Here is a 60,948-nt window from a genome sequence, read left to right as displayed (position 1 = left end):
CAAGCAGCTGACAGCAGAGAAGTCACACGGTGACGTTCTTGGAACCAAGTGAGAATCACAGAATCCCAAATTGGTTTGGGTTAGAAGGGACCTTAAAGCTCATCCAATTCCAACCCCGACCCCTTCCACTGGAGCAGCTTGCTCCAAGCCCCTGTGTCCAACCTGGCCTTGAGCACTGCCAGGGATGGGGCAGCCACAGCTTCTCTGGGCACCCTGTGCCAGCGCCTCAGCACCCTCACAGGGAAGAGCTTCTGCCTAAGAGCTCAGCTCAGTCTCCCCTCGGGCAGGTTCAAGCCATTCCCCTTGGCCTGTCCCTACATCCCTTGTCCCAAGCCCCTCTCCAGCTTTCCTGTAGGCACTGGAGCTGCTCGGAGGGATTTGAATCCTCTCTGTGATTTGTGCAGTGAATGAGGGCACTGCCGCTGCCTGTGAGGAGGATGAGGGCTGCTGCAAGAGAAGCTGTGGGCTGTGCAGGGCCATTGCTTCCCTTGCAGGAAGGGAGGAGGAGAGCTTTGAGATGGAGGTGGGAGGAATTACTTGCATGAGCAGGAGAGAGCAGCAAGCTGGGACACGGAGGGAGAGCACTGCTGCCTGCTCTGGCCTCTCCGGGGAAAGCATCACGGGCCTTGTCTCTGGTGTATCAGCACACTGACTTCAGTAACAGAGGCCGATGTGACCTCCAGGAAGCTGAGCATCAGGATGAGCTCCATGCAGCTGGATCACTAACCAGGCCTCATTTTTAAGTACCCTGCAGGGCATTTCTTCCCTTAATGTGGACTGGAAATCCTCAGTCACCTCGTTCCTAGGGTGAAGTCTGTAACCATGAGAGATTTCAGCATGGGATGATTCACTCTTACTGAAACATCAGGTATCTTTAAAGAGAACTGGCACAGATTCTTGGTTGAAGCAGGGATTGTTCTGCAGAGGACCTGGGCAGTGATTAACATCCACCAAATCATCGCAGGGCAGGGCAAGACCCTCCTCTGTCACTAAGGAATCCACTATAGGTATGGATGGTCGGTTGTTAACAGCCAGCTGGCACCCCCTTGGGCAAAAGGATGAAGGAACAGCTTTTCCCATCACAAATCCCTGAGTTTTAAGGATATACCATTTAAACTAGTGGTGGGGACCTGCTCCAGAGCCCAGCCTTGGCTTACCAGAGCCAGCAGCCATCTCCTCCTGCGTAACTGGATAATGCTGACAATGATTTAGGCTTAGGAAGCGCTCCTGACCTTCAGCAGCATCCCAGCTCTTGCTCTAAGCACCACAAATAGGCTCATGTACAAGAAAGCATCATCAAATCAACCAAGGAGAAGCCATCCCTAAGGTGCAAACACCCAGGCCATTATGCTATTAAGACTATATAGATTTGCAATGGCAACTTGGCACATAACAGCTGGGACTGACAGCATCTTGGTCTCAGCTTGCACACATCGACAGGCAAAGCCCCAGTAGGACATTTGAGGCACACTGAGCTTTAGAACAGGTTCAGGACAGCAAGACAAAACAAAGCACCCCAGGAACAAGCTTGCACCAGCCCCACACTGCAGCACAACCAGGGCTCCTCAAATTACTGCACAGTTAAAGGGCGAAGGGAGAGCAGAAAGAGCAAAGTGACACAAAAGCTGGCATCTGAAGGAGCTCCTGACCCCCATTATTCATTCCTGGCACTATTCCTACCTGGGTTTTCCTGCTGAACCGTTATAAAACACCGGGGCTTGGGTTTTTTCCAGGAGTTGGGAAGTTGCTAAGCATCACTGCGAGTTGCCAAGTACCTTCAGCCAGAGCTTACGTATGCAACAGAGCACTCAGGATAAGAGGAAGAAGCCCTTGCTTCTCAGCACGCTACAAAACATGGGATAACTATGAAATGATCTGCATTGGGCAAGCCTCCTGTTTGTTTGCAGCAGCAGCAGTGACTCAGTTTCCCCCTCTCCCAACACAAGGAGTCAAACCCTTGCTGTTCATCAGGTACCTGCCTCCCCTCTTCCCCCTCTCTCATCATTCAGGTGGATTAGGGCTCCAGCAGAACTGAACAGGGAACAGGACTCTGCTTCACAAGCAATAAATCCCATGCATGGATAGGTCTCTGGGATGTGGAGAGGCTCATCATGCAGGAAAAGCCAGCTCCAGTCCCTGCGGATGCCTTCTAAGATCTACAGATCTTCAAGCTGCACTTCCCACAAAACTGATAAAGCCAGACTGCATCTTAGGCTAAGCTGGTTTAGTGACACAAGGGCTCTGTCTGGGCTGTAGCTGGGCAGCTGCTGGCCCTGCCCCTGCCTTACGCAGGGCTGGTGGCTGCTGTTTGCTTTGCAAGAGAACCCTGGAATGGTTTGGGTTGGAAGGGACCTTAAAGCTCATCCAGCTCCAACCCCTGCCACGGGCAGGGACCCCTTCCACTGGAGCAGCTTGCTCCAAGCCCCTGTGTCCAACCTGGCCCTGAGCACTGCCAGGGATGGGGCAGCCACAGCTTCTCTGGGCACCCTGTGCCAGCGCCTCAGCACCCTCACAGGGAGGAACTTTCTCCCAATATCCAATCTCAGTCTCCCCTCTGGCAGTTCAAAGCCTTTTCCCCCTGTTCTATCACCACACAAGAGCCCCAGTAAGAAATACATGATCCTCTTGCACAGCATAGAAACTTATGTAAGTACAGAGAACACACTACTTGCTATGCTGCCCACCTTTAACACACAGCTCATCCACAGAGAGGGAAACATGGAGACAGCTCTGCAGTGGTGGTAAGTCACAGCAGACAGCCCTTGTCTTCCAGACACACTAACCCAGACCTCATGCACCGAAGGAAATCAAGAGTCCTTTCTTCTGGGCCTGGATGAACAGGGACAGGATTAAACAGGAGAAATGAACACAGTTAAGTGCAATAACCATGCTGGGAACACTGCAGAAACCCCTGTTGAGCACCAAAAACGGCACAAGAGTTATTTACATTAAAGCCACAACCTCGCCCTTGGCTTCACCCGACCATGGCCAAGAGGAGTTTTCATGGAGCAAAACGTATCATCAAGCTACTAAAACAGGCAGGGAATTTACCAGAATAGTTTTGCAAATGCCTTGTTAAAAGGTACGTGAATCCTTCCCAGTGGCCCGGTTTAGTCAAATAAGCCACAGAGAACTTGTATCAAAAGATTTATTGAAATTCAACAATGACAAACAGACATAAAACTCAAAAGTTTGGCTCTTCTGGGAAAAAAAAAAAACCAACAACCAACCAAAAGAAAAAGAAACCAAAACTGTTGCAAATGTATTTATACAGATGAAATATTGACTAGGAAATACAAGTCACTTCTAAAGCTATTTTAAAGAGGGATATGAAAGTAAAACTGTACATTCACTAGGCATTTTCAGTCATTTTACTGACTTCCACTAGGTAAGAAAATACAACTTTGCATTAGTATCTCGTGCTTGAGTGTATGAAAAGAAACCTCCTACCCTACATGCTGAACTGCCTCCTGGCTTTAGGTTTGTAAAAAGTCTCCAAGTATATAGCACAAGTGGAAGTAGTTTCTCATCACTTCAAATTGACTAGGTGTTATATATTACAGACCAAAATAGTACACACCTTATTGAAAAGGGTTGAAACATTTTGTTTTATTACAATTGTCAGATTCATTTCACTAGTAACTCAGGGATTAGGAACACTTTTTATATATATTTATATATATATTTAAATGCCTGCCATTTTCAGTGTCTTGGCTATACCCTAGCCAAAAGGAAAAAGAACCCCCCCACACCCCCCAATAAACAGAAAGGAAACACAACACACAGGGCAGGGAGGAAAAGGAGGGATTGCAAATTCACCCCACAAACCAGATCCAAAGGAACAACACTCCCCCCCCAAAAAAACACAACCCTACCAAACCCCAACAAAAACCATTTGGTCACTATTTACAAACAGCAAAAGGAAAGGTACCTACAAAAGCAGGGAAAGCATTGGCTGAAAATGGCAGTCATTGACGGACAGGCAACAAAGAAATCACTTGATCCAGATGCCATTCTCACCCCCGTTGCTGTGGGGGGATGATGCTGGGCCTCAATCTGCAGCATCCCCCAGAAATATGCTTCCCATGTATTTAGTGACTGGCAGCGGTGGCAAAATCCCAACGAACCAACGCTATTCCAAACAGGTACATTTGGGGTTCTCATCCACTGATCTTCCACTTACTTTTTTCCTCTTTTCAGGATCTCAAACTATCCACTCTGATAATAAGAAACAAATTACCACTTGGTTTATACTTACTATTGCAGTTACCGGGACTAAGAGAGGGACAAAAAGAAAAGGGTTTCAAATGAAGAGGAGGAGGAGTGCCAGTAAAAATAGTATTTTATTCCCTTGCCCACCCAGTCTGCTGCTCCCTCTCGTTCCCACAGCAACATTACAATCAGAAAATAAAAAGGGGGAAAAAAAAGGGGGGGGGAATAAAGGTTGGGGGTGTGGGAAGGGGAAATACAGGGTAGAAACAGTCAAATCACAATAGGAAATTGTCAAAATAGGTTATTCAGTTTAGTCATCTTCATCCCCTTCGTCTTCAGGTTCTCGTTTTCTCTTCTGTCCCCGTTCTTCATCTAGAAAACAAAACACAACTGGAGTTAGATGAGGGCTCCCTCATGCTGGTGGGGAATTGAGCAGGTTCAACAGGCTCCTGCTGGGGCAGCTGCCTGGCTCTCAGAGAGCAGGAGCACAGAAAAGGGGAATTCAACTTTCTAAACCAGTATTTCATCTCAGGTAGAAACTGCTGCCATACCGGGCTCTTCTTCGTCTTCATCGTCATCTACCTCCCCGTCGTTGTAGCCTTCTTCATCCTCCTGCATTTGGAAAGAAAAATAGAGGATCAGAAAAGCTGGGTTTGGTGCAAGTCCTTTCCCAAGCTGGCAATATCCAACAGCATTTTGCAACAGAGAGAAAGTCCTTGAAGTATCTTAACCTGAAACGAAACAAAAGGCAGACCCTTCCCATGCACTTCCAGATGTTCCAGTGCAGAAAACCACAGGCGACCCTCACAGCCACCTCTAGCTTCAAATCTGCAGCAAGAAAATGGTTTTATAAGTATATACATGCTGCAGATTTTGTTCTGATGTCCTGAGTTTGATGACTGGTCTGTAGAAGGTACATGTTGTTCTCAGGGAGAGAGCTAGAACCAGGTATCTCAAGAGCCTGTGGAGCTGCTGTTGGTTTTGGGAAGAGGCTTTCAACCATTCCAGAGGGTCAGTCAAGTAGCTAAGGCTGTTTGGCTGAAGGACACGTAATACAACCACCTACAGTCAAATTTCAGCCCCATCCCAATGGCTGTGCTAACAGCAAAGTCTCAGCAAACTGTGACCGGCTCAGCACACCTTACAAACAAAAGCTGGACCACACAAAGAATTTAAGCATCCTGAAGGATCCCAAGGTACAGGCCCAAGAATGAACCTTGCTCTGAGAGCCCAGGGTCAGTAATTCATGTACTACTCTCTCACCTGTAACCCCAGCCTTCAAAGGCCCCACAAACCAGACCTGCAGATGTTCCTGATGGTATTTTTGACATCACCTCAGTAAACAGGATGATTTCATGTCAATGGTCACTAGATGGCAGCTGGCTCATAGACAGGCACGCCTCAAAGCCACCCCCACAGCCATGCTTCTCGAGTCAAAAAGCAAACAGTCTTCAAGTAGTGAAAGCCTCCAATACTTGGTCCATTTCTTACTCAACTATTCCCAGTTAGAGCATACTCATTCCACACCCATTATTAACTGCATAAATCCTTACCTCCTCTTCTCCGCTCACGTCCTCCTCTTCTCCTTCCTCTTCTTCTTCCTCGTCTTCTTCATCTTCTACTACCTGAGCGTCATCGTCATACTCCTCTTCTATAGTCAAACAAGATGAACCACTCAGACATTTAAAGTTTACTTTCCTCCCCCCCCACCCCAACACTGCCACCTGAGATCTGACCTCCTATCGACACAGGGAGCAAATTGAAAGCACTGCTCAAGGGCAGTACAGAATTAAAGCAGCTCTCCAGCTGCTAGACAGAGCTAAACGTGGTTCTGGGCCTCCTTAGCCTAGTGACAGGGTAGTGTGGCAGCTGTACCCACAGCCTGAGCTGCTTTAGGGCTCTCAGGGCCCTGACAGTAAGTGACGGCACCTCAGGACTGCTTCTGCTTCAGCTGCTCCTGTTCCCACCTCTAACACGCACTTCTGAGCCCGTGGGACTCTTACAGCTCTTCATCTCTAAGTGCCCATCTGCTCCCACCAGGGATGAGGCAGAACTTTACCAGCCAACTATACACTGGGAACCCTCCCCAGGGGACAGCCCTCGCCTTTACACCACCAGAGCAACACAAAGGGGTCACACACCATCCATCGTCTGGGTTTGCAATCTCCTTACAAGGGGAAAGAGATTAAGCCAAACCAACAAACCAGAAAGTGTTTTCCAAGCTGCAGGAATGGTGTTTTGGGGGTTTTTCATGCATCTGAAAGCAGGCCCAGACTTGTGCTGTGATGAGAGCCTGTCCCTGCTGAAGGCAGCCTCTGCCAGGCGCTGCTGCAGCTCTCACCAGAGCCCACACTCAGCACTCGAGGGGAAAGTGCAAGTCCAGCTATTCTGCTTTTGCTGTGCAGCTGGGTTTGAAGAGTCTAGCAAATTCCCCAAACCCAGCCAGAAACTCATCCGACCGGTACATGGTGCCTCCGAGGGCAGTCTGTGGGGAGCTGCAGTGGCACCCGCACCACACTGGGGCCCACCGTGTGTTTTCCAGCACTACAGAGTTGCTCCTTTGTTAGTGCCTTTCACAGAGCTGCCCCAGGCAGACTGCAATATGTACGCTCTCTCTCTTCTGCCTCATCTCAAGTAGCTCATTTTGCCCCCACAGAGCAGCTCCAGATTCCTACTAATGCCTTGGCTCTTTCACTGAATTCCTTGACTCAGCCCTTTTTCCCATGCCCAGTCTGGCTCTCCACCCTACCCCTCTCCATCAGGCTCTACACAACTGCTCACACTTCCCTGAGTGTATTGTTCCTGGAAAACTGCAGCGTGTGCACACCATCCTTTCCTACCCATTTCTGCTTTATGCCCTCATCCCCTGGAGTTTACTGGTCCCTGAACTCTTTCAGTGTCTTACCCCTCCTCCTGAGCCCTTTCTTCTATTGCCTAGAAATAAGACTCAGTAGCTCTTTCACGCCCTGCCCATCTCCCTTCCCCCTGTTCCTTCAGAGGACACTGAGATACATCCGTCAGTTGGAAGGAGCTGCTGAAAACACCCTTCTCCTGCCAGCAAGTCAGAAGTGGAAGCAAAACATACCACAGGCAGCGTATCAATCTTTCAACTTACATACACTGAGTAGCACAAATCCACATACCGTCTTCATCTTCCTCCTCGTCATCTAAGCCCTCCACGTAGCCCTCTGCATCAGAGTCCGGTGCTTCTTTGTCATCCCGATCTTTCACTAGAGATAAGACTGAGAAAGTAGCTCTTTCAGGCCCTGCCCATCTCCTTTCCCCTCGTTCCTTCAGAGGACACTGAGGTACTTCTCCTTTACATCAGTCAGGAAGGAGCTGCTGAGAACACCCTTTTCTTGCCAACAAGTCAGAGCTGGAAGCAAAATGTACTAGGCAGCATATTGATCTTTTAACTTACGTACACTAAGTAGCACAATTCACATACCATCTTCATCTTCCTCCTCGTCGTCTAAGCCCTCCACGTAGCCCTCTGCGTCAGAGTCTGGTGCCTCTTTGTCATCCCGGTCGTAGCCATCGAGGTATGTGAGTTGCGGGAGGAGCTTGAACACGTTTTCTCTGTAATCGTTCAAGTTGGTTACCTCGCAATTGAAAAGATCTAGACTCTTCAGGTTTTCTAGCTTCTTCTGCAAAGGAAGAGAAGTCTCAAGTTCAGGGCTACAAAAAGTAATGCAACAGCGGCCAGAGCTCACGTGCTCAAGAGCTTCCCATGACAAAAAGGTCATTTGGGGTTCTGCCTGCTAAGCTGGCATGGAACAGAAATATGCAAAGCCTGACCAGTGCTGTTTCACTACCTGAGAGTGGAAAATGCTCTCTCTCAAGTTTAGGATCTCACAAGTAGCAGACTGGTGTTTAGAAACATCACTGGGGTTGGACAGGGCTTGGAGCAACCTGCTCTAGTGGAAGGTGTCCCTGCCCATGGCAGGGGGTTGGAACTGGATGAGCGGTAGGGTCCCTTCCAACCCAAACCAGTCTGGGATTCTAAGAAATTGAATAGGAGTAGGACACAGCCTGCATTGCCCACAGCACTCCAAAGTACTAACAATAAAAGCACAAGCAGTTGAGAATTTGTATCAGATCTTATGAAATATCTCCCTCCTGGAGTTTAGCATGTAGAGCAACAGTGACATCAAGAAAACAATAAGCCTGAAACCGGGAGCAGCAACAATCCTTTCTCTCATTTGTTTGCTACATGACTTTTAACAGCTCTGTTCTCCCCTTCCGCTGCAGGAAAGGAGATCCAAGATGATAACTGCTCCTTGAGACATTTTAAACGGAAGCATTTGGGAAATAAGCATGAAGCAAACCTCTTCATTTCTAGACAGCAAAGGGCACACAAACCACAAACTCAAAACCAGCACCACCAGAACGGACACTTGGGTGCTTTTTGGAACTTGACATCAATTAGAATGAACTGCAACCTGGCAAACCTGATCTCAGCACTTGAAATAAGAAGTATAATGACCGTGAGCAGGAGAGGCAATGGAAACCAGCAGCAACCTCTGCACAGCTGCAGCAAGCAAGCCCACTATGGAGGCACATGGGCTGGCATTTTAGACCCAATGCTCTCGGGAGAACACACCAAGCTCAAGCAGAGCATGTGGAGACAGCCCCACAGCTCACATCAGCATGGAAAGCCGTGGTGATTCCCACATCACCCATGGGCAGAGCCCAGCCCCGGCAGCCACTAGAGGGAAGCAGCCGCTCACTGCCGGCACAGCCCCAGGGCAGGGCGAAGGGAGAGCCCCGGGGCAGGCTGAGCCCACAGCAACCTGGCCTGACAGATAAGCGCCAAAGACACCCCACCACAAGTTTCTGAGGGCTTTACAAGCCCATAATGCCTCTACTCATCACAAAATGGGGTTTATTCCAACCTGTATCCCATCAACTTACCAGAGGTTCTATTGTACCGAGATCTTTTATTTTGTTGCCGCTTAGATTTAGATGTGTGAGGTTCGGACACTTTTCTGCCAACACTTCCAGTCCTCCTGAGATTCTGTTGTCGCTTAACTCGAGCTGAAAGGCACAGAAACCTCTTGAGTTCTTAGTGCAAACACAGATCACAAAGCAGTGTGGTCAGCTACATCACTTTTCGCATGAGCAACATCTTTACAGATGTGGTACAGTGCAAAGAGGGAGGGACATGACACAGGAGATTGTATTTACCTTCTTAAGTTTGTTTAACTTTGGTAAGTTTGCAACTGAGGTTAAGCCTACGTTGATTGTACTTAAGAATTCCAGCTCTTCAAACTCATCTGTAAGGCCTTCAATTTTGCCTTCGTACGACCTGCAGTTGTCAAGAACAAGTTCTTTAACCTGCAAAGACAACACCACAAACAACACGTAAGACGTTCTGTCCTGCACAGAAGATAAAGATTTCCCTCACAAGCAAAGAATGATACAGAGGAGGCAAAACTGAAAGGAATTCTGGTTTAGCAGTGTTTCAGGAACACAGGTATTTGGTTTTGCTTCAGCTGCCTACCCTTTGTTGTTCTATCAACAACATGGAACAGTTCAAACCCACTCATCCCAGCTTACCCAACGTGGTGGTTAGAAACAGCACTGTCTCTGGTGACTGCAAGCAGTGAGCATTCTAAGGAACATGAAACCAATCTATTTATTTCTAAGCTCACCTACAACTCTGACACTCTGTACAACTGGTCCTATTACAACCTATCAGCAGTTGTTAAAATAGCTTCTTTCTTAGTGTAAAACACTACTGGAGCTTTTCAAGAGCGGAGAGATCACTGTGCGCTCACACACTCTCGAAACCTGAAGCTGGTACTGGTGATCCTAAACCAGGTTCTGCTGGAATCAGACCTCAAGCCCTCCTGTTAGGGCAGCTTAATGATGGTGCTTCAGGGGAAGATGTTCACAGAAGCAACTCCTTTCCTGGGGAACTACAAGGGGTATGTCAGCTGGTGCTGGCAGGGAGGTTCAGAGAGCATCCTTCTGCTGCAGCACTGAACCCCTTATCTCCCTCACCCTGCTGCGGTGGGGAGGCTCAAAGGGAGAGGCGAAGATAATGCTCCCATGGGGCTGAGCAGCAGAGGAGCTGCCTGACAGCCAAAGCTGACAGCCCCAGCAAGTAAACACAGGCTTCTGTTGTTTTTAAACAGAGCACTGCTCTTCTTGCAGGTGTGATCTTCAACGGACACAGAACAACACAGCACCAATGCAAAAGAGCCCCTAAATACACCCCACCCCGAATAAAACTGCTCTTTTTCACCCTAAGCTGGGTCAGACTTACGGGATTTGAATCCCTCAGCTGCTAACGTGAGTCTCTGGGGAAGCTCTGTCACTGAGGGCTGTGACTCCACAGGAAGGGCTCACCCATGTGGGGAACACCCATAGACTGGTTTGTGTTGTAATGGACCTTAAAGCTCCTCCAGCTCCAACACCTGCCACGGGCAGGGACCATTTCCACTGGAGCAGCTTGCTCCAAGCCCCTGTGTCCAACCTGGCCTTGAGCACTGCCAGGGATGGGGCAGCCACAGCTTCTCTGGGCACCCTGTGCCAGCGCCTCAGCACCCTCACAGGGAAGAGCTGTCTAATGTCTCATCTCTACCTCCCCTCTTCCAGCTTCTGCGGTTCTTCTGACTTCTCTCCCAGGAAAACCCACCCTTCCGTGTGTACTACAGACTCCATCCCATGCACAAGGTCTGTTTACAGGACTGGAAAGGGAGGGAACGCTGCTTTACGCTGGGGACGGGATAAAAGGAAGTCTGCAGCAGCGGTGTATGCAGAACCATGAAGCAGCTCTTCAGTTCACACCATGGACAGTTAATATGCAAATATTTAATATTCTTCATTTTTTATCAGTGTAATCCCACTGCACAGAGAAGAATCCTGTGTAGTTTCATAGCTCCAAACAACATCCCTAGGTTTCCAATTAAATCCCAGCACTGAAGTCAATAGGGAAGGGAGCCCAAAGCAACACGAGAGCACAAGTGATTCATTGAGAGTAGGAGGATCGGCGTTAGACAGGAAATACATTTTCCAAGACTCCACAATTTTCCTAGAAGAATTCTGATAGGGAATGACTACACAATAGTCTTCCAGAGGAATTTTAGGCCGGTTAGAAGGACTCAAAGACCAAGTCAACTGCTCCTGATCCCAATTACATCTATTCCAGTGAGGGAGAGAAAGAAAACCCAACCAAACTGCAATAAAGCCTCCTTGCTTTGAGCAGGAAAGTCATTCTCAAGGCAAACACACGTATTGCCTGCCTGTGACAGTATTTAAGTATCAGGATCCTCCAAGCAAGATCAGTGTGGGGACAAACAGTTTGCTCAGTCATCTGCTTCACACACGCAGAGCTCCCACCGACAAAAAAGTGAAATACAAGAAGCTCCACCCCAAACTGAGCCCATCCAGCAGCTGCTTTCCCCACTATCTGTGTCCCTCCTCACCCGCACAGCACGGCCCTGCCTGCCCCGTTATCATCCCTGCCCAGTGGGGCGGCTCATCCGAGCACCCACCTACAGACACAGAGCAAGGAGGGCAAAGGAGCTTGTGCTGCAGGAGAGGTTCTCTGCAGAAAGGGCCTGGTCTCCATATGGGAAGCTACTGCTTGTGCAAAGCACAAGGTCTTTTTTTTGCCTCATCCTCTCCACAAAGGAAGCTTGCAAGAGCACACGTAGGAAGATGAAGCAAGGAGGGAGGGAGTTCAGGGAGGGACAATGCTCACAGCTGCAGCAGTCAGCACAGTGTGGAGTCAGAACTGGCTCTGAGCTATGCAGCAGACCAAAGGCACGGAGTGAAGCAGCACCTAAACCTCACAGCGAGAGAGTGAGTGCATCTGCTCGTACCCCAGGAGGTAGGACATCCATCCCTTCATCCTCCCCAAGGATGGAGCAGAGGCAAAGGGGGAACCAGACAAAGCTCCCTCAGGGGTAGAGATTTGAGGGGGAGCTGGAAACAGCCATGCATGTATAAGAAAATACCTTTAATTTGTTTCTACTTTTTAGTTTGCTTTTTAAGGCTTTACAGAAAACTTTAATACAGAACTGCCATGCTCTCTCTTCACTGTGCCCAGCACCAAGATACTGGGCAATGGTACAGTCAGAATGACTCCACAGGGAAACTATAATGGAATAAATCTGGCCAGCTTTGCAAGTGGTAGAATTGAAGAGCTTGTTTAGGAAGGAGCAGAGCACAGGCTCCCATTGCTCCACACGCTCAGCCACAGCAACATACTTTCAGTGCTGATGCGGTTAGAGGGGTATTGACACACAGAGCTGCTTCTGAATGAATGGGACTACACAAACTAAAACTAAAATCAAAATCAAGATGGCTTTAACATCTAGATTTAAGAATCCCATAGAAAATACACGTGCAAAAGGAGGATGAACAGAGCGTGTCGGCCTTTTCCCCGCTCACTGCCGCGTCAAACCCAATTCTCCTGCACACAGTACAAGCGGTACAAACTACACCAGCTCACAGAGTTGTTGTAAGTATTAAAATGACCCACAGCCTCTCAGCCTGCAAGTCCTCTGCCCCCTGCTTTCCTCCCCTTTCGCTCTGAGCTGCCTTCTCCTCCTCAAAGGCCTGCTGGTTTGCAGCTATCTGGAGAGGCAGTGTTGTTGCCCACCTTATTAACAGGGCACCCTTCCAACAGGCTGGCTGCTGCACAGAGGTCTCTTCTCCAACCTTAGCCCCCTTGTGAGGATGTTGGGCCTCATCCAGGCACACTACAGCCCTGACAGCAAGCACATAACTGCGTCAGTATACAGAGAGGGAGAAGTGGAAAGGTGACCTTAGTAAAGCTACATTCCATCTAAACCAGCTCACTACCACAGAAGTATGACAGAAGGACTAGAATCCTATTCCTTGTTTGTTTTTCAGAAGTCTTTGTGATCTTAAGGAAAATTCCAGCTCCTGAATCACTCTCCAAACATCTACTGAGCTTCCCTGAAAACACCCAGTAAGACTACAGTTTTTACATCTCTTTTCTCATCTTCTGTCACCAAAACACAGAACAAACTTTTGCCTGATGCAAGCAGCCTGGGCGAGCACCCTTTGAGTCTTGTGTACCTGAAGGAGATGAGCAAGCCTCTGCTGCTCTGAACCAATTCAGTTGTATCACGCTGCAGTCTCTAATACTACAGACACGTCGATGAGTAGTCAGAATTAGGGAGGACAATCAGAACACATGTGGAGAGAGAAGCTAAGGGAATAAGTGTCCTCAGCTAATCTGTGCTTAGCTGCATCAAAGACAAGAAGATACAAATTTGTAACCCTTATCACTGCCTATACCAAAACACATAATCAAATCAAAGCACTAACTGGAGCAAGTACTAATATAAGTGCTAGTACAGACAAACCATATAACCCATACTTATCTTCCCCAAAACCTGCTGTTTAAGTGAGGAACACTGGAGGAGCAACACACCACTGCAAACAAAACCTCAATACTCACCTAAACAGCCATGAAGGCACCTGCAGGTGAACATCCAGCAGGAAACCTACCATGCAGGTGGCCAGGTTGGCTCCCATAGCACATACCCTTGTCTTCAACAGCACTTGTGATAAGGCACCACCAGATGCTGGGGTAGGGACTGTTCAGCTTCAACTGCTGAGTGTTCCTCTCCCAGCCTGCCCTCTGTACTCCTGGGGTGGCCCGTGGCTCTGCTGCCCCTGTTCCCCCTTTGGTTTGGTGGGTGCCATCTGCCAGAGCAGGTGCTTCCTGGTTGCCTCCTCCTCTTGCTCGAGTGTTGCTCTGTGGTTTGCTGGTATCAGTCCTGTTTTCAGCAGCCGCACGTAAGCAACGAGGTTGCTGCTTCTCCAATACACTCTTTAGACCATGTGCCCTAGACCTGTTCTCCTGTGGTCATCGCCGGGTCTATTTCTGATGGTTCCAGACACTTTCAGCACATGACATCACTTCTCTTTTAGCACACACTGCACTGTTACTGTGGATTACAGCATCCCGGGTATCTCTTCACGACCTCCACGACATCACACTCTACATTACTGCCTCCTGGATAACCAGGGACTCTTATCTGCTTCCTAGTACGGTTACTGCACTAAGCTGCGTTCCCAAATGCATATATGACATCCTTAATATAGCCATGGGGTCTACTGAGAGACTCCAATCTGTTCCTAGGGTAAGGACAAACATCCATGGATGGGTAAGCAACCACTGGATTTCCTAGGATTCATCACTGGTGACATCTGGGTCTCACTCGCTGTGCACAGTACCTGGCAGACCTGCCCCTGCCTTCCTGAAGGGACCGCACTCTCCAGTTAGCAACACAAGCACAACCAACACATCATAATTACACACAGACAACTATTAAGCCACACATTTTACCACCCTAACCTTAAATCTGCATTTCCAACCTAACAGGTAGAAAGGCGAAGTCCCTCCTTCAGAAAGCCTCCAACCCACGGGCAGGGAGATCTATGACCTTGGTACTAAGTTCCCAAATCCCAGTCTGTAACTGAAGGCTTAACAAGGTGACAGAAGGACACGGCTGTGAATATGATTTTAAAAGATAAAAGGCAAATTTACAAGTACAAATACCATTCTGCAGGCTTTAAAAGCAGGAACAGCAAAGGCTGCAACATCTCATTTTCAGCACAATGGACCAGATGCTTTTGAAGTGCACGTTGCATATGGTACCCCAAGGACAGGAATATCCCGCTATGTGGCATTCTTATTGAAAAAAGCAGGTAAAGATGAGGGTGTTAACTCTTGTCTTGCACAGCTCCCAACCAAATGATCCAGAGGAGCACAGGTAGGAGTCCTTCAGACCTCTTAATCCAGTGGAAACCTCACTTAGAAGAGGGCAGAGCTGTGGAACAGAAGGAGGGAAGGGCAAGGGAAGCTTGTTGTGGAAAGTGGAAGCAAAGTCAAAGTCCAAAAGACTTGTGAAAGCAGGGACAGTTTTATTCTCTCCCAGATGCAAAACACTTCTTCAAGACGTTTGGTTTCTGTTTCTGGCGGTTTTGTGGTCTCAAAAGCCTGCACAGTCCACGCAAAGCCCTGCACTACTCCACAGCAAAGAATGACCACTGCTGTCTACTGCAACCAGACTGCCAAGAGTTGTGAGTTCTTGTAGTGTACTCCAGATCTGTACTCATGAATATTTGGGGATCCCTGAGCAGAAATGGATCTCCTCAGGTTTCTATGCCATTCAGTTTGCTCAAGCACATTTAAAGAGAAGCCATCCCTCCAGTCACAACGTCCTCATTTGCTGGGTCATGGGTTTGACAAAGCTTAAGGTAACAGCCCAAGTCTTGGAGAAGCCCATCCCTCATGCTTAGATCCACAGTGATGGTAAGGATATGATGTTCTCCACCCTCATGCCACAAGCTTCCCCTAAAGTTACTACTGCAGGAGATACATATTGCATGAATTTCCATGTCAGGTACTATCTAGATGGTGACTAGGCCAACAAATGCTTGACAAACCCTACTTCACACCTTGGTCTAACAAAGCTGCTCTGAAGGCTCAAAGACACAAAGCAACTTCTGCTCTAAGATGACTAAGAGAAAGTAACCAACTTGAAGAACTAAAGTTTTATGTATTTTTTAATAAAGACAGCACCATATGCCATTTGCCACCTGCATTCAAGACGGATCTCTAGCTACATGAGAGCCCCCTGTGATACAAACACAGGGTGGAGGTCCAGCTCCTGGTGGAAAACAGCATGTAACAATCCCCTTGTTCAAATCAGCGCAGCTATTGGGCTGCTGCACATCAACTAAGACCCACCTTAGGAGCTGTTCAGCTTTCTCCTACCCCTGGCATGCTGCTCGCAGGCAAGCAGGGACAGAGGCAGGTGCTGTGGCAGCCACTGCAATGGCTCCATGCCATGGGGGACTCCTCTTCCATGGAGCAGTTCCCCAGCTGCTCCTCCTGGCAGCTCAGTGGAGATGCTCCAGGATGAGGATCTGCCCACAGAGAGAAGTCAATTTAATAGGGAAGGGAAAATTCCAATAGAGTTGACATCCTCTTCCTCCCTTGAGATGCACAAGTGAAAAGCAAACCAGAATAAAGTCAGGCAAGCTTTTTTCCTTACCAAACCAATATGTGATTTGGGATTTTAAGTTCTTTCTAGGCTTTATTACAAGTATCTGAGATTTAACCTACAGCACATGTCTTAAACTAGATCACTAAGGACCATCTATTTAGCCCAGGCTCTGATCATCACTGTATTGAGCAAAGAATCTGCCAATCTTGGGGCAGGGAGAAACACTGAGCAAAAAGAGGCCACATAACACAAACCACTTCCCTCAAGGTACAGGCAAGATGCAGAGCAGCCAGAGCACTTGAGAACTGCATTAGCAGGGGCAGTGACTGACAGCTGGGGAGGACTGGATGGCGTGAACAAGTCTACCTTGTAATTGTGAGCATTGCTCCATTACCACCATCATGGATACCATGTCCAAGCGTCGCTCAATGCCAAATGCCTGCCAGGATTTCAAAGCAGTTCAGGCTCCAGTTTATGGGAATTCCCCCCAGGCTGAAATTTATAGGATTTTCCCCACACTGGAACAAAAGTGTCCCTTCCACCAGCACACTGGCCTCCCTGATACTGAGCAATTCACAAGTGCTGAACACAACAGCTTCCAGCACAGCCTGGGTCAACAGTGACCTGCTTCTCCAGCACAGCCTGGGTCAACAGCAACCTGCTTCACTTCCAGCTCTTTTGCCTATTTTATACCACTTCAACCAAGCTGGAACTCCCAAATTCTTGCAAGAAGGTCATGTGAAACCACTACTGGACCTCAGAATTCATCTAGGGTTGCCCAAAATGATGCACCCCCAAACTTTTGTATTAGAATTCCTCTTCTGCATCTCTTTCTTGAAAACTCCCAATACCTTTGAACACTTCATCAGAGCTTTTTAAATCCCAAAATTAAACTTCCAGCATTGTACTGATACAGTTTTGGTGCCTCTCGTATTTTTCACTGCAAACACCACTACGCACAGATCCTGTTACTGCTGTCCCTGAACTATAATGCCACGGTTCTCATACATGTTTACTCTCTGTCTGTATCCCAGCAAGAGCTTTGTATTTAATTTAGTTGATCCATCAATCACATGATAAAGGAACTCAGATTTACCCCAGGGTGCAATAAAGGACCTGCATGAAAACATTTGCTTAGGGACTGTGATGCAGTGACAACAGGGGCATGTCTGCAGACATCTGTCACAGTTTGGGCTCAAGCAGCTTGTTAAATCACTGTACCCAAGTTCAAAGTGATGCAGTAAAGTACCTGTTTAAAGCCACCTTTCAAAGTCCCCTCAGGCTGGGCTCCCTCTGTGTTCCCTCCCACAAGGATGAGCACAGTTGGCGTCCTCTTTCTGCTGGCCACAATATGTGTATGGTGGGCTCTGCATTACCCCTACCCCGGCAAAGGGAAAGAAGCAGGGGAGGAGAGATGGGAAATTAGTTGTTTTATTTGACTGCTGTTCTGTGCCATTTATTTATTTCTTTAAGTCAAACCTGCTCTGTGTTCAGAGGCAGCTTAAGGGCTACTTGCACAGCTCAGAAAAAATCTGGCTCAGTATCAATACATTTATTTTTTACTCCCCTCTTAATACTTTACATAGCAGAGCTATAAACTCTGAGAGCACTACATATGGCTCCGGCTCATTTTACACGTCTTTGCTCTGTTCTATGAGAAACTAAAGGTCCAAGTGAAACACATGAGTGGCAGAAGGGTGAAGAAGCTTGGCAGCTCTGGCTACACCTTTTATCTAATTATGAGGCATCTCCAGCACTCAAGAACTTACAGAAAGACAAAGGCAGATTATTCTTCCTCAAACAAGGAATCCCCCCAACCAAGAAACCCTGTGAGTCACACAAATACACTTTCACACATTTACAAGGGTCAGTATAGCCATATGCATAAGCAACACAGTAATTAACGAATGGAGAACACGCTCCAGTGACAGGGAAAGCTGTTTCATTCAAAAGCATGTAGCTACTTTCCAGGTTTGTTTCTACTGTTAGCAGCATAACTCTGTAAAAACTCCAAATATTTCTGGTTTAAATATCTGATTAAATGGCTTGATCTTCACATTAAGTGTTTTTTAACATTCGTGTTAATGTTACTTGCTTCTCTTTCCTTCAACTGGTATCATCTCGCTCTGCTCCTGGCTGGGGAGAGTGACTTTGCCTGGTCCCTTCAGCTCCACGTCTCGCTATCTCTGTATTTGACAAACAGTGTCTGATACCATATCCCAAGTGCTCTTCATTCACTGCCAGCTATTATTAAATAAACCAGAAGCAAAACATAAGATCCCACTGCACCTTGAATTCAGAAACTCGTCAGTTAGAAGCATTTAGCTGAGCCGCTGTTTGCTCGGTTGCACGTACTCCGAATTGCCCTCAGCAACAAAGAGACACACATAAAAAAGGAACACTGCATTTAAATGAAGACTAATTTTAAGAGCTGCATATTTAATAGAGAAAGCAGTCTCTGAAGATGTCAGCTGCTGGAGGAATGCATTGGCAAGTCATACTTGAGAAAAGATAAGCTTTTCCTAGGGGTTTTTATGGCTTCGAAGGGAAAGTGTTCACTAGACCAAGTCGATGGACAAATGAGTGCTCACAGAGAACACAACTTTTACACAGTGGTGTAAAGGAAAACCACTGTGGCTTTCTTCCCCCTCGTTGGAAGTATTTCAAAGGTCATGCTTACATACACAAGGGCTTCAGGACTGATTTTAGCAACGTAGTAAAAAACTACAGACTATGTATTTACTAGCAGTTTTGTCTGAAGGATAGCAAGAGAGACAGGAACAAACTGTATGCAGAACAAGTCCAGCAGTGTCACACAAATAGCCAAGAAGTGCCCATCACTCCAAAGCACAACAAAACCGTCACTGCTCTCTATTCCCTCTTGAGACTTGCACCTCGTTGCACACACAGAGGGCTTGGTTCATGGAGCTGAGCTGTTTGTCAGTCAGGACTGCTGAAAAGCTGTCACGCGTTCCACAAATGGCAAGCACGGCTCGGTGGGTGGTGAGAAGAGGACCTCCCTTCCTCCTTTCCTTTTCCTCCTTTCCTCCCTTCCTGGCACCCCAGGCGAATCCTGCTCCCTCCCAGGCACAGCACGGGAATTCCAGCAGCACCTGGGATCCTGGTGTGCCAACCAGAACCACCCCCAAAACCCTTAAACCTTCCCTGACTTCTAATTCATTCAGAGAACATTCAAGATGCAGCACCCACGCCCCTTTCATAGGTCCAGTTCTTAATTTTCAGGCTTCTCCAATTGTACCTGTACCAGGACGAGGACTGGGGGAGTAATCAATAGAATGAATGAAATGGGAAGATTCAGCCAACATCAGCCTCATGGGATGTAAAAATTTAAGAGAGCAGCCACTGACACTCATGCCATCATTCAGTGTACACTTAAAGATGCACCACTGACACAGACAAAAAGCTCCTTTAAATACAGCAATAAATAAAGATATTTTAAAAGTCCTACATCCCTGCACATGATTAATGGTACCTTGAAACACTCAGTAGTTTTTGGTGTACCTTTAGAGCATAACAGTGGAAAGGTATATTCTATTTGTTGATACAGAACACTCCATCCTGCTGCAAGGGTGGATTACAACAGCTAGGCTTAACCCTGGAAGGTTTGTACTAAGAAGCTTTCTTTTTTCCCCTTGTTTCAACAACTTGTTTCACTTAGTGGGCAGGACAAAAACCTGTCTTTTTTCAGATGTGTTTCTTGACGGACTACAACACAGTTACATCAGCCAAACCTGCTGTTTCTCTTCATGCACTTTTATCAAGCCAGATTTGGACACACACCTGAATCATACAGCAGATTTGGTAACTGTGACTGCACTTTACGTAGTGCTGCTTAAAGGGGAATGCTCAAGAGATGAAGGTTAAATAAATGAAAATCTACCCTTGCTACTTTTGAGCAGCATCACAGAGAAGTGGGAAAATGAGGCAATGGCTTTTAGTCCCACTGGTTTTCAATTCTATGCTCACAGCTCCTTTAATATGCTTAAAACTTAGTCCAGGTTAAGAGAAGAGAATTTGCCTGGTCAGCCCAGCAGTCAGCTCTGAAACTGGTCTGAAACTCAGTGAGGACAGCTCACACATCACCAGCCTGATACTGCAAGCTGCAGTCCCTCCAAGACTAACATCCATCTATCCATCCATCCATCCATCCATCCATCCATCCAGGTACTCATTACAGACACTTGCATCTGGAAACTCAATGCCCTGAAAAGCAGCTGTTGCACAAAGTTAGGAAGTTTCCAAAGGGGACAGCTACTTCTTGGGCCATTTCTGCCCTGCTGGCAGCTCAATCAGCAGTTAAGTGATGCAAGTCTGCAAAACCCCACCGTACTCTGCACACACCACAGAGGCTGTATGTGCTGATCTTATGCCATCCCAGACACAACCTATCCCACTTTGTTCATATCTCTTCCCATTTTGAGGTTGCTCAGCCTGAGCAAAGTTAAAGAGTCTGTATATGCACCCATACAGAAGACCAGAGTATTTTCTAAACACAGGTTTTGGAAGTGATCTGTGTCACTTTAAACTCTTTACAGCTCTCCCAAGTATCACAACAAGGAACTCGCTTGAGGAAAAGTCTTTTTATTTATACTCTTCATGTGTATAGATGTTCAGATCCCATTTCCCCTCAGTGTTAAAATCTACAGAAGCCCAGTGAGAAATCAGACTGACAAGTAAGTTTGAAAGTGCAACATAGTCAGAACTGCAGGAAACTCTCACTGTTACCATCAGTATTTTATCACTGCCACAGTTTTGAGCTGATGAAGGACTAAATCCTCAGTCTAAATGTAAACCAGAGAAGATGAGTGTGGGGCACAATGTCAAAAGCCTATCTCTGTGTCCCAGGGTTAAGAGTCTTAGTCCTGAACCTGTTCCACAGTCTTTGCATTTTACTAATGAGTTTACAAAGGGGATGAACAAGAATGGCCACAAATACACTCAGGTGAGCCCCACACCTCTGCAAGGTCAGAGGTTCCACCACTACAGGCTGCTGGTTCTGGAGGAAACCCATGGGAAATAACTGTATCTGACCCATTTCCAGCAGGCAGTTAATTATAATAGAAAACCACATTGATAAGATAAGCAGAGTGACAAAGTGACAAAGGCTGATGGGATAAAAGGTTGAAATTTCTGGGGACAATGTAGATGCACAACCTCAACTCTGGCTGTCCAACACACAGAAAACCAGATTTCAAGCATCAAAACCCCAGAGCTCTCACTAACACTGAACTCATATAAAAATGGAGGGAGAATTTAAATACATAATCCACTATAACCCACTTCAGGACATTTATGTTATGTTTTATTAGCCAACACGTAACCTTTCAGGATGACTTAAGCACTCAAAGCAGCTAGCTCAGCTGCACAGCACCACACAAGTGTATGAGGCAGATCAAGCTCTAACAGACCAAACTGCGCTCAGAAAGAACCACACTGCCTTATCAACATCCTATTATCTAACTTTGATTTACAAAAAGTCATGATCCCGTACGCTCTGATAAGAGGCTGTATCAGATGTACCACAAAACCTGAGCGCATATAGGGTAGACCTCCCAAAACAAGTATATTCATGGTTATTTTCACTGAGATTTACTTACATTGAGCTTAAGAGTTGGAACATAATGATCCTACCTACCTATCAAAGCAGCAACCAGAGAAAACAATTCACAGCACCATCCCGTTCATGCCCACAGACTTCCTAAAATCCATAGGTAAATGACATCGGCATTAGGCTCGCTTTAACCCCTGGTTCCAAGTCTTTTAGCTAAAGCCTTCAGCGGGTTTAGGTGGATTTCATTTTAAGAGGTACTGTAAAGAAACAAGGCTTCAAACCGTGCACATCTGTCATTAACAGCTCTAAACAGAACTGTTCCCAATTGGCATCTTTATCCCCCTTCAGATGGAACTGGAAAGCTTTGGCTAAGGGAGGAGATGACCTCGGGAGGAAGGATACACACGACTCGCTGACAGAGTTAAAGGCCAGCAGGTAAGAAGTGGTGACAGGTTCAGTAAGCCTTAGGTTACAATGAACTGCTGCCGGTTCCCGAGTGACCGAGGGACAGAACCCCCCCGCTCACAACTTCCTACGGCCTAACAGAGCAAAGCAAAACCAGAACAAAACCCAAGCGTGGTTTATACCTAGCACACTTTGGATCAAGTCTTCAAGCCGCAGGTCTGGGTTTAAAACGCTAAATAAGCCTCCAGCAGTAGGGGCGATGGAAAATCGACAGGAAATAGAGAAAAAAGGCCAAAAAAATCGTTAAAAATAAGGGTAATTAAAATCTAGGAGCTCCATAAGCAGAGACCTCCCTTCCCGCAGGGCCCTGCCCAGGAAGAAGGCGTTCTCCCCGCTCCCTGCCCGGGGGCACCTCACACAGTCGGGGCCCGGTCCTCACAGCATGGGGGGGGGTCGGCCTTTACCTTCCCCCTCCCATTCCCACAGCAGCACTCACGGAATTAAATCCAAATAATAATTAAAAATAATAATTAAAAATGACAATAAAGGGGAGGGGGGGGGAGGCGCCTTTCTTTACCCTCCTGGCTCGTCCCGCCGCGGCCGTCACAAGCCTCCTCCCGCCCCGCGCTCGGCGACAAAATGGCAGCCCCGGCGGCTGGCAGTCATGTCGGAGAGGGCGCCCGCCCGTCCGCAGCGCCGAAGGGGAGGCCCCCTCCGCCCATGTCGCACCTCCACACACCCGCGGGCACAGCCACACCGGGCGGGAGGGAGGAAGGGAGGGAGGCGGCCGGGATGGGGCTCCCCTCACGGCTCCAAAGCCCGCGCCCGGCCGTTCCCTCGCTGCGGCTGAGGAGGAGGAGGAGGAGGAGGAAGAGGGAGGCGAAGGGGGGGGGAAGGCAAAAAACATGGCGCCGCGTCCTACTTGCGGTGTGGCGCTGGCACCGCGGGGCCAGCGGCGGCTCGGCCGGGCGGCCTCAGTGTGCCCCCCGCGCCCCAGCAACGGGCCGGGGCTCAGCCTCACGGCCCGCCGGGGACGGCGGCGTGTGCCGCGGTGGTGGTGGGAGCCCTCCTCCCCCTTCCTTCTCCCGTCCTCCTCCTCCTGGCCCAGGAGTTTTTAAACTTTAAAGCGCAGGGTACCTCGGCCTGCCTGCCTTTGTCCCTCGGACACCGCGCTCGGCCACCGGCAACCCGCGGGGCCGCGTCCCGCCGCCTCGCCTCCGCCCTACCCCCAGAGAGGTACGTTCCCCATTTCTTCCCCTTTCCCCTTCCGCGGCGGGGCCCGGGGCGCACCTCGCCCTCCACGGCCATTATGCAAGGGCCTGGCGGCAGCGGCGCCCCGCTGCCCTGGCGACCCGGGTTCGAGCCCCGCCAGGCGGGTTGGGGGCCGCGCCTGCTCTGCTCTGTCGTCGTTCCCCCCCCCACCACCTCCGCCAGCAGCTCCATCGCGGCGGGGTTGAATTATGATCATTAACATTGTGTTATTAATATTTTTTTTGTCCTGACAAAAGTTTTTCTCGCTCTCTCGTTTATTCCGCCACACGCGGAACAACAACCTGAAGTCCGGCCCCAGGGGAAAGGGGGGGGAAACGGAGGAAAAGGGAAGAGAAGGGGGGGGGAGAGGAGAAGAGAAAAACACGCACACGCACACATCCAGCCTTTTTGTGCGTGTGTGGGGATGGAGGGGGTGGAGAGTGCGTGTATTTCGTGCCAGAATTTATTATTATTATTATTAATTCAACGCTCGCGCTACCGGCGGCGATTCCCGATCGCTGCCCCCCCCCCCTTAAAAAAAAAGACCAACCCAACCCCGCCGAGCATTGCCTTAAAAATTCTTTTCCTTTTATCTTCTCAGCATCTGGAGAGAGGGAAAAGAGGGAAGAGAGAGAGAAAGGGCGCGTTCATGAGGACTACAAAGTTACAAATATGGCTCCCCAGTCTCTCCTGCCTGATCACTGCAAAGAAACGAAGACGCACTTTAAACTAAACCGTTTCCAACTCGCTCGCAGCCCCCGCCGGCCTCTCCCTGCCCAGCACCCAGCACAAATATTTGCCAACTAAACACGAGAGAGAGGAGCCACCAACTTATTTTATTTAAACGCCCGGCAGACCTTCCCCCCCCCCCGCCCCCCCTCCTCGGGCATCGCGCTCGGTTTAAGGGGAGGGGGGGACAGGAGCAGCCGCTGCTCCCCAACATCCCTCCTTTAGACCTTAACGCGCTTGGGGCACCCCGAATCGGGGTGAGCCCCCCATCCCCTCCGCGCACAGGTAAGCACCTCAAGGGCAGCAGCGGTTTTCCCCTCGAGGGGTTGGGATGCGCACCCCTTACCAACAAAAATAAGATAATAAAAATAAACGCGGGATGGGTTTTTATTATTATCATGATTATTATTATCATTATTTTTGCGTTGCTTACATCTGAGGGCGTCCTGTTCCGCAGCTCTAAGTGGATCCTTTTCTTCATGTCCATGTCCGCGGCTGGCGGTCCCCGGCTCCGCTCGCAGTGACACCGATGCAGACCCCCCCCGACGCCGCGGTGAGGGACTTTGAGGGCTCACCCAGCTCCGCTCGGAATCCCGAGCCCCAGCACCGCGGCGAACACTAACCTGATAACTGCGGAGGCGGGCGCTCCCGGGGGCTCCGCGCTGATTGATACCGCCAACAGCCAATCGCGGCGCCGCACCGCGAAGCCGGAGCCAATAGGGGCGGGCGAGGGGAGGTGGAAGCCAATAGGGGAGCGGCGAAAGCGGCCAGGGGGACAGCCCGGCTGGGAGCGGAGGATCATTCCGTGCTGGTGGCTGATGGGGAAGGAGCGGCGGCGGCGGCGGCTCCTCCGTGGTGGGGCTGGGGCGCGCTCTGCCGCCGCTCCCCTTCCGCGCCCGGCCGGGTCCCGGGGGAGGCGCCGGGGCGCGGGGCGGGGAGCGGCGCTTAGAGCCGGAGGCAGCCCGGGCACAGGGGCGCGCAGCCAGGAGGGAGGGAAAGGTGCGGAGCGGGGCGGCGGAGCGCGGAGCAATGGCGCGGGGGCCGCCGGCGGGGCGGGGCGGCGGGCGGGAGGGAGGTGGGGCGCCGATCTCCTTAGCGGCCGTGAGGGGAGGTGAGGCCGGGCCGGGCCGAGCTGCTCCAGCGGGCCCTTAGCGGCCTCCCCGCGGCTCGACCCGGTGCGGTACCGCGTAAGGGTGCGGGTGCGTTCGGTCCGCGCGGGGTATTGCTGCTTGGAGCGGCCTTTTCGGGTTAGCGGCGTGCTAAGGGGGGCACAGGGAGGCGCTGGGACAGTGCAGTGTCGGGTCGCTGCTTTTCCTGCCTGGGAAGCTGCTTTGGAGCCGTTTGTAGCCGCTCTGAGGGTGCTTGCTTAAGGCGCTTGCTGTTAAGCACGTCTGGTGTCGGGTGAGGCGGTGGGACGGGGCCTGGGTCGGTTTCCTGGGTCGGTTTCCTGTGTCTGTTGCCAGGCAGGCTTGTGAATGAGGTGCCAGAGGTGTCCTGGCAGGACTGTCTCTCTGTGCCAGGTATCGGAGCGAAACCCCGTGCTTCTTGCCCCTACATATTTGCAACTGGTTTTAGCAAGCATAGGGGACCGGTTTCATCGGGTGCACAGGCAGAATGCACTTCATTTGCTCAGTGAGATTCCTGCGTGTCCCCTTGCGTGCAGTCACCAGGGTTTTGGTGGATTTGGTACCCTTGGTTTTGCCTCAGGTGGCTCTAAAAGCCCCTCAGAACCGGTTGTCGATATCCACAAAGGTGGGGATTGCTGGCAAACTGCCTTGTCCAACTGTTTTGCAGCGCAGGATGGAGATGCTGCTTTTCCGTGCCTTGACAGCGGCTAAACTGCGATGAAAGTGATTGACAGCTAAGCACAAGCTCTGCTGAGAGCTGCGAGAAAGGTCAAGCCAGGATCCAGCTTAAGGTAAAAAGTGGAGCTTCTAGTACAGAGCCACCAGTATTTTGCAACAGGTTAATGCTTCTATGATGTTTTTGAGCCTCATGATTTACCTATTAGAGCCGTTCAGTTTGGTTGTGTCTGTGGCATGAGCAGGTAACTCGATTTATTGCTCTGTGGCACTGGTTTCAACATAACGGAGCTTATTGCGGTACTTCTAGGATATAAACTTTATGAACTGTTTGGGACTTTGGGTCAGGGTGACTTTGACTTTAGCTCTGCTTTACATTCTCCTTCGCAGGTGTGAACAAAGGTGGCCCCTGGGCTGAGGCTTCCCAAAGGAAGGTTTGGGCTGGAAGTTTGTGTTCATGGCACAAGTGAAGACCTTTGGAAGAGAACTTTTATCATGGAAACAGAGTGCCTCTTAAGTAGCCAACATAACAGTTAAAGTTTCTGAGGATGCGGTGATACTTCTTCCTTTTTCCTTTGTTTCCTCGGATGAAAGAGTGTTGTGTGTTCTAATGGTATGGAACTGTATAAAGTGCCTCCCTCCAAAGGGCTGGGGGGAACTTACTCAAAGTTCAAACTCCCCATTAAATGTTTTAACCTGTTGGTTTTTCCTCTGTCTCATTCATGTGCATGTGCTTGTGTCACAAGGAGTTAGGAAGCCTCGAGAGCTAAAAAAGAATGGAAATGTTCCACAAATAAATGTTAAGTGATGCTTTTGCAAACTAAAGCTTCTCTTAAACAGGAACAGACAAATCTGGTCACTGGACTGATACTTTCAGGATACAAAAGAAAGTGAATCAGCTTTAAAACTGGACATGATCATGCCATTTAACTGAGGATCCCCCTTTGTAATAGAGGAGGAAAGTGTTACATATTGATGAAACACTCCTTGGTCTTAGTTGAGGAGATTTTATTAAGTGTTTCTATGAATAAAGCTGTCAAACTGTTACAGATTTCATTGATCAGAAATGCCTCCGTGTATGGAATGCTGGCTTGTCGGAGTCCTGAGCAGAGCAAGTGCTCTGAGCCCTGCTTGCACTGGTGGGAAGCTGCTCTGTAGGATCCCTGCTCAATCCCCATGTGAACATCAAAGTATCCTCTGTTCTTATCTATATGTGCTGCTTTTTAAATCTGAAGTACAAAGAAGCTCCTCTTGTGAGTAATGGTGATCACTATAGTGAATGCTTGATTTTTTTTGTATGTGGTTCACATATTTATCCAGTTTCTCCGTTGCTCCAAGTGATCTGCTGTTAACTGTCTGCAAGGGGAGTTCTGAACACAGGTCTGAAGCTGATCCAGAATCCTGGGCCAAAACCTAGCACACTGAACAGTCACTGTAGGAGCCCTTCAGTGACGGCTGAGCCTGAGTTAGGTTTTCACGTGCTGCTCTATGGTCATCGTCCAGGTATTTTCTGATCCAGCTTTAGAACCTACTTAATGTAACTGCAGTTTGGCCAGTGAGGTGATTTCAGCTGCAGTTCCTGTGTTGTTATGGATGGTTTCTTTTTTTAACCTGAATACTGCAGCCTTACATTAACACAGGCTTCAAACGAAGGGCTCCTCTGCGTTAAGCATCAGCCTCATGTGTGTAATCCTGTGTTCTGTGTCTGTACAATTGCTGGGCAGCTGAGTGTTTGCCAAAATGAGCTGCTGATTGTTTTTATTGTGGCTCATAATGCTCCTTTGTAGATCTGCTGGGGTCTTGTTTGTCCCTGCTGCATCTAGACAAAGCCTGCCTTCATGTTGGGGGTAGCATCTTCCTCAGTCACTCTGTGTATGTAGATACAGTAATTGGAAAGAGAAAATTCTGTTCTTAAATCATCCTTCTTGTCACCCTTAAGTTCCCCACCTGCAGCATAGCTGGAGGATGGTCATTGAGGGCAATGCAGCACAGTATTGACTGCTGGTATCCAGGAATTCTGGGGAAAGGGGACAAAAATAGGCATTGGGAAACAACGTAAGTTTTGTGACAACACTGGTTTATGCTTTGAGACCCTTAAAATCAATAGGGGAGTGCTGCAGGTGGAATAAAAAGAGGAGAAAGAGCAACTCCAGACGTTGGATGAGTGAGTTCCGGAGCTTATAGCTGCTCTAAGAGGCTGGATGGTGGTGCTATGCATTTGTCTGCTGTTTAAATCTCCCAGCAAGGTGTAAACTGAGCGATCAAATCTAAACCCAGAAGGGCTCTTGTCTGCTGTTATTTGCTCTTTCCTTTCTCTAATCAGCCCTTTGAGGGAGTTGAGCAAGTTCCAAACAGTGTTTTTCTGTGCTTGCTTCTGGGACCGGTGTGTAATTGCTCTGGAATACATGTGATTCCCATTGGATTCTGCATTAATTGTTCACAAACATCCCACATGTGTGTCACTACATTCTGTTTTCAGCAGTGCTTCAAGTGCGAGGTTGATACTCAGTTGGGAAGCTTGGACAAGACATGAAGAAAGGTTATTTAAACAATCTATAGCCTGGGAAGCAGCTGCTTTAAGTTGGCAGATTAGGAGAGGAGGTGAATACTTCTGATATATCTCAAAACTGGCTTTTATTTCCCCAGAGTTGAATGTAGGATGCTATTTCCCTTTTTATTTGCATGCTGTCAGGCGTACGAGTGGAGCATAGACATCCATAATTAATGAAACAAAGGAAGAAATGGTTTCACACAGTTCTGCTGGTCTTCAGGAGCAGACTGGTCAATACATACACACCCATAAACCTTCCCTAGCTTGGACACTGGTGTTTAACCTAGCTTAAGGAGCTCTGCAGGTCTCTTGCAGTAACTGTCCCTCCGTAGTTCTGTTTGCCAGATATGTGCTTTTATTTCCTACCAGAACTGGCTGTCCCAGTTGGCATAATGTAGGAGGGGGTTTAGGTGAGTTTTGGAGGGGATTTTGGTATGTTTTGTGTTTTTTTTCAGCCAGGAGACATGCTGTAAATCATCTCTTTTTGTGAAAAGGATGCTTAAGTGTGTTCATTAAGTTTATTTTTCAGTGTTTTTTAGACGCACAGGCAATTCCTCACATAAACTGGCAAATTCCTGAAGCATTCATCTTTCTATGATGAAGGTAAGATGACATCGTTACAAATAAGTGCTTTTTTATGGCTTTGATATTTCATTTTATTGTACAGGATTTAACAGATGAAAAATAATTGTTTGGTTCCAGTGGCTTCTCATATGTATTACTTAGTTTGTAACTGAATCTGCAGCCACTCTTACTGCTGTTGGTCTTCCTTTTACAAGCTGTCCCATCCATGGTCAACCTCAGAACTCTAAATCCCATGAATTAGACACTGTGAGGCAAAAATAGTCTGGATTAGCTTCATTGCTACATAAAGCTTTAGGGTGATTTGGGGGAAAAAATCCTAACTTAAAGACATAGCTTAAGTTTGAAGTCTGAGGAGGCCGCGCAGCTTCCTGTGTAGCTTGCAAGGAATCAAAGTACATTGACTTGTTGGACAGGAGACAACAGGAGATCAGCATTGGAAGTGTTATTTTAGCCTGCAATAAATCTGTGAGTGGGTCAGCACAGAAGGGGGAAAAGAACTGTAGAGGTTCTTGTAGAGCTGCTGATAAACTCCTTTCAAACAGCTGATAAATTCAGCTGTGCTGTAGCTGAATAGAACACAGAATTGGAGGCAGGAAGGAAAAATGTCACGTTTTAGCACAAAAAGCTTGGGAAGGTTACATATTGAAATTCCAAGCTAAAATGTGTGTTAATGTGTTTGTAACTGAGGTGGAAAATAACAGCAAATGATGAAGCCAAAATGAAGTTTATTGAGGGCACTTTTCAGGATTGATTTGGCTGTTCCTCAAGATGGTGAGAGGCAACTGGAGGACCCTAAAATGGGAAATTCACGTTCTTGTCAGATCTGTGTGTTGGGATAAACAGGAAGGTGTTTTGGGTGGTTTTGATAGCAGTTTGTCTGAGCAGTTAAAGCACCAAGAATGTGATGTCAGGTCTTTCCAGGGCCTGCACACCAGTGAATGTAGCTGAAAGTACAGCAGTCATCCTGTGCTCTGGGACTTCCAAGAATTAGGAGTGTTTGACCAGTTCTGCCCTTTTCCAGGGGAAAAAAGGGAAATAAACCTGTAGTTTTTATACCTTCCAGAATGATTAGGTTTTGATTTAGCACAAGTACTTAAGAAGGGAGTGCATTTCCTTTCTGTGCTCAGAAGCACCTGCTGTAGGAAGCATGTGTTGTAGAGAACTTGCTGCAGTGGATGTGGGAGCTTTCATGTCTGATGGTTTAAGTAGTGAAGATAAGTGAGGATGGTTCTTGGGCAGGGGAATGTGATTCATGGGATGTAGTTCCTGGTGTCATGACCAGTTCAGGTGCTATAGGAGCCTCTGCCAGGACTGAAAGCATCCACTGTGCCCAGTGCTCTGCTGGGTATAATGTGAGTGGGAAAGGTGGGAGCAGGAGGAGGGTAATGCCTTGTTCTGCTTGCCAGCTTCAGACCAGCATGGATGGAGCTGTTTCTGCTTCCCAGCTTCTCCTTGAGTGTTTAGGCAGGGCTGAAATCTTGGAATTGGAATTTGGTATGGTTTTGGGTTGTGTTTTCTGTAAGTAATCATGCAAGGGCAGGGATTCTGAGGGACTGAATTGCTTTGATAAGGAGTAGAACTTGTTGAATTCAGGTAAAGCAAAACCCCAACCCTTAAACATAAATACCTTCTACTTCTGCACTTCCATTATGCAAGGTTTCATTTCAGTAATACATTATTTCAGTGCTGTAATAAATAGGGCTTTCCGACTTTCCTCTGTGGTATGACTTCCTATTTGCCATTCCTTAAGCTGTAGGTCAGACTATTCATTAATTAATAGTTGTTTCCTGTTACATTGAATGGAACACTTCCAGATTTGATTCCAAATTGAATTTGGAGTGAGAAGCTCTTGAAGAACTTGGGGGTAAAAGGATGAGGAATGTTCTAGACCCAGGCTTCCTTTTCCTATGAATTTCTAGTTTAAATGAGGAAAAGAATTCTTTCACTGGGAAGTGAGGGACTTCTGAAATACTGACCCCAAACTGTTCTTTTCTCTCACTAATGTGCCACCAAACCTCGCTTTTCTAGCACTCTCTAAAGTGCACTTCCCATCTACAGTTGTTACAGGGAGTTGCCAAAGGTCAAAGAGGAGCCTGGAATTCAGGAGTTCTGCCTTTCATCATCAGAGCAGCCTGGTTCTCTGCCTAAGCCCAACATCTGCATCAGCAGAGCATCACGTTTCACCTGTGCAGTAGGAATCATTACTCTGTCCTATTTAAGAGGCTACTCGGCTTCCTTCCTGGCTCTTCTGGGCTATCAGCAACCCATACATCCATACATGCAACCGCCCTGATTTCATTCAGTCTTCCTTAACCTCCTCAAGGCATCTCCAGGTTTGTTCTGAACTCCCATATGCCTGTTGCTTCACTTCTGGCACTTCCACCTCCTCTTTCTTAAGAGCTTGCCTCCTACAGCTTGTTTGGCATTCTAAAGCAGAGGCTTTGTGGATTTGGGAAAGGGGGAGAGAGGGAAGGGGAAGTTGTACAAAGTCATCACCAGATTTCATGGAAACGCTCTGTCAACCTCCCTCACTGTTGCTTCTGTTGGTTCAGAACTGAAACAGGCCAAATGTGAGTCCTGCAGCAGGCCTGCTAGAGCATTCAACCCTATTACAGGGCAAGAAGAAATCCCTTTATTCCTCCCAAGCACCTCCTGACTGCCAGCAGAGCAATAGCAAGTAGTGGAGCTCTGTCGCTCACATTGGTGGGTGCATGTATGCACTGGGGCTCAGCACTACTGGAGTGACCTTTTTGTGGCAGTTGTCTTACAGATTGTCATAAATGGCTTTTGGTTTATGGGATAGTCACGTTGCACTTCTGAAAGTACCATTAAAAATTAGGATTCTCTATAAAATCCATTTGTGCCTGAAGGTTGTGGTTGGGTTTGGTGTTTTTTAACAATGAAACCCCCAAGCCTGAAAATTGTGTTTTGAATTATAATGCTTTTTGTGTGCCCTCTTCAAACCTCTTTCCAATATGGACAACAGGGTGAAAATGATGATTTCTTAAACAATCTCCTTTTAAATCCAATGAGACAAAAGCAATTCCAGCTCTAAAAGGAAACCCACGTTTTCAGCTGGTGTAGAAGGGGATCAGCTTATCCCAGTGTGTTTTCCCTCCACGATTAGTTCTTCAGTCTCTAAAGTAGGTTAACAAATAAGAGTTTAATAATTCTGTAGTGTCTCTGCTTGTCTTTGTGTGTTGTTCATTGTTCTGCCTACCAGAAAGGTTCGGTGCATTGTGCACCCATCCCTTTTCTGCCCAGTTACATGAATCACTCTGCTGCCAATCTTGAAAGCTCGTCAGTCAAAGGGCAATAGGAGCTGGAGTTACCTTTTTATCCAGTGCTCTGAAAGGGGGTTTTGCCATTCTCATGGTTCAGAACTGAACCAAAGCCAGCCATTCAAATAGTCATTGAATGATTCATAACTGAGATGGACAAACTGGGGGGAAGAGTTGCATCTGTTTTATAGGTGGGTAGATTGAGCTGAGGTTGGGGTGTGTATGTCATACAGAAACGTAGGTAGAGCAGTACTTGGACATCCAGAGTTCCCTGTTCCCCTGAAGGGACCTGGTGCTCCTCACACGTGCAGGGTAGTCCTCAAGTGTCATCTTCTACCATTTCTTTATGCAAGGTATTTATAAGCATAAATGCAGCTGCTTTTAGAGGTAGAAAAGGAAAAGTGAATGTAACCAATGGAAGACTTGTGCTAAGATAAGTGGCTCCTTTATTCAGAGATGGAATAAAGGGGAAAGGAAGCAAATTCTGTAGTGTAGAAGTAATCAATATCAGATGAATTTTAGAGGTAAAGTAGATGGGTGGTTTTGGAAAGCCACAGCTCAGGGTTCTTGCATTGGTGTCTTTGAAGTGGAAGTGATGTACTGGAACACGGCTGATGAGCTGGTGCTGAGCAGGAGGCTGAGCTCACACTGGGTGTGCTGGCCTGGCTCACAGAGTTAATGGGATTGTGCTACTTGTGCAGTGGGAATAAGGGACAAGCCACAAGAAGCTGCTGGTAGACATCAGCCATGAGATGGAGCCTGGTGTTTAATTAAAATGGAATCGATGTCAGGGGTTTTCTCCTGCAGATAACTGAGCATCGTAATCCTTGTGTGGCCACATTGCATTGGGTTTCCTTCTAGGTGGGTATGGAGCTTCTGGGCAGCAAAAGCGGGGGTTTCACAAGTGATCCATGTGCTCCCTCCTGTAGAGCTGGACCTCGAGTGTGTTTGGTGTCTGCCAACACAATAGTAGCTACAGGGGTGGAGGAGGACTTGGGTGAGGAACGTGGAGTTTTCCTTCAGTAGCCTGAGGAGTGAAGGTCTTTACCTGCTTCCTTATGGGAAGAGGAGGCCTCCACCAACGCATCGACCTCATAGAATGCTAGAATAGGGAGGGTTGGAAAGCACGTTGGGGTTATCCAGTTCCAACCCCCTGCCATGGGCACGGGTGGAACGGCTCGGCTGGGCATAGAACCAGGGCACCGGGGGGGTCTGGGGCAGCTATCCCAGCCTCCAGCAGGGACCGTGTCCCCCTTCCCATCCCTCCTGCCCACCACAGGCACTCGTGTTCCCGTATCCCGGTCTCCAACAGCAAGAGGAACCCATGGCCTGGCTGCTGTGTACCTGCACCCAGCAGAGCCGGGTGAGTCTCAGCCCCATGGCAGCAGCATTCCTGGGAGAGGGTTCTGTGTTGAATGGAATCCAGGCTCTGGATGATGGGGGGCTCTTTAGTTTGGGAACTGCTGAGCAAGGGAATTCTGCTCTGGCAAACCTGAGTTTCAAAGGACATTCTCCTGCCATCTGGGGAGCCTTCTGCTTAATCCCCCCTGCCCCAGGCCAAACCACAGCCATTGAGCCCAACAGAATTCCCACCTCTGGAATGATGGCTCAAAACCATCTCATTTTAACAATGATCAGCCTGGAAAGCAAGGAAAAGAAAACCCAGTTTAGCTCAGCCAAGCCCAGCACCGTCTGGCTCAGTCCAGCCCAGTTTAGCCCAGTTCAAACCTGTCCAGACCAATGTAGCACAGTTCAGCAGGGTTTAGCCCAATTCAGAGCAGTTTGGCACACCTTAGCCCTCTTGAGCCCACTTTAGCCCACTTCAGCCCAGCCCAGTTTAGCCCTGCCCAGACCAATGGAGGCCAGCCCAGTTTAGCCCAATTCAGACTTGTCCAGACCAATTTAACCCAGTTCAGCAGGCTTTAGCCCAATTCAGACCAGTCCAGCACAGCTTAGCCCTCTTGAGCCCACTTTAGCCCACTTCAGCCCAGTTTAGCCCAGCCCGGCCCAATTCAGACCAGTTCAGCCTACTTTAGCCTAATTCAGATCTGTCCAGAGCAGTTTAGCACTGTTAAGCCCAATTTAGCCCAGCCCAGTACAGTTCAGACCACTTTAGCCCTTCCCAGCCCAATGCAGCACAGTTTAGGCCAGCCCAGTCCAGCTTATCCCAGCCCAATTTAACCCAGTTCAGCCCAGCTCAGCCCAGACGAGTTGAGCCCAGTTAGGCCCAGTTCAGCCCGGTTTAGCTCTGCAGCCCAGCCCTGCTGCGCTGATTCTAGCCCAGTTCAGCCTAGCCCAGCAAAGTATAGTCCAATTCAGCCCAGTCTAGCCCTGTATGGACTAGTTCAAATCTGTCCATCCCAGTTAGGCCCAGTTTAGCCCACTTTAGCCTAGTTTATCCATTCATCCTAGTTTAACCGGGCTCAGTGCGCTGCTGCTCCATTGAGGCATGTTCTGGGTTTGTTATCTTGTGGGTAACAGCCGAACCCTTTGTTGTCCCTCCCCGCACACACTTCCATTGCTAAAGGAACTCTTCTGTCTTTTGTATGTCACAAAATCCATCCAAACCCAGACTTGAGCAATTGAGATTCAATTTAGTTCAATCAGAGCCATTCAATCGACACAGCTGAGATCTGGGATGCAAACAAAAGGGTTGGCTTTAATTGGGTAGGGATATAGAAAGGAGGATGTGATTGTCTTGTTCCCAGCCCTCTGGAGGGATGTAATGCATTTTAAAGGTTACTGGTTGCACCCCGTTTTACTGCTTGAGGTTTATGTGGTGCTTCAGCTTTTCATCAGCCCACAGGTGAAAATAGTCCCCTGGAACACCAAGTGTTGGGGGCTTTTAGGGACTGCAACTGCATCTGTTAGGAGGCTCAGCCATCCCTTCTGTCTGGAGACGTGAGTCTTGTAGCACCTGCTTGTAGGTGATAGATCACAGTTCAACTGTTGTGATGTTTGAGTCCATACCTGAGCTTTATCTCGGAGCAGAAGTGGTTGTGATGTCTGATTCCCTTCATCCATTTACACCACTCAGTGTACAACAGCCAACGGGGTGCAAAGTCGGTGTGAGCGTGTTCATTCCCTAACAGGAGGACCATGATTCTCCTCACTAGAAGCAAGACGTTTCCTTCATCCTTTTGCTTCTGCCACCAGCAGTCGTGCTCCTGGACTCCTGCTTTCCCATGGCATCTGTGGCTGGTTGCCCTCGCTTCTTATTTCCCCTTCTTAGACACGTCCTTACCATGTCATGGTTGGGTTTGTATTCATACTCAGACCGCAGTCCTCCTCTTGCTTCCTCCATCCCTCACTTTGCATCAGCACGAAACTCGTGGGCACAGCAGCCGTTCTGGTGTTGCTTTGTTTCAGTTTCAGTCTCCATTTAATGTCTTTCTTTGGCTGTCTGGAAGGGTTGGTGTAAATGAGGCGGCAGCTTCTGCCTCACGCACTGGAACTGGAGATGCTCTTCCTGTGTCAGACCTTGTTTTCTTGGCCGCAGCAGATGAAGCAGCCTCATTTGCTTACGGTGCAAATTCACATTGGGCATCATCGTTGAAATCAGATTGCCTCCAGTTCTGGGGAGCGTTGCCTAAACTTCCATGTTTCCTTCTCCAAGGAAACCTTCACTGTGAGGTCCTCGGCTCTTGGCATGTGGAAAAGCTCCACAAGTACCTCCCCGCTTGATCCATCCCTTCTTCCACCATTGTTCACCACGCATCCACGCAGTGACAGTACAGGAAGGTGGTTTCATGCTTCATCCCTTGTGCTCTGCTCTCTTCCTTTCCCTGGGAAGTCACTCCCCTTTATCTCAGATCCCTCACTGCTTTCTCAATACAATGCACTGGTTTGCTCAGTGTGCCAGCCTCCATGGCTGCCTGTTGCATTTAAAACCAGTTCTTTCCTACAATGAGGAGTGTCCCCTAAGCAACCCTTAACTTTGCTATGACGAGTGCAGAAGTCACCCGGGTTATTTGTGGAAGAGCTCTCAGGACTGTCAGTCCAATATAGCCGTTCCTTTGGCCTCCCTACCTGTCTCCTGTTGCCTCCTACACTTCTCTTTGGTGCCCATGGTGGAATTCCTGTTGCATGTTTATCCCATCCCTGGACGTGCCATGAGTCAGTAGCTAGGCTTTGTAGACGTTATAGTGCCAGAAATAACTAATGATAGAACACTGAAGAATCAAGCCCTGACTCATAAGCACAGAAGTCCATCTAGTCCATGGCTCCTTGCAGGGCAGGGTCAGCTACACTGAACTTTCTTCCCAGCTGATGTTTCTGTGCTGAGCTCAGAGGTAAGCAACACTGAAATGCCAGCTCCCTGCTAATTTGCTCCAGTACCTTGCCAGTCATAATGTCTAACCCGAGTCCTCTTTGCTGCCATGAGAACCCATTTCTTCTCGTATTCTTCCTGTAAGGAGAAAAGGTATTTCTTCATGCCTTTCTCTATATAGTCTATCAGATACACCTCTTAAGGCCCAGCATTCCAAAGCCGGGTGCTGCGTTCTGCTTTGTCTTTGATCCCCATGAAGCACAGTGCTGTTGACTCATGGTCACCTTGCCGTTCCTCCACAACCAGGAGATCATTTCCCATGGAGTTATTTAACTCACTCTTTCCATCCAGTATTGATGGGATTGAGGTGGCAGCAATGAGAAGGAACTACAGCTTTTTCCCTTCAATGAAGGTCCTGGTTTGGATGGTCAATATGTCAATGGGAATCTCTTCCTAGAGGGAAGTGAGAGCTACATGAGGAAGCTGTGTGGCTTGGAGCAGAAACAGAACTGGAGGAGATGCTGAGGCTCTTCAATATTCCCTGGTGGGTATCAGCCAGCCAGTGTTTCGATGGTGGTTTGGCAGTCACAGATCAGACTTCTCAGATATATGAATATATAATACAGTATAATATACAGATAAATATATGTAAGATATTAATATATAATATATAAAAATACCTGCTTATCAGGTATTTATCCCTTTATGCACATAAAGGCAGGAATTTTACCCCTTTTCAGCCTTCAATCTCATGAAGTGCCGAGGTACTTGAAGAGATCTGTTCCAAAGACACTCTTGGCTGTTCTTCTCTGGACTTGTTCTTTGCTAACAGGAACAAGTTCATCTTTACTAACTCTTCAGACCTGTTTCATCCCGGTGCCCCAACACAAGGGATCCAGGTTTCACTGCTGGCTCGTGAACCTTGGAGCAACGTAAGTGCAAGTGCATCAGGTGGTACTTTGAGGAGTGAGTTAATGGGCTGAGTGGGTGAAATCCATCCTTCCCATCCCCACAGTCTGCGTGCTGCAATGGGTGAGGAGCAAACTGTGCCAGAACTGGACACGACAGACTCTTACTAGGGCTTTCAGGCTGAAAAACCATGCTGGAGAGGGCAGAAAAGGTCTGGGCAGAGAAAGAGAGGAAGGATTCCTTGTTAATCTCTATCTGTACTGGGTGCAGTACTGTTCTTCTTGGCAAACGATGGGTTATTTTCTCTTAAAGATGAAAAAAGCAAAACTTTTAGGACTAAGTGGTGGATATTAACTACTGAATATACCAAGAAAAAGGGCTTGTCATCTGCTAAGCACAAAAAGACTCTGCTTCAAAAAGAACCAGCCTGCCTGGGCCCCTCTATATGTTTGTTTTTCTTGATATGGGCCATGTATTCCCATTTCTGTTAAGGCAACATTTACATTTGGGTAAATGGGAGAGCTTTTGCTTTACAGCACCGTGATTACAAGAGCAGTGATTGAATCAGGTGCAGTTCACAGAATGCCCCCAGTTCAGTCTCTTGGGTGCTGGGGTTCAGCGTTGGGCAAACAGGAGCAGGAACTCTTTGCTTTCCAAGCAGTGAATCAGCTGCTCGGTCAGATAGGCAAAACACCCTGGTGAGCACACACACAACACTATCAGAGACATGAAGTCCTCATCATTTACCTTTCTTTTGTAGTGCCGTTGGTTGTGGGGTCAGGCTTTTTGGGGTAGGAGCCATACAAAGTGCATGGGGTTCATGCTGGGATGTGTGCTTTTAGATGGGCTCTGCAGTGTTCCGAGGCTCATGTGCTGCATTATTCCTGTTGAAAGTTCCCAGAGCTTGAGACATGTTGTGTATATTTAAAAGCCCCATGAGGGGAGGGATAAAATACATCCTCCTTCTTTCCTCTATACCTCATGAATAGCTTCTTTCTTGAAAACACAAAGTTGGTTTATTTTCTTGGGTCTATTTCTACTGTTTTTACAGTAATCTTAAAAACATACTCTTTCTGTCATTGTTCCTTAAATATTAGCTTTCCTAGCTCAGCTTTGGGACTGGAAAGCCATAGGAAATGGATGTTTGTGGGTTCATAACGTTTTAACTACTTCTGGTAGCCGAGAGCTCCTGAAACCACTGCAGCAGGGGCAGAACAAGGAGAGATGTGTTGCCAGGTCTTGTTTCTGTGTGTGGAAGTTCTGTGGTCCCCCTCTGGTTTCTTCAAGGCCGTTCCCCAGATCAGGCCTTCGAAACTCTGACTTTGTGTGAGAACAGAGGAAATAAATCCCTTGTGGGGCACCTTGCTGCGGGCAAACAGGGATGCCGGCTGCTGTAGGTGAAGGTAACGACAAGGTGAGTGTGCACATAGACGTGCAGGAGCAGGATGTGAACCTGTAGGCACACATCTCTGCATAGGGGTTGCTGAAGGCAAGTTCTAGAGCATGGAAAAGAGTTAGTCTGAGGACTGACATTGGCACGATGATATAAACAAGGCACCTTTGGGTTTCCATTCTGCAGGGTAAAATGGAGGGGTTCTGCTCTGTTATTGCCTGGCCAGGGTTGAGTACTGAAGGTGGCTTTTTGCTCCTTTAAAAGGAAGACAGTGGCTCCCCAACTGCCTTTCAGAGACTAGCGATATACCTTCCCCTTGTTTTCATCTGCAGCTTGTTCCTGCTTTCCTTCTGTACATACAGCATGTGTTGGCTCAGCATCTCCAAATGTGAGGGGAGCACAGGTGGGACTTGGACCTAGGGCTGGGGAAGGGGTTTCAGTGCTTTAATACGATTTTAACCTCTTTCCTCCAAAGAGCTGCGTATTTTGGCAGGTACCATCACTTCAGCAGAGACCAGAAACCATCTGAGGGTTTCAAGGGGAGGACTGGAATGAGTTCTGCCAAAGGCAAGTGGAGCAGAGGGAGCAAGGTCCATATCCTTGGTATCGCCAAAACTGGACCATGTCATGTTCAGGTGCAGTAGGCTTGTGAATGAAGCATCGTTGAACACAGCGATGTACTGAGGAGTCTTCAGGAACAGGCTTTGAATGAACCAGGCCACCCCACTGAGAGCATCTGACAGTGAGTAGCAGAGTAGAAGCCAGTGTGGTGAAGCTTGTTTGGGGTTAAAATATGCCTCTAATGCCCTATGAAGCTTTGTTTTGGATGTGATGAGCATATCTGGTTCTTACTTGTTCATTAATAGCAGTGAATACATTTTAGCCTTTCTTTCAAGGTAGAAGAATGAGCATTAAATGTGTACCTAGACAACAGCCTGTCTGTCCAACAGCAGCTGTCAAGTGCCACAGTGGTTTTAACCTCCCTATTTGTTCTTGCTTCAAGGTAAGTAATAGTGACTTCAAGCTGTTGGCGTGGCTGTAACAGCACCGAAATGAGCCCATTGCCTAACGTACGTAGTCAGATGCTCCAAACCCAACAACAAAATGGTCCTCTCTGTGTATGGATGCCTGCAACTGGTGAATGTCAATGTGTTCAAGTGCTTTTAACTGGTTGCCCAACCAAAGATGTGTTCTAGCAGCCCTTCGTTAGCATGGACGTGTTCCTGGCCATATCCACCGCAGCATCCAGGGTCTTATCTGCTGCTTCAGGCTCTGGAATTCCTCATCTCTGGAGTTCCAGAAACAGATCTTCCATGTATTTAGTAAGTGTGTATTCCAAAGCAGGTTTTCTTCTGTCTTTTGTCTAGAGCGCAGTGTTAGGGTTTGCTATACTTGATTTAGAGAAGTGGAAGGAGTTAATGAGGTACAGTCCTTTGTGTGCCCAGGTTTGGAGCAGGAGGGGTTCATATCTCTACAATTTGCATGAAAAAGGGTGTTTCTGGCTGTCTTTAACATAATCTGATGTATTTTCTGAAGGCTTTGATGTTGCGCTTCCTTTCTCACAGTGCCCCAGGATTCACAGACGTACAAACAACTGCCTTGGCTGTGCTGTAATGGTGGGGTAGAAAATCCAACGGGAATACTATTTAGGATCACCTTCTACAGAGTTCACTCTGATCTTTGGCAGGCAGTAGATGCAATGGATCCAAGAGAGACCGGAGTGCCTAGCCATAGCCCTCCAGCAGGAGCAAAGAGAGTGATGGAGCAATCCATATGGAGCATGGTGTGAGTCCATGCCCTCCTGCCCCCGAAAGAGGTTACCAGTGTAGATCGGGCACGTGGAAGACCCAAGGAAGCATTCATCAGCTCCCGGGTTTCTCAGCAGGCAGTGAAACACTGAGGAACCAAGGAATGCTGAGGATCCAGTCAGTCTTAAGATGCATCTCACTGGGGAAATGTGGTGTCCGTCAATATCTTGCCAAGCAGGTTTAATGGGGTGGAGATTCTGGGAGAACTGGTGGGACTGGAAGTAAGCAGCACTCTCCTAACCCCAAAACGGAGGCAGGCTCCTGACTAAAAAGGGATTATTTGCCTAATTTCCCTTTAGATGTTCTCATATGCACATGGGTCCAAAGGTAATTCTGTGACTCTTTAATAGCTTTTAGCTGGTTAAGATGCAGCCCTTGCAGTTGGGAGGGCTGGGGCACAACAGCAACGCATGGCTGGGAAATCAGGTAAGTAGGAAACTTGTGAGGGGGGGTTTGTTCCATCTACAATCCCTTCTTTGTGGTTTCTGTTGTTTCCAGTTTTGTTCCTTTGTGATCTGTTATTTCTATGGGCGATTCTTAGAAAGCTGCTGCTCCTGCGTACAAGAAGATGGGGAGAAGCGGTTTGTAATGGCATTTTGTAAACCTGTCTTTTCCATGATGCCCAAAAACCAGGGTGGGAAAGGAGTCCTCTTTATCTGCTCCGAGCTATGGCTTAGATCACTTTATCTGGTGGGGGACAGTGGCTAACCCAGAGCTGGGGGGCTGCTGGCTTTGGAAGCCTGTGCTTGAAAAGGCATGGATTTAACGTCTCAGCCACCGTGGCTTCTCCCCAGGTATTTGAGTTAATGAACAGAAATAGAAACCAGATCATTTTAAGCCACCTGTAGTAAAGCAATTTCCTTTGCAGAGCAGATTTTGCTGCCGTCTCTCTCTGATTCTGACTGTGTTCCCTGCGGGACCCAAAACCTCAGCATCCAGGGTAAGGTCTCAGCAGGCAGGAATGTGTCTTCCCGTTTAAACAGCGTGCAAGTGCTTATACTGCTTGTGTTTGTAGGGTATGGAAAGGGAGTCCACGACTGGGGGGGGAAAAACCCCAAAAAGCACTTTTTCAGTCTTTCCCCCAAATGAATCCATTTGGAGGATTCTCTTTGAGCAGACTTCCCCTGTGTGCATCTGTTCTAAGGGCTGTTTGTGTTATCCAAAGACTTCCAGGTATTTAAGATCCTCATTCCTAACGGTACCATGTGTAACAAACTTCTGTTCAGGAGTTCCTCGAGTGCATCCGTGTTTGACACCGAGCTCAGGGTCTCAGTGTTTGCAATGAAGCACTTTGCATTTCAGCTGCTGGTGGGAGCAGAGGATCTGTAGTCTACAGATCCCTTATGATTGAGGTGTTTTAAGTAATGATATAACCATAACTGAACAATCCCTGTGATGCTTCTTGGTTTATTCCCTAGATCTATTTCCTATAAGCCCCCCACATTCCAAAGCAGAGGCAGACCCTTGCAAAGAGGAGGAGGCACCTGCACTGATGTCCTCACATGGGTGAGTTCAAGCTGGCTGCTGCAGGCTTGTGTAAGGCCATAGATCTAGGCCTGGCCACACTGAGAGAGGGGGTGATGGAGAGGAACATGCTTCCTTTTGATTGGGTTTTCCAAGTGAGAGAGTTCATGCAGCAGATGCCAGTCTGGGGACCAGCCAGCTGACCCTGACTGGATGTGCTATAGGTCTGCAATGAGGGAAGCCCAGGATGTCTAAAATGACTTTTCTCTGTGGCAGAGCTTGTTCTGTGCCTCCCCAGCAGTTATATGCTGTCACTGCTGCATCCTCTCCAGCTGCAAGTCCATCCCTAGCCAGTTTGGTATTGACAGATACATCACTAGGGTGTCTCTAATGGGGCTGGCACCACTGACCGAAAGGGTTTGTTCTCCCCTTGGGGTGTTTTTGTGTGAGCAATGCACAGCAATGATAACGGTGGGAGGTTGGGTCGTTCTTTTAGTGTTTTCTCCATGGAGTTTCTGAGCTGCACAAACCTCACGGCTGGGATTTGTGTCGTGGGGTCCTTGATGTTGGAAGGGACCCCTTGACATTGACTGGGCCAACCCACTGCTGAAGCAGGGTCAGTGACAGCAGGAGCGTGTCAAGTCGGGTCTGGAGGCTACAGCTCCTCTCTGACCACCCTCACAGGGAAGAGCTTCTGCCTAAGAGCTCAGCTCAGTCTCCCCTCGGGCAGGTTCAAGCCATTCCCCTTGCCCTGTCCCTACATCCCTTGTCCCAAGCCCCTCTCCAGGTTTCCTGCAGCCCCTTTAGGCACTGGAGCTGCTCTCAGGTCTCCCCTTCAGGAGCCTTCTCTTCTCCAGGCTGCCCCAGCCCCGCTGGGGCCTGGCTATTTCTCTGTCCTTGTTTCCATCCCGCTTTCTGCTCCACTGATCCACCTTTTCCCTCTGTTTTGGCCAAAGCAGGCTCTCCAGGCGTGGGTTTTGTACCACTGTTCCTTTGGTGTAGATTGGCCAGGAGCTGAGTGAGGCAGGAGCTGTGTTAGGAGCAGTCACCAGCACAGCCAGGAAGCAGGGGGGGAATGAGAACAGATTCCCATGGTTAGGCAGCACATAGCAGTGGGTCTGCAGAGGTGCAGCTGTGTTGGGGGTCACCGCCTGCCTATGAGCTCCCTATGTCCCACTAAACCCACATCCTAAGAGGACTCGTTTCCTACCAACTTCTGTTGATCAGCACAGAACACATCAGAACACCAAAGAAGAAAGCAAGCAAGGAATTTCCAGTATAGACAAACTGTTAGGCTTGGGGCCTGAACAGATTTCCTGGGACTTAATGGCATCTCTGTGTTCCTGTTATCTGAGATTCCCAATTTAGCTCGCAGATCTCGGAGGGCTTCATTTGAACATCCTCTTTACGAGCACTTGAAAAACGGCAGGCATATGTTTGTCAGCTCCAGAGCTGCTTTAAGCACAATTATGCATGCGTTTAAGCATAGTCGTTAAGTGATTTCATGAACTGTATCAATAAGTTTATCGTAATGTAATTACACTGGGACCAGCAAGTTTTGTGAATGAACCGTGTTTGTTGCCAAACAAGTGGAGCTCGCCGTGATGCTGCAGTATCTGTGCAGAGACAAACCCTTCCTTCTGGGATAACACAGGATTGCAACGGTGGGATGGGCTCTCCGAGATCATTCATAGCATTATTTCCACTGAACAAGAGGAAAGCAAGGAGCTGGAACAAGAGGCTTGGATAAAAAGTGGGTGTAGGTTTAGTTTTGGGGGGGTTTGGGTGGTTTCTGGTTGGTTGGGTTGGGTTTCTTTGTTAGAGGGACTTGGGGGGCTATAGATTCCAAGGAAAGCACATGCTTGGTGCAATCCAGAGGCTGGTTCAAGTGTCCCATAGTCAAAAGGACAAAGAGTAATGCAGAGAATGAGTCTTGTTGAGGATGCCTTGGGTGATGGCTGGGGAAGGGCATCTCTGGTGGGTGCTGCACTGAGCTGGCAGCAGAGAGAACCTGGCAATTCCTTTGCTGGGCTCGTGGCTTTCCAGCAGCTGAACATTTAGCACGTAGGCATGGGGAGAGATACATGGATCACAGGATCTTGTGATGGTTTAGGTTGAAGGGACCTTAAAGCTTCTCCAGCTCCAACCCCTGCCACGGGCAGGGACCCCTTCCACTGGAGCAGCTTGCTCCAAGCCCCTGTGTCCAACCTGGCCTTGAGCACTGCCAGGGATGGGGCAGCCACAGCTTCTCTGGGCACCCTGTGCCAGCGCCTCAGCACCCTCACAGGGAAGAGCTTCTGCCTAAGAGCTCAGCTCAGTCTCCCCTGGGGCAGGTTCAAGCCATTTCCCTTGGCCTGTCCCTACAGGCCCTTGTCCCAAGCCCCTCTCCAGGTTTCCTGCAGCCCTTTTAGGCACTGGAGCTGCTCTCAGGTCTCCCCTTCAGAAGCCTTCTCCAGGCTGCCCCAGCCCAGCTCTCTCAGCCTGGCTCCAGAGCAGAGCTGCTCCAGCCCTCGCAGCATCTCCATGGCCTCCTATGGGCTCGCTCCAACAGCTCCACGTTCCCCTTGTGCTGCTGCCCCAGAGCTGGATCAGGGCTTCAGGGGGGATCTCCCCAGGCAAAGGGCCCTGTTTGACTTCCAGACTTTGCCTGTTCCTCTTTGTGATGCTCTGAGATCTCATCTCCAGGTGCTGTGTTTGCGACCGCCCTGCTTCCCATGGGAGCTGCTCTTTGGCCACAGCTCCCCTGGAGCATTCCCTTCCCCATGTGCCCAGCGCTGGCTTCCAGGCAGTGCTGCCTGTGCCTGCTGCCGATGGGGAGCAGGGGGCTCTCTTGGCTCCTGTTCTGCCATGCAGACATGGAAGCGCAGGCAGGGTTGTTGTAAACGTGTTTTGAAACCCTCCAAGAGCCCTTTCCCGTTTGTTGGGGTTGCAATCCCAGCTTCGCAGCCTCATTCAGCTGCCTTCTGCTGTCCCAAAGGCAGCGAGTTTCCAAGCACAAACAGGAAAGGGAGCGTTTTCCTGGAGCACAAATCCCATTTTCACATGTGCGTTTCCATTGATTGCTGTGGGACTTCTTACACCTATGAGCAGCTACAGGTTAATGAGACACAGCCGTTAATCCCGGAGTAGGTTGAAAGTGTCCTGCCAAACCATGGATAGTAAATCCTGGATATAATGAAACTGTCGGGAACTTTGGGGTAAAAGAGGCTGCATTCCCCAGGGATTTACAGGGGCTGTGATCCTTAAAGGGCCCCAAATAACTTCCCCCTTTACCGTCATTCCGACTCCTTCCCTGCCCAAACGGGGATGCTCTGCTGCCTCATGCACTATTTACTCTCCCTGTGTATCTGAAGCAGGAGCGGAAAGTGCTGATGCACACAGACAGCGCTGCGACCTTGGCGTGCTGACCCTCCTCGCTCCGCTCCGCTCCCCCCGGCACTGGGAGCCTGCCATCCCTCCACCTCCTCCGGATGCCATGGGGTTTGCTTCCCCCAAAACCTCTTTGACGGCTGAAGGTCCCCAAGGAGGCGGCTTCCCCTTCGCTCTGCAGTTTGCTGCGGGTCTGTGTCTGCTCTATGCGCCTTTTGCCTCTACAGTGCTCTGAACCCCGCTCATCGAACGCGGTGAGCATCTTTAGTCACTGTCTGTCTGCGTGGGATGGCTCCCGCTCCCCTGCTCTTTTGATAACATCAGAAAAGGGGGAAAAAACCCTCCTTTAAACAATTTCCTGACTCCCTCTAGAGGATTTCTTTCCAAGCCCAGAAATAGCTCCACAGTGGGGGAAGCCGAGCGTTCCGTCACTGCGCCTGCCCAGCTGGGTTGCAGTGCAGATTGCATCCTCCCCGGCTCCCACTGCCTGCTCTCTCCTGAATCCGGTTGCTGCTCCTGAATCCCGGCTTTCATTCCCACTGCTCTTGAAATAGGAATGCTCGCAGCCCCTTTTCCCTTAGGCAGTGCCGGATCTCTGCCGGCGCATCCCACTGCCCCTGAGCACCCATGATGTGATGCGCTCACTCCTCTGGACCAAACTTCCTGAGACTACCAAGCTGAATTTTCTTTCACACCTTTTAAATGCGTAGTGGAATCCTAATGTCTCGTTTTCATGATGTCTGGGGTTTTCACCCCCCCCTTGTATTTCCTATTGGTGTCCATTGTGTCATGGCATGGGTGATGGAGAACGCCATGGAAGCTGGGCAGAGCGGTGTGGCTGCTTTGCAGAGGTCACAGGAGGACTGGAGACCTCTTTACCAGAGCATCCTCTACAGAATGCTGACAGTGCCTGTGCTCTGTAAGGAAAGATGCTCCAGGGCGCTCTGTGTGATGGCTGTTCCTCTGACATGTTGAATCGACAGGGAATTTATTCCTCCTATTTCAGATGCCTTATCTTATGGCACCATTCAGTGCCGTTATCTTATTTAACCGTTTCAGATGTGTTCTCTTATTTAACTGGGGAAATATTGCTGGCAACAGTGGGAACAAGCAATCTGGGGCTGCTCTTACTGCTGCTTGTGACACAGTTTTTCAGGCTCTTCCTTGGCAAGCGGCTGTGGATGATGCTAATAGCTGCATTATTGCTGCACTGAATCATTCTCAATTTGATACAGGTTGCAGCCACCTCTAATTCACCCTCTTATTTCCTAAAGGGAATGTTAACCAGAACGATCACTTTAATAGCAGTAGCTAATGGTGGGCAATAGCATTTGATTCTTTTAACATACTTGGAGGCATGAGAGGAGTAAATCATGGTGTAAACTCCTAATGATGCTGTTGGTCCCCTGGCCATGGGGTCAGGTGTGGGTACATGGAAGCACCTCTCTGTTTCCCCTGCTCCCACATTGATCCTGTGCTCTGTTTCTTTGGGGAGCCAGGTCCCCTGTTGCAACCTTAGGGATAGAGGTCCCCTATGTACACTAAATGCAGCACAGCTATGTTCAAAAGGCTCTTCCCATGGAGAGCTTGAAAGCAGACCACAGTGTTTTATTAACATGCGCTATTTCCCTACAGGTAGCAGGTTATTTCAACCCCTACAAAGCAGTAACGGGTACATCAGGGTTTGGAGGGTTGGTGCTTTGCTGGGGCATGGTCTGTATTGGTGATGGGGCGGTGGAAGCTGTTGCTTATTGCTGTCACCACTTCTCTGCCCTATTGATAGCATCATTAATGTCCTAGTTGGAGTCTGCAGCCTCCAAGTCTAAGGTTTCCCAAGGGGACCCAACTTACTGTGGAGCTGGTCCTGGGCCCTTATGCCTGTTTGTTCCCCAGGAACCATGATGGTTTGTGCACTGAGCATATAAAACCAGACAGGAAGCATTAGAGTTATTTGTGGAGGGGATGCTGATGTGCTGAGCTACACAGATAATTCCTCACTGAATTTGTTTCCCTGGAAGTAGTTGGTTATGCCCCAACCACCAGCATTTGTGCATTGTTGTTGATGGAAGTGATAACTTGGATCAAGGCTCTGCTTGCTTAAACCAAGATCTTATCAAGAACGATGTTGTTGGATGTGTAGCTTGGAGGCTGGTGTGTGAGCAGGATGGGGAGCTGGCTGGAAGGGCAGGTGAGATGAGCATTGAGGATGCTGCTACCAACCTGGGGATTGCTCGTGGCTTTGTTCCAGCTCGTGTTCTTCCATACCCTATCCATCAGCCCATGGGTTGGAGGGGATTTGATATAACCCTGTGGTTAATCATGCCAGTACCTGCAGGAAGCTGTTGCTTGTGTTTGTTGTGCTGTAGAAACCCCCTTTACCCCTTTGCTGAGCAGTGGCTTGTTAGAGAAGACCAGAAACCTTCATGCTCTTGCTTGGAGATTGGATGGACTACAATAAATCCACAGCCTTTTCACAAGTCTTCTCTGTACCTTTCGATGGCATATAGGTTTTAAATACTAAGCTATTATGGAAAACTTTACAGAAATCATAATACTCAGCTCTGCCTCCTGCGTAGCAGTAAAACCTCTACATTGTCTCCATAAAATCCTACCTGAATAAACTGCTAAAACACTCTTCATGCAGGAAGGCAATGCAAGAGAAGCCTTGTAAAGGGCAGCTGTGACCTGAAACCTTTCCTCATGTGTATATTCTGTTCCTGGTGCTGTAGAAGTCATAGGGCTGCCACTGAGAGAGCCATAAGGGACACCTGGAAGACCAGAAGGCACTTGCAGATGCCACCAGAGTCTGTATTAATTCTACTCTCTTGGCACTTCACTTGACTGCAGCATCTATAAGCGTTTTCTGTTGATACAGAGGAGGGAAAATGCCTTTTTACCCATGTAAGAAACCACTCCATAGGATTGCTGTGCTTCGAGTTCCCCACCGGCAGTGTTCAGTGGGTCAGCATCTTTGATGCGATGGCAGCGGCTGCTTCAGTGGATGGAGACCCTTCTGGTGCGCCCATGGGCACGAGGATGCAATGTCAGCCCCAGCCCTGCTCCTGCATGGTGGGGAGGTTGAGGAGGCTTTAAAGAAGGCAGCTGAGCACAGATCAGTGTCTCTTGTGACAGCCCTGGTCCTCTTCCTCTCCTTTCAATTTACATCTGTCCTCCAGGGGTGACAAATGGCAGTGGGGGAACCAGAGAGGCTTTCCATCATCTGGATCACAGCATGGGCTCGGGGTTTGCTGCGAGTCCATGGGCAAAACTGATCAATCAGAACTATTCTTCCACTGTAAAACCTTTGAGATCCCTTGGATTTTGATGTCCCCCATTGCTTCAATAGGAATGTAGCTGTAATTTCCACCCCGCCCCGTTCTCAGGTTGGTTTTTAGTCCTTAAGATTGTTCATTGAGACGATGAAACGAGAAGACTTTGTGCTATTGAAAGCGCTGCATGAACACCTCTGAAATCTCCCTTGTTAGAGAGCTGATGATGTGAGGAAAGTCCTTTGTCATCAAATGTCAGGTTTCTATTCTTGGGTGGTTTCAGCCACCGTTTCTTGTGTGGATGCTGTTCTGCCGCTAGAGCTTTAGCTCCCAGAGCTACAGAACCTTGTTTATGATGTGCACGTTGAGGCATTGTGAAGCCTCGCAACAGACAGGAGAACAGCAGAAGTCCATGTGCGTTCTGCCAGCAGGGACAGGTTTGTCTAACGTTTTAGGCTGGCTTTTATAACTGTGAGCTTTGTCTGCAGCTCTGGTTCCTGGTTATTAACCAGCAAGGGTCGAACTGTGAAATCCTCCTTCTTTTTCCTTGCCTCTGTCTCAGGGAAACCCAGGATTAGGGAACAGTTTGAAGCACGGCACGGCCTTGCTCTGATGCTTCTGGTTCAATATTACCTGGGACATTATTCCCTTTGGGTGTCTCTTTCATTTGGGGGACTCCTGAAGTGCCATTTTCAATGCTCTCGACCATTACGCAGCCATTGCAAGGCTCACGGTGTAGAAGCGGTTGTACGAGCCCACGCTGGCATCTCACACATCCCTTCTGCTGGGCAGGTTATTCAATAGCAGCAGCAGAGCAGAGCTCTTTACATCTCCTTTCATGTCTTGCTTCCAAAGCTGCTCCTTTGTATTGCTCAGGAGGGACCAGTGGGATTGCCTGGACTCGCACAGTGTCAAACTGGGACTCGCTTGATGCCTAATGTGCTCTGGACTGATTGGGATGAGCTCAGGTGGAAATCAGGCCCTCCCCACATAAACCTCTGAGCTTCTGGGAACACTTGAATGCCTTCAAGTACATACCTATGGGTCACAAGGCAAGGTCAATAATAAAGCTTCGCACATTGCTTTGGAGGTGGTTAGGTTGTATTGAGTTGCTAGATGGGATGCTTCGGCGCAGCATCCTTATTAAGATGCTACATGGGGAAAGAACCCATTTTCTCTTGTTTTTAGAGGTTCTGATCATTCCATCTATGGAAGGGAATGTTTGTTTTGGAGAAATCCATGCAAGTTTCAGAAGACTCAGTGCAAACAAAGTGAAGCTGTGGCTGCCCCATCCCTGGCAGTGCTCAAGCCCAGGTTGGATGGGGCTTGGAGCAACCTGCTCTAGTGGAAGGGGTCCCTGCCCACAGCACGGGATTAGAACTGAATCAGCATGAGGGTCCTTTCCAACCCAAACCAGTGTGGGGTTCTATGTGCCTCTCTCCATGGCTCCAAGGAAAAGGTAGGAAAGCAAAGAGTGAATTAAAATGTTCAGTTGGATGCGTTCATTTGCAAGTTGGATTTTGACATTTCCCCACTTGAGAAAGCCTGTGTTCTCCCCCATAGAGTGCATCGAGAGGAGAAGCAAATTTATGAGTTGTGAGTATTGAAAGGAGGATGTTCACAAATACACTGGGTTTTTTCCCTTGGCCTGGTTTGATTGCTTCTTTACTAAAAATAGTAGCCTTAACTTGGAGTTAACTCCAGGCGTGATGTTCGGATTAAAGTTGTTCTATGATTCTATTCTATGATTAAAGTTGTTCCTTCCACCCCAGGTTTTTTGCAGAAGTTTGTCTTAATTTGAACCTAAAACATTCAGTGTGATAATATATGGTGATGAATATTATCACTTCAATGAGCTGCGAGTCCTGATGTGGTTGAAGTTGGGGTTTGTGTTTGACAGGTGATGGTGCATCATCCATCCTCGTCTACTGAGGTTTCAGCTGCAGACACAGGCAGGGCTATAGTCCATGGTAAGAACTTCTTGCACAGCAGCAGTCTTCAGTTCAGCTGCATGCTGTGGGATAGGACCTTGCTCAAACCAGTAAGCTCTTAGGAATGTATCCCATGTGCCTTTCCCATGTCCAGTATGGAGTAGAAACTGGGGGTTTCATTTCAGTGCCGACACAGAGCAAACGGGAGGATTCACTGCATTATTCATCCATTTGGGAAAGCAGGGACACCATCTCGTATGGCAAAACAAATGGGATTCTCTGTAAATAGGATTATGATTATCCTAGCAGGAGTGGATTTGTACTGAAGTTTGTTTGGCTAAAAGGTGAGCATAGCACGTGTGCATCTGAGTGTACTCATGTTTGAGTATCAAACTCATGTTTGCACGAGTGCACAACCTTACAGCTATTTAACATCTGCAGCATCTCGAGCAACTCCCTCTAGGACAGAAGCAGCTGAAGAGGAGGAAGCCCTGAAGAGCCTCATGGACATTGCAGTGAGTAAATCCATACCTGTGTGAGGGTGCTGAGGCGCTGGCACAGGGTGCCCAGAGAAGCTGTGGCTGCCCCATCCCTGGCAGTGCTCAAGGCCAGGTTGGACACAGGGGCTTGGAGCAAGCTGCTCCAGTGGAAGGGGTCCCTGCCTGTGGCAGGGTTGGAGCTGGATGAGCTTTGGGGTCGCTTCCAACCCAAACCAGTCTGGGGTTCTATGAGTAATGTGAAGTGTGCCCACACAGGGCATGGCTAGCTCAGCACCCCGTTGGTGCACCCACTCTTCATGATACCGTTGATGCTCTTTGGTTCAAAGAAACATGCTAAAAAGCAAAAAAACCAAACCCTCAAAAACACTGCAATGAGAAGAAAGCCTACAGCACCATCCGCTTTGACACTCCCAACTGTCCCAGATATTCCTGTTGGTTTATGTGTTTATGAGGCTCCTCAGCTGATGACAGCACTGCAAGAGTGAGCCTTCATCCTTCAACCCGCTGCCACTAAAAATAAGACTCTTGGTACATGGGTTTAGTGAAATCCTTGGAAAATGCTTAAAAACATGAATGTTCAATATCACAATGAAGGTTGAAAACCCAAACCAGCAAAAACGGTGAAAAAGTTTGCACGAGTCCAAGGTGGAACATCAAGCTCTGGGAAAGGTCCTTTTGGGAATGGTTGAGACGTTGCAGGTAAAGAGTAAACCTGAGAGTGTTCCACAACCCACCTCTCAATGGGTGTGTTGGATGGGCTGGAATCCAGGAAGCACTAGAAAAGGAGGGAATTTGTAAGAACAATATTGTCTAACGCTGCTTCTACTCCTCTGTTTCCATCTCTATCCATTGGGTTTAGGAGAAACTGGGAAGAGATCATTGATTAACCTGCTTCCTGATTTTAGCCATCAGTGAAATACCTGCATTGATAGTTATGGTGAGACAAATATTCCAGCTTTTAAGAATGGTGAAAACACTCTGGGGACACTAAGATCTGGGATATTGTCTTTTCTTGAGGTTTGAAAAGTTGATTTCCAGCTTGGTCAATCGCCAAACCAGCTCTAAGTGTATTTATCCCAGTAATTAAAAGGTACCATTTTAAACGCTCTTGCTTGTGCCTGTTATTTGTCAGTGATGAACTGGATCATGGTGAAATAAAGGGTAAAGCTCCATGGGCTTTCCCAGGTTTTCCTGTGTTTCATATGCGCAGGTAGGAGATGACAACTCGAACCACGCTTATTTTCAGAACACACTCCATGTTCTCCATTAATGGCACCATAATTAATGGGTTCCAACAATTTCCCCAATTTTATGCTATTTTTTTTTAAATGTGGACATGTTCCAATTGGAATTTCAGCCTTGGAAAATCTGTTCTGACTGGAAAATAGTGCCGTGTGATGTTTCCATGTTCCGTTGGTTGCCAGATCTGTGGAGCTCTGCGTTATTCCCCTGTTCCTCCTGTTTGGTTGGATTTGCTTTGGGTTTTACTTCAAATCTCAGAAGGCTTCTGTCAAAAATTGTTCTTTCTTGAAACTTCCACAGGGCTTGGGCTGAAAATGGGAGGTTTGGGGGCTCTGACATAAAGATGTTTTTAAGCTCAATATGTTCACTTGTTCCCTATCCAGGACACACTCCTTTATTGCTTTCTCCATTAAAAATGAGTTTATAGCATGATGATACAAGGCTTATATAAGGAGAAATACAACTTGCAAATCTTGATGGTTTAATACCAGGTAAAGAGACTTGATTCGAAAATACATTTCTCACTTTCTAATATAGTCATTCTTTCATACATTGGGCATATCCAGTTAAAAACATCTTCCTATAATGTTTTTCCTTCTGCCTAATGAAAATGAAAAGGCTCTTGGCTTTAAACTATTGACTTTATAGAAATTAATATGCACACATATCTATCTATCATCTATCTATCTGTCTACGTTTCTATCATCTATCTATCAATCTATCTATCTATCTATCTATTTACCTACCTATCTATCTATATCAAAAAGCATCATAGAAAGCCACAGAGAGGGGCTTTTAGTAATCAAAGCCCCCCTTTAGATACTGGAAGGCTGCTGTGGACAACTTGGTGCTGTGTAGCTGAGGAGCCACATGTTCTCTATTCTTCAGCTGATTTATGGGACCCGCTTCCAGAGTAGTTCCAGAATAACTGGTTAATAATGGGGATGTCACAACCAGATGCTCCTTAACGGCGCAGTTGAAATGCTTTTTGTCTTCATTTGGCATGAAAAGCTTTCTCCAGGCTGCCTTGGCTTCAACCTTTAAAAGGGAAGACAGCATCACTGTGGTCACTGAAGTAAGGTAAAACCACGTCGGTGGGAACCCGCAACTGAATGAAGAGCACTGGATCTTGGAACAAACAAGAGTGAAAGTGGCATCAAATACCCCATTTCAGGTGGGTTTCAGTATTAAAACGTTACCATAGATGATTCTTCAAAGACTTTTGGCTACTTTTAACACAATTTAATCATCTTTGCTTTCCGCTTTGTAGGAACGTTTGTGTAAAATCTGAGCAGACTTAGGTATTTGTAAGTAAAAGTTGCATATTTTGTTAATACATCCATCATTGCTTGCCTCAGTGTGGATATTCTGAGAGTTCCTAAGCACAGAATTAATGTCATTGTCTTTTAAAAAGGGAAACAAGCTTTTGAGGAGGATCCTTTAGACTGGTCCCCATCGGCCAGTTGTCATTCTGTATGAATTGTGCTTATTCGCAGTACTTAAAGCACTGCAGGATACAGTTTGTGGAGTCACAAAGTAGTAAACGTGTTTAACGTGGTGCTAAGAGAAGAACTGGAGCACAGCACTGAAATCAGGGTGCTTCTGTGCCTATTTTTAACAGGAGAGAGGCACCAAGCTGTTTTATTGAGATTTATATAGATTTATTGAGATTTATATAGATTTATTTAGATTTTTATAGATTTATTGAGATTTATTTAAAAGTATTGAGATTTATATTGATTTATTGAGATTTATATTGATTTATTGAGATTTATTGAGATTTATATAGATTTATTGAGATTTATATAGATTGATTGAGATTTATATAGATTGATTGAGATTTATATAGATTTATTGAGATTTTAGTGCCTCAGAATTTTGGGGATAGTATTTAAAAACAAATCAAAACGTGACTCTCCATTGAACAGAGAAGAGCAGGCAGTGGTTTTCTATAGAGGCTGACTTGTCAGGCTTATTTTCATCACCTTATCCAAGGAATTGAAGACAAGAACTGAATTAAACCCAACTTGTAAATAACCCAGTGTCCCACTCCATGAAATGTCCAATGCTTGCACATGATATATTAGGTTCCTTTTGTAGCCTGGCCACTATTTATTAAGTCCCATTAGCAAACTGAAGGTTTCTTCTGTTCTATGTTAGATCCCTGCAGGCTGTGTGTGTAGTGAGAATACTCCGGGTATAAAGGGGGTCTGTATGATGCGGGTGATTTATGTTTTACTCTCCCCTTCCCCTAGTAAAGGGTTTCACAACCTTGGATTGCCACAGCTTTAAAAGGAGTTGATCTGGGCTGTGAACTGGTGGGTTTAGCTCAGAACCTGGGCTTGGTTTCTGCTGGATCATGGTAGGGAAAGCTGGAACACTGTTGAGATGGAATGCTGCTGTCCTGGGAGATGGGGACAATAACCCCCTTGAAACCCGCTGTGTGCCTGCTGGCAGCCCATGAGGCAGGAGATGGGAGGCTGAGGATGCTCCTGCTATCATGGTCCCCATCATCTCCACTGGAGACCTGAGCCGTCCCCATGGAGCCAGAGCGGGATCTTGGCACCAAGCTGGACCAACTTCCCAATAGGGCAGGGAGGCAGAGGGAGTTTTCCAGCTGGGATCGGCTGCCTCAGCCCCGGTGCTGAAGCGAAACTCTGCCGCTTAGTGGTCCAGAGCCTCTCCCGGCTTCCTGCTTGCTCAGTGCCTGCAGCACCCACAGCAGCGCTGGAGTAGCAAAGCACAAATGGTTTACTACCTGGTTCCTGGTTCCGACATCCCCATGGCAACCTCCTCCCCGATGTAGTCCCAGTTTAGGGCTGTACAAGCAGGATTTGTTCAGGAAGGGATAAAGGTGCAGTATGAAAGAGACGCTTCCCATGTGTTCCTGACGGCTGGTGAATAGGGACTGGGAGCACTGGGTGGACACAAGGTCTTCATTGGAGCCGGCAGCACACGTCCCCCAAGGCTGGAATGCTGCAGGGTGCAAGGGATGTGAAATAAAGGAAACAACGTGCAGCAGCTGTGATCAGCTGTGTTTGATGTTAGGTGACAGCAGGAGCATCGTGCTGCACCCACAGACCTGATGGTGGAACTGGTGTGAGGGTAAAACAGAGGTGATGGGTTAAACCCGGTGTGAAGGAGCTCAGGGGCTTGGGACCAGCTTCCCTGCGTGTGAGCAGAGGTTTGTGCCTAGTTTCCAGCTCTCCCTTGCTGCCTGATCCCCCAGGAGCACCGTGTCCTTCTGCTGAGGCCCCCTTTGAGAAGGGGTTGGGGTAATACAGCGCACCCGGTCCAGGGATGTAAACGGGCTCTTTGAATGCAGCAACTCTGATTGGTTTTCTCCTGGTTTCCCAATATAAGGAGAGCCTGTGGTAGTTTGGGGCTCATTGGAAGAAGCACAGAGATCTGGAGATGGAGAATGGGGATAGGGAGGTGGGAGGCAGGAACCGAATGGGATGGAGCAGGAGGATGGAGGTGAGGACCATGCAGGAGAGGGAAGGGGGGAGAGGACGGGGTGCCTGTGGGGAACCAAGGCTCTTATCTCCCTGCTCTGGTTTTGTTTGCAGAGGGAGCATCTTGCTGCTGCCTCCTCCTTTCATCCCAGCTGCATGGAGGAGCAGCACCTCCCTGTCTCCTGCAGCTGAAGGGGTCTGGGGATGGTTCAGTCTCTAAAACAGAGCTCTCAAAAGTTAGGGATATCCTAGGATTCAGGGAGGAGTGGGACAAGTTCAGCCTCACTGAGCACCAGCTCATGTTGGGCTGTGCAATGCTGCTGGGTTGCGTACAGGAGGCACGGGGCAAGCACCCTATGGACCAGGTTAAGATGATGGATGAGTAAAGGAGACCATGCAGGGCAGGCAGGAAGCAAAGCAGGAACCTCCCTGCCTGCACAGCCCCTTTGGGGTGGGCTGTGAGCCCCAGGGCTGCTCTGCCCACAGGCTGTGTAAGCTCTGCTGCATGTGTGCTTTGAGGGCTTATTCCTCCCTTCTGCCCATCAGCTGCACAGCCCTGAGGGCAGAGCAGGACCAGGGAGCTGTGCGGGGCTGCTGCTGTAGCGCATCCTCCCGCAGGGCCCTGAGCATGAGCGCGGCTGAGGATGCTGAGTGGCTGCGGTGGGTGAGGAAGCAGTTCGGGAGCATCGCGGGGCAGGACAAGGAGATCGACCTGGAGGGGTTCAAAACCGCGCTGCAGGTGAAGGAGGTGAGGGCTGCCGATGGGGCTGCCCCATCCCTGGCAGTGCCCAAGGCCAGGTTGGACACAGGGGCTTGGAGCAAGCTGCTCCAGTGGAAGGGGTCCCTGCCCGTGGTAGGGGCTGGCACTGAATGACCCTTAAGGTCGCTTCCAATCCAAACCATTCTATGATTCTATGGTGCTCTGCAGTGAGTAGGAGTGGAAAACCTGGATTAACCATTAGCAGTGCAAAATCAACTGGATATTCACAGTCTGCTTTTATCACGCTAGGCTATTCCCACCATATATTCCCTCCCTGCTGCCCTATCCATCCCTGTGTCCCTCAAGCAATGCCTCCGGCTGCACTGCCAATACCCCCTTCATCCCTTCCCTCCTGTGTTTGGGCTTCCCCAAGACCTTCAGCTTTTGCCATGCAGTTCCCATTGCTGATGGCAACAGCTTTGTCTATGGCATCGGGATGGGGCTGGTGAAGCGGTTGTCCTCTTCTCACAGTCCTTCTTTGCCGAGCGGTTCTTTGCGCTGTTCGATGCGGACGGGAGCGGGACCATCAGCTTGGAGGAGCTGCTGAAAGCCTTGAGCCTGCTCGTGCATGGGAATGATATGGACAAGCTGAGATTCCTCTTCCAGGTTTACGATGTGGATGGTGAGATGGTGAAAACCACGTTAATAGGGAGGTTATTGCTATTAAATAAGCTCCAGTGCCTAAAGGGTTGCAGGGAACCTGGAGAGGGGCTTGGGACAAGGGCCTGTAGGGACAGGGCAAGGGGAACGGCTTGAACCTGCTGGGAATTCCTGGGTTAAAGGCACAAGGTGAAGGCATTTCAGGGTTCTGCCCCATTCCCGGGTCCCTGCTCACCCCATGCAGGCAGCGGCTCCATCGACCCCGATGAGCTGCGCCTGGTGCTGCGGTGGTGCCTGCGGGAGAGCGCCATAGCCCTGCCTGAGGAGCGGCTCACGGACCTCACCTTGGCTCTCTTCGAGGCCGCTGACAAGGACCACAGCGGCTCCATCACCTTCGAGGAGCTCAAGGAGGAGCTGGAGCGGTTCCCGGAGGTCATGGAGAACCTGACCATCAGGTACGTGTGCTGCTGGGTCCCTCTCACAAGCCCACAGGGGTGGGAGTTCCCTTGTGAGCATCTTCTTCATCCTGAGTGGAGGGAAAAGCATGGGGTTTATGCTCTCATCAAGGGTCTAATGGGGTGCCCGGGCCATGAGGTACCACTGGGAGCAAATGGTGCTAAGCTGGGTGCAGAGGTGGGTGCAAGGATGGTGTTGGAATGAGTGCAGGGATGACGCCAAGCTTGGTACAGGGTTTGGATGCAGTAATAGGTGCAGGGATGGGTTCAAGGATGGTGCTGAGATTGGTACAGTGCTCAGATGCAGGGATAGGTGCAGGGAGGGTGCCACACTGGTGCCGAACTTGGATGCAGGGGTGGTGTTGAGATGAGTGCAGGGCTTGGACACACGGATGGGTGCAGGGATGATGCCACACCGGATGCTGGGCTTGGGTGCAGGGGTGATGCGAATCTGGGTGCAGGGATGGGTGCATGGATGGGTGCAGGGATGATGTGATGCTGGGGGTAGGACTGGGTGCAGGGATGTATGCATGGATGGGGTGCAGGGATGGGTGCACAGATGGGTGCAGGGATGTATGCATGGATGGGTGCAGGGATCATGCTGGGCTGGGTGGAGGGTGATGTGATGCTGGGGGTAGGACTGGGTGCAGGGACGATGTGATGGTGGGGGTAGGACTGGGTGCAGGGATGGGTGCACGGATGGGTGCACAGATGGGTGCAGGGATGATGTGATGGTGGGGTAGGACCGGGTGCAGGGATGGGTGCAGGGATGGGTGCATAGATGGGTGCAGGGACGATGCAATGCTGCGGGTAGGGCTGGGTGCAGGTATAATGTGATGGTAGGGGTACGACTGGGTGCAGGGATGGGTGCATGGATGGGTGCAGGGATGGATATGCGGATGGATGCAGGGATGCTGCGATGCTGGGTACAGAGCTGGGTGCAGGGGTGATGTGATGGTGGGGGTAGGACTGGGTGCAGGGATGGGTGCAGGGATGATGCGATCCTGGGTACGGAGCTGGGTGCAGGGGTGATGTGATGGTGGGGGTAGGACTGGGTGCAGGGATGGGTGCAGGGATGGGTGCAGGGATGGGTGCGCGGATGGGTGCAGGGATGCTGCGATGCTGGGTACGCAGCTGGGTGCAGGGGTGATGTGATGGTGGGTGGATGCATGGATGGGTGCAGGGAGGGATGCATGGATGGGTGCAGGGATGCTGCGATGCTGGGTGCGGAGCTGGGTGCAGGGGTGATGCGGGGCTGGATGCGGGGCTCCCCTTCCCCACTCACTCAATGCCGATGCCCCCCCCCAGTGCCGCGGCCTGGCTGAAGCCGCCTCCTCCTGCCGAGCACCTCCCGCGGCCGCGCTGCCTGCGCCGCGCGTTCTGGCGCAACCACGGCGGGGCCCTGCGCTGCGCCTGCGGCTACGCGGGCCTCAACCTGGCGCTGCTGGCGCTGGCGGCGCCGCGGCACGCAGGGAGCCTGGCGCTGGCCCGAGGCTGCGGGCAGTGCCTCAACTTCAACTGCGCCCTGCTCGCTGTGAGTGCGGGACCCGGCGGGACCCGGCGGGGCGGAGCGGGCACGGCCAGAGCCGACTGCGGGGCAGAGACGGAGCCCGTGCGCTCCTGTTCCCTGCGGGACCGGGGCTGTGCCCTGCGGGACCGGGGCTGTGCCCTGCGGGACCGGGGCTGTGCCCTGCGGGACCGGGGCTGTTCCCTGCGGGACCGGGGCTGTGCCCTGCGGGACCGGCTCCGAAGGGGTCAGGGAGGCGCTTTGGGACAAGGGAACTCCTGGCGCCCTGCACGTGGGTCCTGGTGCTCTCCACAGCAGGGTGGCAGAGAGCTGGCTCCCGAGACCCAGGGCCCCCAGCATCTCTGATTGCCCCTCTCCCATCCCTGATTGCCCCTCTCCCATCCCTGATTGCCCCCAGCATCCTTGATTGCCCCTCTCCCATCCCTGATTGCCCCTCTCCCATCTCTGATTGCCCCTCTCCCATCTCTGATTGAACCTCCCCCATCCCTGATTGTCCCTCTCCCATCCCTGATTGCCCCTCTCCCATCCCTGATTGCCCCCAGCATCCCTGATTGCCCCCAGCATCCCTGATTGCCCCTCTCCCATCTCTGATTGCCCCTCTCCCATCTCTGATTGCCCCTCTCCCATCCCTGATTGCCCCTCTCCCATCTCTGATTGCCCCTCTCCCATCTCTGATTGCCCCTCTTCCATCTCTGATTGCCCCTCTCCCATCTCCAATGTCCCCCAGCATCCCTGATTGCCCCCAGCATCCCTGATTGTCCCTCTCCCATCCCTGATTGCCCCCAGCATCCCTGATTGCCCCTCTCCCATCTCTGATTTCCCCCAGCATCCCTGATTGCCCCTCTCCCATCCCTGACTGCCCCTCTCCCATCTCTGATTGCCCCTCTCCCATCCCTGATTGTCCCCAGCATCCCTGATTGCCCCTCTCCCATCTCCAGTATCCCCCAGAATCTCCTACAGTCTCTTTCATATCCGTGATGGCCCTCAGCATCCCCGGTTGCCCCTCTCCCATCTCCAATGTCCCCCAGCATCCCTGATTGTCCCCAGCATCCCCGATTGCCCCTCTCCCATCCCCAATGTCCCCCAGCATCTCCTGCTGTCCCTTTCCCACCCCTGATGACCCCCAGCATCCCCGATTGCCCCTCTCCCATCCCTGACTGCCCCTCTCCTGCCTGGAGGTGCTGATGCTGCGGAGGTGCCTGACCTGGCTGCGAGCCACCCCCGTGGCCAAGGTGCTGCCGCTGGACCAGCACGTCCTGTTCCACCAGCTCGTGGGGTACGTGGTGCTGGCGCTGGCAGCCGCTCACACGGGCGCCCACGTCGCCAACTTCAGTGAGTAGCAGCCCTCGGGCATGGGGAGGGGACATGGCCTGACCTCGGGTGAGACCCTCCCCGATGCGCCCCATCAGCCCTGCGGGGGTCCCCCCTCCCAGTCCTGCTGAGGGAAGAGCCCCTTGGTGCAGGGGCATCACCCACAGGATGCTGGTGGAAAGATGCAGGGGTCTGGGCTGAGCCATGCGGGGGGGATGCTCATGTCCTGCGGGATGCAGGTGTCCCAGGAAGGATGCACATCCTCCATAGAGGGGATGCTCATGTCCTGGGGGA

At 49.2% G+C, this 60,948-nt stretch overlaps 2 protein-coding genes and 1 long non-coding RNA gene across 8 annotated transcripts in view; 2 read left to right on the top strand and 1 right to left on the bottom strand.

Annotated features, from left to right (window-relative positions):
- Window positions 1-3,134: 3,134 nt before the first annotated feature.
- ANP32A (acidic nuclear phosphoprotein 32 family member A) lies at window positions 3,135-24,954 on the bottom strand. Of its 4 annotated transcripts, none has more exons than XM_061371154.1 (8): window positions 24,605-24,834; window positions 9,400-9,549; window positions 9,127-9,249; window positions 7,661-7,859; window positions 7,356-7,454; window positions 5,766-5,863; window positions 4,764-4,824; window positions 3,135-4,584 (listed from the first exon to the last, which is right to left on the bottom strand). In XM_061371154.1, exons 1-8 carry the CDS (start codon window positions 24,656-24,658, stop codon window positions 4,523-4,525), a joined length of 846 nt encoding a protein of 281 aa, XP_061227138.1. In that variant the 5' UTR covers window positions 24,659-24,834; the 3' UTR covers window positions 3,135-4,522. The 4 variants fall into 4 exon arrangements, with proteins under 4 accessions (XP_061227138.1, XP_061227136.1, XP_061227139.1 ...); XM_061371152.1 differs by lacking the exon at window positions 24,605-24,834 and adding an exon at window positions 22,769-23,101; XM_061371155.1 differs by lacking the exon at window positions 7,356-7,454 and having other exon boundaries at window positions 24,605-24,954.
- Window positions 23,102-51,470, top strand: LOC133221914 (uncharacterized). Of its 3 annotated transcripts, XR_009728107.1 has the most exons (6): window positions 23,102-23,427; window positions 24,044-24,456; window positions 48,987-49,126; window positions 50,061-50,331; window positions 50,773-50,842; window positions 51,245-51,470. It is a non-coding gene; the product is annotated as an uncharacterized LOC133221914 (long non-coding RNA). The 3 variants fall into 3 exon arrangements; XR_009728108.1 differs by lacking the exon at window positions 50,773-50,842; XR_009728106.1 differs by lacking the exons at window positions 48,987-49,126; window positions 50,061-50,331; window positions 50,773-50,842; window positions 51,245-51,470 and having other exon boundaries at window positions 24,044-24,567.
- A 5,155-nt stretch (window positions 51,471-56,625) lies between these two features.
- The window catches only part of NOX5 (NADPH oxidase 5), an 11,267-nt gene continuing 6,944 nt past the window's right edge, over window positions 56,626-60,948 (top strand). Inside the window, exons 1-5 of the mRNA XM_061371087.1 lie at window positions 56,626-56,748; window positions 57,232-57,390; window positions 57,550-57,815; window positions 59,124-59,349; window positions 60,522-60,675. Coding sequence (XP_061227071.1) covers window positions 56,629-56,748; window positions 57,232-57,390; window positions 57,550-57,815; window positions 59,124-59,349; window positions 60,522-60,675 — 925 coding nt within the window. The 5' untranslated portion in view covers window positions 56,626-56,628. The remainder of the gene's footprint in view (window positions 56,749-57,231; window positions 57,391-57,549; window positions 57,816-59,123; window positions 59,350-60,521; window positions 60,676-60,948) is intronic.

This window comes from Neopsephotus bourkii, unplaced genomic scaffold (genome assembly GCF_033783945.1).
Source record: "Neopsephotus bourkii isolate Nb327-2 ecotype Australia unplaced genomic scaffold, CSIRO-AGI_Nbou_v1 NB_1572, whole genome shotgun sequence".
NCBI lineage: Eukaryota > Metazoa > Chordata > Aves > Psittaciformes > Psittacidae > Neopsephotus > Neopsephotus bourkii.
This window is presented reverse-complemented; position numbering and strand designations above follow the sequence as displayed.

What these genes read in the sequence shown, in the direction of transcription:
- ANP32A (XM_061371152.1), bottom strand. Translation starts at nt 23,098, where the DNA reads ATGTTTTTTGCCTTCCCCCCCCCTTCGCCTCCCTCTTCCTCCTCCTCC. An exon ending in AGTTAAACAAACTTAAGAAG is followed by an intron (nt 9,250 to 9,399) that starts GTAAATACAATC and finishes TGTGCCTTTCAG; the next exon opens with CTCGAGTTAAGCGACAACAG. An exon ending in TGAAGACGAAGAAGAGCCCG is followed by an intron (nt 4,585 to 4,763) that starts GTATGGCAGCAG and finishes TTTGTTTTCTAG; the next exon opens with ATGAAGAACGGGGACAGAAG.